Genomic DNA, 71,221 nt, shown 5'->3' with positions numbered 1-71,221 from the left:
TAACAAAACATTTTTGAAACAGGAAACAAAAATCTTAGTGTGTTTTAGTTCAGGTGGTGTCTCCCTGTTTCACTCTGTTTCAAAATAGATGATGACATTTCTCTCTCTCTCTCTCTCTCTCTCTCTCTCTCTCTCTCTCTCTCTCTCTCTCTCTCTCTCTCTCTCTCTCTCTCTCTCTCTCTCTCTCTCTCTTTCAGCAGGGACAGCAGTTTATAATACATCTCCGACTCCCCGCAAACGTGGCCACCCGACAAATGTTCTTCCAGGTCAGCTCCAGCTACATTCTTACCTATTTTGCCTTCGCCAACCCTCTCTCCTTTTGCATTCAATAGTGCCCTCTGCTGCCTGTTCTTAAAATGCTGTTGCATTAATTGTGATGAATAGAGGTTAGTTACAGTGAAATATGAGGGAAATTACAACAGCATTAATGAATGATAAATACAACACTTACTGAGGATGACATTATAATGAGTTTTTATGAAAACCTTACATGCGATGTGAGCACTAAACGTCTTGATGACAACCCTTTCTTGTAATAAATATTATACTGCCATGTTTCTAGCTGTCAAATCCTCAATGTTTCTAGCTGTCAAATCCTCAATTCCTTCAGTGAGGGATCTTGGATTCTTCTCTCCAATGCACTTTGACAGGGAGGTAAGGAATTGAGTAAACAAGGACGGAGGAAGCAACGAAGCCCTCTGTTAAATATTCTCTACCTTCTGGTACATTAGGAGATGACCCCATTCACAAAGTGGATGAAAGCAGCACCCGGATCCTGATTGGCTGCCTGGTGGCCATCATCGTCATCCTTTTGGCCATCATAGTCATCATTCTATGGCGCCAGGTCTGGCAGAAGATGCTAGAGAAGGTATGTAAAATGTATGTTTTCAGAGAGGAAATCATTAGGGTTGATCTAATAGCTACGAGGAAACGTCTCTGTCTTGTTATAAAATAAATACTGCTGTCAGGCTAAAAAGGAAGTCAGAAACTAAGACTGCGAATGACACTGATCAAAGTTGTTGATTAAAGTTTTTTTTTTAGCTCAAGTGTTTCTTACTAGCAGTAATGTAACCCCTAAACTCGATTTCCAGGCCTCTTAGCCAAACTCAAACACAAGATTACAACATCTGTCAATGTTTGACTTGGTGCCAACCACAGAGTTAGAAAAGCTAGAAAATGCACCTCCTATCTTTGCCATTGATTGCTTCTGTTGTCCCAAGAGCGTCCTCTAGCTTTTCTCTCTGGTGCCACCGAACATTACAACACACACAGTTTATAACAGTAACTACCCTTCCCTCCAGGCTTCTCGGCGTATGCTAGACGACGAGCTGTCGGCCCGTCTGGCCGTCCAGACCCAGGCCTTCTCCTTCCACCACTCGTCCCAGTCCAGCGGGGACGGCTCCAACTCCACCTACGAGAGGATCTTCCCCCTCTGTTCCTCTGACTACCAGGAGCCCTCCCGCCTCATCCGCAAGCTGCCCGAGTTTGCCCAGTCCACCGAGGAGCTGGGTGAGTTGATTAAAGGGAAAGTTTAACAGATGTTTTCAGACTTCAGCGATGGTGAGGGACATGGACTAATCTTGACGTTAGACTACTTTTGGTGTGAAAAAAATATGACAAACTTTGATTTGGAGTGTAATGTCCCTTTCAGCCAGTGTTTATCAAATCGTGGGTCTAGTGACCCCTAATTACTTTTGGGTGGTGGCTTATTAAGACAGGCCTGTGTCTAGAAATATCAGTGTTGTTAACTTGGAGGGTCACAAGAATATTTCAATGGTCTTGATCAGGTCACAGCTTATTGAAGTGTGAACCTATGCTCTGTGTACTCCACAGCAGCGACTAGCTCCTCCTCCAGACCGCCCCAGGCCTGCGGTTCAGACGGGGCTCCCCACTACGCCGAGGCAGACATTGTGAGCCTGCAGGAGGGGACTACGGGCAGCAACACCTACTCCATCACGGCCGTCAACATGAGTCTGCTCTCTGGGAAGGACACGGCCATGAGGGAGTTCCCCAGGGACAAGCTCACCTTTAAGGAGAAACTGGGAGAGGGACAGTTTGGAGAGGTATGGATTAAAACTCTCTTGGGGGAAAAAAGAGAGTTTTGTGTGTGTGCGTGTGTGTGCAAACATGCAGGCAATCAAACAGAAAGAACAAAAGTCAGACGACTCTTGCTTTCTTGCTAGACAGATGAAACATCAATAGTAAAATGCCTTTGTTTCTTCCCACAGGTGCACCTGTGTGAGGCAGAGGGCATGCATGATTTTGTGGAGAAGGATCTGTCTGAAGAGGTCAATGACCTTTCAAATAAGCTAGAGGGCAGCGATGACACACCTATTCTGGTGGCTGTGAAGACACTGAGGGAGGACGCCAACAAGAACGCAAGGTGAGAGCACCTGATCTGGAACTGTTTCCATGACAACTGTAATGTCATAAGTACAAGAGCCACAGGATGTACAGTATGGAAAATGGCTTTTGTGATCTGCATGACAACAATGCTTGTTCTTGCCTCATCTTTCACTTTGTGTTCTTGGTGTCTTGCCATTGGCCAGTTGTAACAGAGAATGTGTTCACAATAGTCTACCAAGTAAGATGAAGTAAATTGACAAATCAACAAATGGAAAGAGCACTGTATTACCCTATTTAGCCAGGTGTCACATCCGTTACCATCCCTTGTAATAGGAATGACTTCTTGAAAGTTAAACTACGTGGTGCGACAATGTAAAGTGTGACTAGCAGGTGTCATAACTTTTACCTTCCAGTGTTAGTTGCAGGAATTACTTCTTGAAGGAGAAACGACAGGGTATTTTTGTGCAACTTAATGTGAAGTGTGACTGGCAGATGTCATAGCCGTCGCCACCTCGTGTTACAGGAATGACTTCCTGAAGGAGATCAGGATCATGTCTCGGCTGAGGGACCCTAACATCGTCAGTCTGCTGGCAGTGTGTGTGGAGAGCGACCCCCTCTGCATGATCACGGAGTACATGGAGAATGGAGACCTTAACCAGTTCCTGTCCAGCCATCAACTGGACGAAGTGGAGGAGACACAATCTAGTGACAAAGCCACGGTCAGGTACGTTACATCTGCATCATTTTACTACATAATGACATCACCGATAGGGGTTATTATGAAAGGTGATAATCATAACAACAATTCATTTTCGCATTTTTTATTTATCAAGTAAATTTCTACATCCATATAGTTCATAACAGTATGCGTAAACCGATGCAATAGCGCAGTATTAAAACGTTTGTCACTCCAACACTTTACAATTAGCTAAAATGTGTTATTTTCTGACCACATACACTTGCCCTCTCTTTATCATTATATAAAAAATAATATTTCAATACACTCTTTCATCTCTCTCATATCCTCTTAGCTACAGCAACCTGATGAGCATGGCTACACAGATAGCCTCTGGTATGAAGTACCTGTCCTCTCTCAACTTTGTCCACCGTGACCTGGCCACGCGCAACTGCCTGGTGGGCAAGAACTACACCATCAAGATTGCTGACTTCGGCATGAGTCGGAACCTGTATCGCGGTGACTACTACCGTATCCAGGGACGGGCCGTTCTTCCTATTCGCTGGATGTCATGGGAGAGCATCCTGTTGGTAAGAGAGAGCTTAGAGAGCGCTGATATTAGCAGTAATGTTCTGTCGCATGTCGTTTTCAACCAAACTGTGTGTCTTTCCCAGGGGAAGTTCACCATGGCCAGCGATATGTGGGCTTTTGGCGTGACTCTGTGGGAGATTCTGACCCTGTGCGAAGAGCAGCCCTACTCGCAGTTTTCCGACGAGCAGGTCATCGAGAACACTGGCGAGTTCTTCAGGGACCAGGGCAAGCAGGTGACTACCACACTAGTTCCAAAAGGGTTATTCGGCTGTTCCCATAGGAGAGCCATTTTTGGTTCCTCTGTGGAAAGGGTTTTACATGGAACCAAAAAGGGTTTTTCAAAGGGTTCTCCTATGGGGACAGCCAAAGAACACTTTTATGTTCTAGATAGCACCTTTTCTTCTAAGAGTGTACCAGTGACAGGCAGAACATGTGTACATGCAACAAAACGGGTACAGAACCAGGTTTGTCAGTCTGCGTGACTAAATATTGTGTTAGCTTGCTCAGCTAAATGTCTTGGAGCTAGCTTAGTCGTATGGTTTACATATTGTTGAGGTTGACAGACATGCACTGTGTGTTGTTCTGTGACTGAAATATGGGCAAGTTACAGGTGACAAAACATCCCAAATTGTATTTCTTGTCATTTCCTAAAACGTCTTCTCAGGTGTACCTGCCGAGGCCTGCCTGTTGCCCTGATGCGGTCTATAGCAGCCTGATGCTGGGTTGCTGGAGGAGAAACGCCAAACAGAGACCCACCTTTCAGGAGATATACAGCCAGCTTGGGGAGAGCCAGGAATAGCAGCACATATATAGACCCCAGTTATATAGAGTGCTCCGGGTGAAAGTTCCCCTAGGTACAGATCCAGGATCAGCTTCCCCTCCGCCAATCCTTACATTAACCATTAGTGGAGAAAATGCCAAACTAACCTAAGATCAGCGTTTAGGGGCAACTTTATCCTACACTTCATCCTTTTTTGTAACATGGACCAGCATCATCCTACATTCAAGGGCCGGCAAAGTATGGTCCTTCCTCCTTTGAGGACCCCGTAAATTAGAACTAGCACATGAGAACTGACTGAAAACTGCATGCGATGTTCTCTTCATCTCTCTTTCTCTCTCTCAGCCTTTTTCTCTCTCAGTTTTAGTTGACTCCCTATCGCTATTCACCAGAGCCATGTATATTTATATTAACAATGTCTATTGCACACTCTGAAAACGCCACCTCTCTCTCTCCCTCTCTCTCTCCCTCCCTCTCTCTCTCTCCCTCTCTCTCTCCCTCTCTCTCTCTCCCTCTCTCTCTCTCCCTACATCACAATCTAGTTTTAGGGTGGGGGACAGTTCTGTAAAGATTATTCATTGTGTCTGTAGCTCAATTGGTAGAGCATGGCGCTTGTAATGCCAAGGTAGTGGGTTCGATCCCCGGGACCACCCATACGTACAAATGTATGCACACATGACTGTAAGTCGCTTTGGATAAAAGCGTCTGCTAAATGGCATATTTATGATGAAATGTAGGAATGCTGTGTCAGAGAGTGCACACCAGGAAATGTAATGTTGTTTATAATATTAAATGATTATGTTATGAAGATAATAATGTGTAGAAAGTCTCCTTTTGGACTCAGATATTTCAAGAATGAATCTGTTTGCTAGGTTTTTCTTTATTCAGTTGATGTTGTGAAATGTGTTGTATTTTGTCAAAGATAATTAGTCCTTTGAGTTAAATATGTGCCTTGAAATAGTGCAACTTCATACTTAAAACCTGCATTTATATTGTTTGTGCAAGTTTTATACTCTAATTAGACAGTAGGCCTACTTATGGTTTCAATGAATTTACTGAACCTTCTTCAATGTTCAAAACAATTTTAAAAAACAACAATAAAATGTTAAAATCAAAAAAGATGATGCAGATTGTTCCTCTTTTCCTCAGCAACTCAGTGAGCCTGAAAAAGAAAGACAAAAACAGAAGTAGGAAAAAAAACGGTAATTCACAACTTCTTCTTTTCAATATTCTTTATTGACAGGATGTATTGCTACAATATTTTATCAATAAAATACAGAGTAAAAGTACAACAGAGTGCTTAGTAATGCTTAAAGGCTTCTTCTACTTTCCTCTGCCCCCTCTCTGTGCTCTCCAGAGTCCCTGGAAGTCCTGTAGTCTTCTTCCTCCAACCTATAGCAGTGGAAAGGCTAGTGGTGGTCAGCACCTCATCACTGATAGGAATCTGTAGTTTAACAGGGGCTTCAGCCAGCAGTGTGCAATCCTGAGGGGCCACAGAGCTCACTGGCAGCTCTCCAGGGGAGATGGAGGGAACCCCAGATAATGCTATCTTTGCGTTGGGGAGGTTTAACTCCTCTAAAATAATTTGCATGGCTGCTTTGTCGAGTACCTGGCCAATGATCTGGTTAGCCAGACAGATGAGGGAGTCATGTGAAGCCCAGTATGATAGTATTGAGGCTGCTTATTGAAGTGAAGATTCCACTGAGTGATGATGACAGGGAGGACAGGGAGCTATTGATGTCATATGCGGCATACTCATCATCCATGATCTTACTGGTGAGAGAGAAGATGGCGCCACGTTGGGCTCCAGATTATACATGTACCTCTGTCTTTAGGGAGGTCCACGGCCGCCAGTTTCAGTTGCATTTTGAGAAGTTGGTTCCCAAGTGAAACTCATCAAGGTAAGAAACCTTCCAGTTGGTTCACCGGAGCGAGTCTCAGGTGAGATCCAGTCTGAAAGAAACGGCATGGCAACACATAAATAAAAATCTAGATAAGAGAAATGATTTTGGCATTATAAATGGGGTTATTCTCATTCATGGCATGATTTGTTTTACTATCAGATATTATCAACTGAAAAAAGTGTTGAAATATATCAAGGCTATAACAGCAAATGTAAAATGCAGTGGTATAGTTAACAGCAAACAAACACAGCCAAAAGTTTCCTGGACCAAATTGTTCCACACGTTGACGTGTTAGATATCCTCTTTCTAGGCCTACTCAAAATGTTATTTTCTAATAAATTATAATATTTTATTTTTTAGATAGAATTCAAATTCAAATGTTCTCACCTGTCATGAAATCATTCTCCATATTTGTCTTCATTGTGTTAGTGTAGAGTTATTTAGACTGTTCTTTACTTAAATGATTTCATTCCTGATTGTCACGGTCATTGTCATATAATTCTGACCAGAGCCACTGAGTGTACAAAACATTAGGAACACCTGCTCTTTCCGTGACATAGACTGACCAGGTGAATCCAGGTGAAAGCTATGATCCCTTATTGATGTCTCCTCCACTTCAATCAGTGTAGATGAAAGGGGGAGACAGGTTAAATAAGGATTTTTAAGCCTTGAGACAATTGAGACATGGATTGTGTATGTGTGCCATTCAGAGGGTGAATGGGCAAGACAAAAGATTGTGCCTTTGAACGTGGCTACTTGATGTGATAGGATAACGTCGGGCCCCTACAACGACCGCGTTATTAATGCGACACAATGTCGCAAATCACTGCCTGTCAGGGAATGAATTTGTTTGAAAAAAGTTAGTGTAAGCATTTGCAACAATGTTTCAAATGAAGAACCACTTGACGCAATATGGCGTTGTAACGTCACATTGTGGCAAGTGTAGGCCACATTTTGACAAAGTTGCTGTTAGTGGCAATACTGCCAAGTTACATTCACATGTCTCACTTGTAGTGCAGTTATAGCACTAGTAGCTTAGTTACTGTCTACTCTATCTCAAGCCGCTTCCTTATATAGCTTGTTGTCATTTAGTCTGACTAATCCATAAACTGACAATGATGCACTGACTGTCCACTGACTGTGTAATAACAGCAGACCTATGGAATTAAAATAAGCTTGTGTGTGCGGCAGCACATGTGTGTACATGACAGTGAATTTCAGAAAATGTAAACTGTGAAACATTTAAAAAGTTATCCTTTTTAGATAAAACTATACAAAATATATTCACGTCACCAAATAACTGATTAAAACACACTTGTTTTGCAGTGGTCTACAGTAGCTTCAACAGCACTCTCTGGGGTAGCACCATAGTATAGCAGAAGGACAGCTATTTTCCATCCTCTGAGTACATTGACTAAAATACAAAACATTGGCGGCTCATGGTTCTCACCCTCTTCCCTAGACCTACACAGTAATTATGACGGCTTCCGGAGGACGTCCTATCAGAGCTCTTGCAGAATGAACTGACATGTTGTCCACCCAATCAAAGGATCAGAGAATGAATTTAGTACTGAAAGCATAAGCTACAGCTAGCTAGCAGTGCAGTGCATAACATGTGGTGAGTAGTTGACTCAAAGACAGGGAAAGACAATAGTTGAAAAGTTTTAAACAAATTAATTTCTTCAGAAATTAAGGAGAGAGAGAGAGAGAGAGAAAAAAAGAGAAAGGGGGAGAGCGAGAGATATTTTGTTGTATTTTTTCCACTTTCACTTACTTAGCTAGCTAATGCAGCTAGCTAATTTAGCTTACTCAAACACTCGGCTCAAACAGAGAGGAATGCTATTTATGTTAGCTAGCTGGCTAAGGCTATCCAACACTGGAACCCTTCCAAGTCAAGGTAAGCTTTCGGTTTTATTAATTTATTGCCACGGGGCCCACCGGTGTAACCGCTAAACTGCTTGCTGTACACTGTACTGCATGATTGTAGCTGGTTTACTAACGTGTTAGTTCTAGTAGCTATGTTGACTATGACGTTAGCTAATATAGTGACAACGACGTAGGCTGTGTGAAGCGGTTAGAGGTTATGGTATGAAGGTTTGGCTTGGAAAGGTTTTTTCGCCTAGTCACAGACAGCTGTTGTGTTGCACTGAAGTCCACAAGTGAAGGGTAAAAGGTGAGAGGAGAGCACGTTGAAATACATTTTTTAAATGGAAGCAAACAGAACGAAAAGGGGATAAATCTACCTGAAAATTCTAGATCAGCTAGATGCAGGCAAAAGTGTGCAAGACGGTATTGAATGTGTCACTGTCTGTCACCTTGATTACTGCAATTTGTCTCTCGACCTGTGCACCTACATTATAAACTTTCATTCGTAGGCTAGGTTGTAGCAACGTCATGATGGGTATAGGGAAAATTCAAGTATCATGTAGTAGCCTAAACCTATCGATGTTACATTGAGCTGGGTGAATGGAATATGAATGACAGTCATCCAATGTGCTTTAATAGAAAGAAGACCATGCTCATAAAAAAAAATTATAATAATAATAAACAGCACTGACCACTGACACACACATATGGTACACACACACCTGGATGTGGGCTCTGTCCGCTAGGTGGTCCGTGCTGCCACACTGTAGGAGTAATAGTAATTACCCTGTTAACCCCTCACACACACACGTATAGACACACATACACAAATGCATACGTACTTTACATCCTTTTCGATGTGATATCAATAAATACTTTTACTAATACGCATTCCACAGGTACAACAGACTGGACTACCTATACCTTAATGCCGGGATCATGCCTAATCCACAGATTGACATCAAGCCTTTTTCAAGGGCCTATTTTCTAGGTAAGGTAATAGCCTTCAAGCCACACTCTACTCAAACAACACACACCATTTCATTTCTCAAGGAACCCCTGCCATTTCTAGTCAATGGTTCATATTTGCACCTTCGGTTATTTGAGGGGTTCTTGGAGTAACTTTTAATGGTCCTATGTAGCAACGGGTTCCTGGAGGAACCCTGGGGTGGAGGCGTGGCTTAGTAGGGGCTTGGCTTTAAGATAGATCTTTTTTTGGAAACCTGTTAGAGTAAATGTCTACTGTTAATCTGTTCTGTTGTATTGTCATCACATGTTAAGGTTGAACACTGACAGTTTTGTAGCTTCAATGAGGCTAACAGTGGTGTAATATGTAATCTGCATAAATATTCAAGGAACGTTTACATTTGCAGTGTACAAAAAGCCACACATCCAATAAGCCACACGTCCAATAAGCCACGCCTCCAATCTGATAGGCTGCCGTCTCTACAATATATTATTAAAAAGGTTCAAAATTGAACCCCTCCCATCACAAAAAGGTTCTGGTTTGAACCTTCAAACAAGGGTTCCTCGAATACCCTTTTCAGAGGGGTTCCTCAAGGAACCTTTTTGAACTGGAAAGGTTCCACCAGTGTGGCAACCCATAAGGTTCTTCCAGGCAGCTTTACTTCTCTCACAACTAGACTCCAAGTACAAATCAGTTTCCATTTGACCCCCTGAAAAAGTTTGAACATATAACCCTTCTTCAGATATTATGTCTAGTAAGTGTTTAGTATTTTCCTGTGCTCTGATGTGATGTCATCTTTGTGCTGCAGCAACGTCGTCAAAATGTTTGCCACAGCAGAGGGCCTCCTGACCCAGCAGGACCGTGTCAACAAAGGAAGTGTTCGCCACAAACCTCTTTGGACACTTTATGCTGGTACGTCATCTATCTTATTTTATCCTCTCTTACCGTAACATTTCTCAACACAGAGAGGTTTGACTCAAATGGAAACAGAGCCTGGAAATTAAAACATAAGCTGGTTAGGGCCAGATGTTTTTCCTAACCTACGTAACCTGACTAGGGCCCCTGTTACAACTAAGGCATAGGGACTGGCGTTTTCCTTGGTCAGGTCTCATGGTCACATGGTGAGGAAAAACGTAAAGGGGGGCTGAACTGATTTCGCCTCACTTTTCCACGTCCTTATTAAGAAATGATAGAAGCCATAATGAGAGTTGTCTTGAGGCTGTGGTATGATGTGAGTGTGTTATGTTCGTTGTGTGTTCCGCTTTACTCACCATAGTTGAAATATCCCATACAGCCACCTTACTTTCAACAAGGGATTGCGTGATTAATGGCTTTGCAAACGCCGGGTCACGTGCTGCTGTACTCCTAATCAATGCTTTTTTGGGTGCTGCCAACCGTACCAGGTAGCGGTGCCGTAGCGGAAACACGTTCTCTGAAGGGATGAATCAGCTTCACCATCTGCCAGTCCGACGGACGAATCTGGGTTTGGCGGATGCCAGGAGAACGCTACCTGCCCGAATTCATAGTGGCAACTGTAAAGTTTGGTGGAGGAGGAATAATGGTCTGGGGCTGTTTTTCATGGTTCGATCTAGGCCACTTAGTTCCAGTGACGGTCAAATCTTAATGCTACAGCATACAATGACATTCTAGAAGATTTTGTGCTTCCAACTTTGTGGCAATAGTTTGGGGAAGGCCCTTTCCTGTGTCAGCATGACAATTCCCCCATGCACAAAGCGAGGTCCATACAGAAATGGTTTGTTGATTGGTGTGGAAAAACTTGACTGGCCTGCACAGAGCCCTGACCTCAACCCCATCGAACACATTTGGGATGAATTGGAACGCCGACTGCAAGCCAGGCCTAATCGCCCAACATCAGTGACCTCACTAATGCTCTTGTGGCTGAATGGAAGCAAGTCCCTGCAGCAATGTTCCAACATCTAGTGGAGGCTGTTATAGCAGCAAAGGGGGGACCAACTCCATATTAATGCCCATGATTTTGGAATGATACGTTCGATGAGCAGGTGTCCACATATTTTTGGTCATGTAGTGTAGCTAAATAAAATTGAAAGGATGTTTACCCCAAACGATTTCCGAGGGAATGCACACATGCGGCTATTCTGTGTTGGTTAGCAAAGAAACAGGTCCTCTTATATGCTTTATTTAGTTATTTATAAAATGTTATTTATGATACAAATGTTAGGCTATATGTTTAGATTTTCTATACATTCTAAGGCTGCATGATGCGACTCTAATGGTGAGAGGCATGAGCTCTGCTCTATTTCTTGCGCAGGCTGCACAGACTTCATCAGTCTCTCATTCACAATTTGACAAGCACTTGATAATATTCTCACCCATCAGACTATTCTCAATCTTTAATCTGGTCTTTACATATAGCCTACTAATATATGTGTGATTTAGAATGGCCCACAAAAACAATATGTGCGGTTACGTTTTTTAATATGCAAGCATAGGTAGTGCGTCCACAAGGCTAGGGGAAGCTAAGCTTTCCCTAAAGTAAATTGAATTGCCAAAATTATATAGCCTAATTAGCCTACTCCTGTTTATACAGAAATAAATGAAATCATTCAAAATAGGCTACTAAAACATGATTTGGTCACAGAGGATCATTACCTTATTTTTAAAAAAATAAGTTGTGGATTGTTTTAAATCGTATTGGCAGAATTTGGTCAAGTTATTGTTTAGTTGTGACTGTCTGTGAAAAGTAGCGAAGCCAAGCCAGGCATATCACAATATCTCAAAATACAATCGAGAGAAAACATAGTTTGGAAAGACTAATCTGTGTTTCAGTTATCAAAAGTCTCAATTTATCTTATTGGCACCAGCGTAGAGCATCGGCCATATCCCCGGTGAGTGTGCACTGCGCATATTCACTATTTATCATTGTTGGGTCAGTGCTAATTAAGTTTATTTTTGGACAATAATTTCCTCCTCCAGTTTAGATGGACATCATATTTTATTTATTTGTGTCTGACCTTCTCGTAGGCCTATTATATGGACAACGTCGTTTTTATTGATCCGTTTGTCAGTGTCAGCAGAGCAGGCTACCCTGTAATTTGTCGTATTAAAAAAGATTCTGCTAATGTCTCCAGTCATATAAAATGTAGTAGAATTGCATGAAATGTGTTTATAAAAGGCCACATTTTTCCCATGCAAAGAAAGAAGAAACGTATCTGAAATCACCTAGGTCTACGCTGAACGTTTTTTTTTGCAAACAGTGATTGAGTTATATTATCAGCCTAAATTATGACTATCCAATCTACTCATCACATTATGAATAGAGATACATAAGTCTGCAAATGCAATGATGCATGGAATGCTTTATTATAATAGTGAAAATGTGCTTCCCCAAACTTGAAACTCACGTGCAGCCCATATGTATGCCAGGTAGGCTACACAGGTTGTAAAGTGGATTCATGTGTTTAATTTTAAGAATTGACCAATGAATATAGCAGCATGAGAAAGCTGGGATCCTTTTTTAAATAGTGCCCAGTCAAAACTCGGCATTAGCGACAGGCAGTTAGCAAGTTTGGTAGGCTACTAATGACCATCAGCGGCAGCCGAGCGAAGTTTTAGAGAAGCCTAGTTACCGTGACTAAACGGTCAGGTCATGACTCGTGACCGCCGGTGTGGCGGTAATACAGTCACCGTAACAGCCCTAGATGGTACTCAAGAAATATGTTGTTTCATCATCTTTTCATGTTTTCAACCGAATCCAGTGATTGTCATGCATTTTGGGTTGACAATTAGGCTATTGTTGTTATATTTTACTGTTAAAATAGGGCTCCAGAATTTTCATCAATAGAGATTAATTTGCCTTCATCTTTATGTGCACTAATATCATAGGATAATTTATTTGAGGGTAATTCACCACCTGAGTAAGTGGAAACCCAAAACACATTAGCTAGATGTTATGATGAGTTTCTAGGGTATCAAGTGATTACGAATGTAAGAATGTACTTAGACACTTTTGATGGGGAGTTCATATTAGTATTTAATATGTACCATGGTTAGTTATAACAGAATGACAGAGCTTTGCCTTTACCATCTCCCTAACTCCAGAACAAAGATCCACTCTCTCTATATATACACTCTGTTACAAGTCTCTCCACGAACATCTGTTAATCATCATGGGCACTCCCATTCTTTGATGTTATTACTCTTTACCCCAAGTCAGTATATCCTGTCCATCAATCATGCTATCCTAAACATCAGTAATCTCCTTTGACATAACGGAATGTAGACTCCGTGGCACCAAGCCAATTATCTACTAACTCTAACCTGGTCCCCACTATACTATGACATGACATCAAAACACTTTAAAAACCTCATATCACTAGATTGCTAACTCTAAATATAATACCATATATTAATTGAACTGCCTTGATTAACTAGCGCTTGTATTTTGTCTCGCCACGCTAGCTATGCCCTCGTGTGGGTGCTAGCAAGCAAGCTAGGTAGTTCTAGGTATCAACAGCCAATCCAGTAGGGGCTGGAAGCTATAGTGAACTTTGATTGTTCAATAGTGCCGTGATATCGCAGAGTATTTGCATGAAGTTAAGCTTTCCCCAACTTAGATTCCGCCCTGTTCACACTCCCTTGCCCTATGGTAATATTTTAGCCCATGCTCACATCGCCTAATGGTCCCCTGCCCACTACACTTCTCTCTCATTGAAAATAAATGGCTTCCGTTCTTTCATCGCCCCCTATCGGAACCGGTTAACACGAGGCGTAACAATACATTTTACGTCCAAAAAAACGTTGCAGTTGTAGCCTACCACTCAATTTTAAAAAATTTATTTAACTAGGCAAGTCAGTTAAGAACAAATTCTTATTTACAATGACAGCCTACACCGACCAAACCCGGACGACGCTGGGCCAATTGTGCACCGCCCTATGGGACTCCCAATCACGGCTGGTTGTGATACAGCCTGGAATCGAACCAGTGGGTCTGTAGTGCCTTAGACCGCTGCGCCACTCAGGAGGTCAATGAGGCCTATGCAATCGCTATGACCAATGTGCTTTTCGCGCACTCCGTATCTCAAAGCCTTGGTTGTAAAATAGTTTATATTGATATTGCGCTAAAAACTGAGAGTTGAGAAATACAAATTATAACTACAAAACAGCTGAGAACCTTTGTTCCACTGTGACAACTGGCTGTGTTTTCCCCGCAATTGGATTTTTAAATGTTAGACAATCAGAACACTTTTGTTCTTCTCCTGAGCATTTTTTACCCCGGGAAAGTAGTGGAGAATTTACTGTTTGACCAAATCATAGTTTTAGCCTCCTAAAAAATAGGACGTTTTGAGTGAGGTGAGCATGTACAATGTGCAGCTCGCACCAATGCGACCAATTAAAAAAATTTACTCGCACAGCCAAGTCAAAGGGTCGCAAAATGCGACTAAATGGTCGCAGTCTGGAGCCCTGCTGTCTCTTTGGTCCAGGTTATCTGTCCCTTCAAACATTGTCATACTTTACGTCTCTATGTTCCAGGTCAGGGAGCTAGACTCTATCCTTTGCCAGGCTGGTCAGACCTCCCGGGTAGTGTGGACTTCGTCCAGCAATGCCAGACGCTCGGCCTTCAGTCAAGACGATGTCCAGCACAGACTGGGGACCGAGCCCTACGCGTCCTCCAAGTGTGCCTCCGACCTCGTTAGCCTGGCCCTCAACAGACACAACAACAGCCAGGTGAGCCAAAATGTTCACTCAGTTACACATGGCAGCATTGGGCTATGAGCCACTGGAGGGTTGTGGCAGATCCAGTTTGGATCCTTGCAAGAGATGTGGACTACGTGAGGTACACACTCATTCAGTTGCACATGGCTGTGTTTGTCTAAAGGATTTATCATATTCCAAATTTTGCACGCGTATGCACAGCAGTGTTCTAGAATATTGGACCGTGGATTTCATACTTTTCACATTCTCAGTGCAACTCAAGCAATTTCTCCAACTGTCAACACATTCAAATGAATAGAGGGGCGTACCGGAGGCGGATGGTGGTCTCAAGAGAAGCATAGCTATGTCACAATGGGACGCCGGACTATCGCGTCTCAGCATCTGTGGACTATGGTTTACCCTTAATCATTGGTCAGGAGCAACTGGTGGGTTGTGGTGGGTCCATTCTGGGTCCTGGCCTGGTGAGAGACTGGATTGTCTATGCTAGATCCTAATGGAGTGCTACCCTCTCTCATTGTTCATAGTGTCAAGTTGCATGACATTTTATATTTAGTAAAACTCTACCTCAAAAGTCAGTACATGTATTGGATAATCAATAATTATACCTTTTTTTTTTACACGGTTGACAGGGGCTGTCAGTGATTTGTCCAGGGCTGGTGATGACCAATCTTACCTATGGCATCCTCCCCACCTTCTTCTGGACCCTCATCATGCCTATCACGTATCTCGTAAGTTGGTTTTACTCTTTAGTCTTCTTTGTCACTTTTATTGTATTGACATTATTTGTTGTGGTCTTGTGATTTCATCAGAAAAACAGATTCATATAGACTTGTATTGTTACTTAACATGTTTGTCTTTATGAACAGATAAGGATCTTCACCAACACGTTCACACTGACCCGTACAATGGAGCTGGAGCATTGGTATGTCTCTCAGAAACTCATCTAAACAGTTCAGATATGTATTATTTACATCTAATATTATATATATTTATTGGCTGGTTTCCCAGACACAGATTAAAAGCTTAGTCCTGGACTAAAAAGCATACACAATACATTTTTTGTCATTTAGCAGATGCTCTTATCCAGAGCGACTTACAGTTAGTGAATACATTTTTTTTTTTTATACTGGCCCCCCGTGGGAATCAAACCCACAACCCTGGCGTTGCAAACGCCATGCTCTATCAACTCAGCTAAATCCCTGCCAGCCATTCCCTCCCCTACCCTGGGCCAATTGTGCGCCGCCCATGAGTCTCCCGGTCGCGGCCGGCTGCGACAGAGCCTGGATTTGAACCAGGATCTCTAGTGGCACAGTTAGCACTGCGATGCAGTGCCTTAGACCACTGCACCACTCAGGAGAATGGAGAATCTCCTTTGACAGTGCTTTTTAGCCCAGGACCAGGCTTAATCTGTGTCCAGCAAACCGGATGTATATTGTATTTTTTATGTAATGTTACCATCAATTAACTTGTTTTTACATTCTGCATCTTTGATCTATTTTGGCAATTATTAGATATTTTACAGCATAAGAATATTTAAATATGAAATTACTGTGTTTTCTTAGTATTTTACAGTTAATTACCACTGCAAACGCCACTGGATATTCATAGGATTACTGCATTATCACTCTAACTATGCTTATCTGATGGGTTTTGTGTGTTTATCTGGAAGATGCTTTTACAGTTGAAAACGTCACTCAACAGCTTGAAATGTTGCTTTAGCAGTATGCTTAGGGTCATTGTCCTGCTGGAAGGTGAACCTCCGTCCCAGTCTCAAATCTCTGGATGGTGTTCTCGGGGTGATGAGAGGTGTTGGGTTTGCACCAGACATAGCGTTTTCCTTGATGGCCAAAAAGCTAAATTTTAGTCTCATCTGACCAGAGTACCTTCTTCCATATGTTTGGGGAGTCTCCCACATGCCTTTTGGCGAACACCAAATGTTATGTGGGCAGCTTGTCTCTCCCTTTTCTGTTTCCCTTCCTCCTTGTTTTGTCCCCTCTTTTTCTGTTGTATCTGTATGTGTGTTTGTCCCCTTTATGTGGGTGTGTCTGGAGTGGATCAGGGGGCGTGCTCAGGATCTGCCTCTCCTGTGCAGCTGCGGGTTGTTTCCAGTGATTCCTGCCTACGCAGCTGCATCCTATTCTCTCATCAACCTGCACTACTTATTCCTGGGCATGGCTCTCCACCGGCGCCAGGTCGTTGTTCTTACCAGAGCGGTAACTTGGCTCACCAGTAAAGTTATTTTGTCTTTGTCTTCAGCCTGGCTCTCCACTCTCCTTAACCTGTCGTTTGTTTTGTCTTTAGTTTCGGACATATCTCCCAACCTGCCTGCCTTCCTGCCTGTCGGTCTGCCTGCCTGCCTGCCTGCCTGCCTCAGCCTCTCCTTCCTCCGGAGCCGACTAGCCCACTCTGTTCCTTTACTTCAGTTGTTTTTGGACTAAGACAATTTTAACTTTGATTAAATATTTTTGTTTCTTCCACTCCCTTTGTCGTGTTGTTTCTCTGAGTGCTGGGTTGAACCATAGCCTAACAGAACGATCTGGCCATGGACCCAACAGAGAAACAGCACGGGCAAACAAAGACAGCTTCCAACAAGCTATCCAGGCTCAAGGAACGTTGCTAGGACAGCATGACCAGTTGATTCGGACTCTTGTGGAAGATAATCATCAACTGCTGAACCAGGTGACTCAGTTAACTACACACGTCTCTAAATTGTCTGTTATCAGTTCTCCATCTCTCTCTGACCCCCAGTTTGATGCACCCCAAGTTGTTTCCTCGGACACTAGGCAGGCTTCGTTCCGTCGGGAACCCCTGTCACGTCGCCTGAACCGTTCAATGGAGAATTGGACAAGTGCCGGGGATTTTTGCTTCAGTGTGACTTGATTTTTCGGCAGAGACCACTGTCGTTTTCTACTGATTCATCTAAGGTACATTATGTTCTGGGGCTGTTAAGAGGGAAAGCTCTGGTTTGGGCTGAGGCTGTGTGCTCAGATCAAACTTTGACTGGATTGACTTTTGCTGATTTCTCTGCTAAATTGAAGACTGTTTTTGACCATCCTGACCATGTGGGTAATTCCTCCAAGATAATTTTAATTTGAGGCAGGGTTCTAACAGTGTGGCAGAGTACTCTATTGAGTTCTGGACGTTGGCAGCGGACTCCAAGTGGAACAATGTGGCACTTCAAGGAGCATTTCTAAACGGTTTGAATGAAGCCATTAAGGATGAACTGGCTGCTCGTGATGAGCCACATGATTTACATTCTCTCGTTTCCCTGTCCATCAAGCTAGACAATCGGTTGCGGGAGAGGCGTCGGGAGAGAGGCGATCGGCCACATCTAGGAGGACGAGTTCCCCAGCCTTCAACCACTCGAGTCTCGCCTCTCCGGAGTCGGCAGCTTCTTGTTCCTGATTCCATCCCGAGCACAGAGGGAGGAACCTATGCAAGTGGGTCGAGCTCGACTACCTCCAGCAGAGCGGCAACGGCGCCTCCAGGCGGGTGAGTGCCTGTACTGTGGAGACGCCACACACATTCTGGCTACATGCCCTAAGCGGCCAAAAGACAAGGCTCGCTTCGTAACGGTGGGTCTACTTGCGAGCCCAGAGTTAGATCCTGAACCCATCATTCCCCGATTACAAGTACCTGTAACCTTACGTTTCCAGAGTCATTCCCTGCCACTCTCAGCTCTCATAGACTCAGGTGCAGAAGATAACTTTATTAGCCACCAGTTCGTTACACAAGCTCGTATCCCCATGGAGCCACTACCTACCCCCATTCGGGTCACAGCCCTTGATGGGCGCCTCCTCGCGGAGATAACTCATCAAACCACCCCCGTTTCCCTAGTGATTTCTGGCAATCATTGTGAAAGCATTCAGCTAAGAGTTATGTCTGGCTCAGCTACCTCCCTAATCCTTGGCTTCCCCTGGTTGGCTCTTCACAACCCACAAATTGATTGGACACGCCACACCATTCTCAGTTGGAGCACTAACTGCCATTCCGAGTGCCTGAGGTCAGCGGTTCCCCCACTAAGTGTAACCCAACTCCTCCCTCAGCTCCTCTTGATCTGTCATCTGTCCCCAAAGAATACCATGACTTAGCGGAGGTTTTCAGTAAGGACAAGGCTCTGTCTCTACCACCACATAGGCCTTATGATTGCCCTATTGAACTGCTTCCTGGTGCTCCCTTGCCCTCTAGTCGGTTATACAATCTGTCCCGACCGGAAAGAGAGGCAATGGAGCAGTACATTGGTGATTCTCTGGTCTCGGGCATAATCCGTCCCTCGTCGTCTCCTTTGGGTGCAGGTTTCTTTTTCGGTGGAAAAGAAGGACAAGTCGTTACGCCCTGTATCGATTTCAGGGGTTTAAACAACATAACTGTTAAAAACAAGTATCCCCTTCCACTCATCAACTCAGCTTTTGAACCTCTGCATGGCGCCACAGTGTTTTCCAAGCTCGACCTCAGGAATGCTTATCACCTTGTCCGAATCCGAAAGGGAGATGAGTGGAAAACCGCTTTCAACACTCCACTGGGACATTTTGAGTATTTGGTCATGCCCTTTGGGCTTTCAAATGCCCCTGCGGTTTTCAAGCCATGGTGAACGATGTTCTTAGGGATTTTTGAACCGTTTTGTCTTTGTATACCTGGATGATATTCTTGTTTTTTCCAAGTCACCCGAGGAGCATGAGTCACACGTCCGTCAAGTCCTTCAACGGCTCTTGGAGAACAAGCTGTACGTCAAAGCAGAGAAGTGTGAGTTCCACAAGCAGTCTACATCGTTCCTTGGATTCATAATTGAGAGCGGGCAGGTGAAGGCGGACCCCGAGAAGATCCGGGCAGTGACGGAATGGCCCACACCCACCACCCGTAAGCAACTTCAACGATTTTTTGGGCTTTGCTAACTTCTACCGTAGATTCATTAAGGGTTTTAGTAGAGTGGTGGCACCCCTTACAAGACTCACATCTCCTAAAGTCCCTTTTCGGTGGTCCCCTGAGGCGGAGCAGGCGGTAGGGGTTTTGAAGGAACTGTTTTCCACCTCCCCGTGTTGATACACCCCAATACCTCTCTGCAGTTTGTTGTGGAGGTGGACGCGTCGGACTCAGGTGTGGGAGCAGTCCTCTCCCAGCGCTCCCCACTGACCAAAAGCTTCACCCCTGTGCTTTTTTCTCCAAGAAATTGTCACCCACAGAACGGAATTACGACGTTGGAAACCGGGAACTGCTGGCGGTCAAGCTTGCACTGGAAGAATGGCGGCACTGGCTGGATGGAGCTGAACTGCCGTTTGTGGTCTGGACTGACCACAAAAACTTGGCTTACATCCAAGCCACTAAGAGACTCAACTCACGCCAAGCCAGATGGGCCCTGTTTTTTAGTAGGTTTAACTTTATTCTTACATACAGACCGGGGTCAAGAAATGTTAAACCAGATGCTTTGTCCCGCCAGTTTGCTGACCCTTCGGAGACCAGCGAGCCTGAGGCAGTCCTGCCTTCCTCATGCGTCGTGGCGGCTGTTCAGTGGGAGATCGAGTCTCTTGTGAAGACTGCACTTGCCACGGACCGGGACCGGGTGATGGACCTCCCAACCTACTCTTTGTTCCCGAGACGGTCCGGTCTCAGGTGTTGCAGTGGATTCACACCTCCCGTTTTGCTGGTCACCCTGGGATGAGACGCACGTTGACGCTGCTTAGGAGACATTTTTGGTGGCCTTCAATGGAAACTGACGTTCGGGCTTTTGTGGCAGCCTGTTCAACCTGTGCTCGGGGCAAAGCCTCCCATCAGTCCCCGTCGGGGCTGCTGCTACCCCTCCCAGTTCCCAGCCGTCCCTGGTCCCACATTGCCATGGATTTTGTCACCGGCCTACCCAAGTCTGAAGGTAATGATACTATACTTTACCATTGTGGACAGATTCTCTAAATCTGTCCACTATATAGCATTACCAAAATTACCGTCTGCCAGTGAGACAGCGGACCTCCTAGTCCAACATGTATTCCGTCCCCATGGAATACCTGTGGACATCGTATCTGATAGAGGCCCACAGTTTACTTCCCGTGTTTGGAAGGTTTTCTGTTCTGCTTTGGGTGCTTCCGTTAGTCTGTCCTCAGGGTTTCATCCCCAGACCAACGGTCAAACAGAAAGAGCCAACCAAAACCTCGAAGCAACCCTTCGTTGTGTGGCTGCTCAACATCCATCATCCTGGGCCAAACATCTGCCCTGGATAGAGTACGCCCACAACTCCCCTCACCGCCTCTGCCACCGGTCTTTCACCCTTCGAGGTTACCATGGGTTATCAACCCCTCTGTTTCCTGCTCAGGAGAAGGAATTGGCTGTTCCTTCGGTTCAGGAGAACCTCCGCCGCTGCCAGAGAGTGTGGAGCGACGCTCGGGAAGCATTGTTTCGGACCACCGACAGGAACAAGACAACAGCGGATAGGAGCAGGACTCCCGCACCTGTGTTTCATCCTGGTCAAGAGGTTTGGCTGTCATCTAAGAACGTACCTCTTCGTACCAAATCACGCAAGCTGTCTCCTCGGTACCTGGGTCCGTTTGTGGTGGAGTCCATCATTAACCCCGCTGCGGTTCGTTTGAAGTTGCCTTCAGCCATGAAGATACACCCTACTTTCCACGTCTCCCAACTGAAACCTGTGTCCTCCAGCCTTTTGTGTCCGCTCGGCTGATCCACCTCCACCTGTTCGCCTCATTGACGACCATCCGGCCTACACCGTCAGTAGGCTCCTGGACTCTCGGAGGCGGGGTAGGGGTCTCCAATACCTAGTCGATTGGGAAGGTTATGGACCAGAGGAGAGGTCTTGGGTCCCTAAGCGTTTGTGTTGGATCCTCAGCTGATCACGGACTTCCATCACGACAACCCTGACAGGCCTGGTGGGTCGCCAGGTGGCGACCATTGAGGGGGGGTACTGTTATGTGGGCAGCTTGTCTCTCCCTTTTCTGTTTCCCTTCCTCCTTGTTTTGTCCCCTCTTTTTCTGTTGTATCTGTATGTGTGTTTGTCCCCTTTATGTGGGTGTGTCTGGAGTGGATCAGGGGGCGTGCTCAGGATCTGCCTCTCCTGTGCAGCTGCGGGTTGTTTCCAGTGATTCCTGCCTACGCAGCTGCATCCTATTCTCTCATCAACCTGCACTACTTATTCCTGGGCATGGCTCTCCACCGGCGCCAGATCGTTGTTCTTACCAGAGCGGTAACTTGGCTCACCAGTAAAGTTATTTTGTCTTTGTCTTCAGCCTGGCTCTCCACTCTCCTTAACCTGTCGTTTGTTTTGTCTTTAGTTTCGGACATATCTCCCAACCTGCCTGCCTTCCTGCCTGTCGGTCTGCCTGCCTGCCTGCCTGCCTGCCTCAGCCTCTCCTTCCTCCGGAGCCGACTAGCCCACTCTGTTCCTTTACTTCAGTTGTTTTTGGACTAAGACAATTTTAACTTTGATTAAATATTTTTGTTTCTTCCACTCCCTTTGTCGTGTTGTTTCTCTGAGTGCTGGGTTGAACCATAGCCTAACACCAAATGTGTTTGCTTATTTTTTTCTTTAAGCAATGGCTTTTTTTCTGACCACTCTTCCGTTAAGCCCAGCTCTGTGGAGTGTACGGCTTAAAGTGGTCCTATGGACAGATACTCCAATCTCCGCTGTGGAGCTTTGCAGCTCCTTCAGGGTTATCTTTGGTCTCTTTGTTGCCTCTCTGATTAATGCCCTCCTTGCCTGGTCCATGAGTTTTGGTGGGCGGCCCTCTCTTGGCAGGTTTGTTGTGGTGCCATATTCTTTCAATTTTTTAATAATGGATTTAATGGTGCTCCGTGGGACGTTCAAAGTTTCAGATATTTTTTTATAACCCAACCCTGATCTGTGCTTCTCCACAACTTTGTTCCTGACCTGTTTGGAGAGCTCCATGGTCTTCATGGTGCCCCTTGCTTAGTGGTGTTGCAGACTCTGGGGCCTTTCGGAACAGGTGTATATATAGTGAGATCATGTGACAGATCATGTGACACCTAGATTGCACACAGGTGGACTTTATTTAAATAATTATGCGACTTCTGAAAGTAATTGGTTGCACCAGATGTTATTTAGGGGCTTCATAGCAAAGTGGGTGAATACATATGGACGCACCACTTCTCCGTTTATATATTTTTTAGAATTTCTTGAAACAAGTTATTTGTTTCATTTCACTTCACCAATTTGGAGTATTTTTTGTATGTCCATTACATGAAATCCAAATAAAAATCAATTTAAATTACAGGTTGTAATGCAACAAAATAGGAAAAAAAACGCCAAGGAGGATGAATACTTTTGCAAGGCACTGTACATCCTTTGAGTCATTTTTCATAATCTGATATGTCATCCTGTCTTTAACAGCACTCCCTGGATCCGAGAGCAAAGTACGACAGTTTGACGACATGCATGGAGAGCAACTACACGCAGCCTCGACAAGTGAGTGTGTCTTTCACGGTCCTAATTTAATCAAAAGCCCCCCCCCCCAAAAAAAAAAATTTTTATATCATATTTAATAGACAGTAAGCAAACACTATAGAAAGCTTTTGGAAAGCTAGGCCCCAAGATAAACATCTGTAATATTAAAGTTGTGAACAGATTCTATATTACTGTTTCGGTCTGATAGGGTTGTTCTAGCTTTAGGTTTAAAAGGGGTTCTAAGTCAATGTTATTTGATAGAAAAAAAGTATTGTTATCTAGCCTTTTTCTCATGGCTTTGGTGTTTTCTGTTTTTTTAGATGGACATGGATGACGACATGTCAGAGGCCCTGTATGTGAAACTGCTGGAAAATGAAAAAGCTGCTCGTAAGAGATTGAAAGAGGAGGATGACAATAAACAAGCCTACAAAAAGTACCTCAACCAGACAGAGTAGTCTTTTGTACGGCTATTCTCCTTGACTGACTAGTTTAGGCCTAATCACTCAACTTTTGTTCTATAACATATCACCTACAGTGCCTTCGGAAAGTACTCAGACCCCTTGACTTTTTCCACATTTTGTTACGTTACAGCCTTATTCTAAAATGGATTCAATAAAAACAATTCCTCAGCAATATACACACAATACCCCATAATGACGACGCGAAAACAGGTTTTTAGACATTTTTGCAAACGTATTACAAATTTAAAACAGAAATACCTTATTTACATAAGTATTCAGACCCTTTGCTATGAGACTCGAAATTGAGCTCAGATGCATCCTGTTTCCATTGATCATCCTTGAGATGTTTCCACAACTTGATTGGAGTCCACCTGTGGTAAATTTAATTGATTTGGAAAGGCACACACCTGTCTGTATAAGGTCCCACAGTTGACAGTGCATGTCAGAGCAAAAACCAAGCCATGAGGTCGAATGAATTGACCGTAGCGCTCCAAGACAGGGTTGTGTTGAGGCACAGATATGGGGAAGGGTACCAAAAAATGTCTGCAGCATTGAAGGTCCCCAAGAACACCGTGGCCTCCATCATTCTTCAGTGGAAGAAGTTTGGAACCACCAAGTCTCTTCCTAGAGCTGGCCACCCTGCCAAACTGAGCAATCGGGGGAGAAGGGCCTTGGGTCAGGGAGGTGACCAAGAACCCGATGGTCACTCTGAGAGAGCTCCAGAATTCGTCTGTGGAGATGGGAGAACCTTCCAGAAGGACAACCATCTCTGCAGCACTCCACCAATCAGGCCTTTATAGTAGAGTGGCCAGACGGAAGCCACTCCTCAGTAAAAGGCACATGACAGCACGCTTGGAGTTTGCCAAAAGGCACCTAAAGACACTCAGACCATGAGAAACAAGGTTCTCTGGTCTGATGAAACCAAGATTGAAGTCTGGCATGAATGCCAAGCGTCACTTCTGGAGGAAATCTGGCACCATCCCTACGGTGAAGCATGGTGGTGGCAGCATCTTGCTGTGGGGATGTTTTTCAGCGGCAGGGACTGGGAGACTAGTCAGGATTGAGGCGAAGATGAACGGAGCAAAGTACAGAGAGATCCTTGATGAAAACCTGCTCCAGAGCGCTCAGGACCTCAGACTGGGGCGAAGGTTCACCTTCCAACAGGACAACGACCCTAAGCACACAGCCAAGACAACGCAGGAGTGGCTTTGGGACAAGTCTGAATGTCCTTGAGTGGCCCAGCCAGAGCCCGGACTTCAACCCGATCTAACATCTCTGGAGAGACCTGAAAATAGCTGTGCAGCAACGCTCCCCATCCAACCTGACAGTGCTTGAGAGGCTCTGCAGAGAAGAATGGGAGAAACTCCCCAAATACAGGTGTGCCAATCTTGTAGCGTCATACCCAAGAAGACTCAAGGCTGTAATCACTGCCAAAGGTGCTTCAACAAAATACTGAGTAAAGGGTCTGAATACTTATGTAAATGTACTTATGTAAATATACTTTTTAATTGTTTAATTTTTAATAAATTAGCAAAACTTTCTAAACTGTTTTTGCTTTGTCATTATGGGGTATTGTGTGTAGATTGATGAGGGGGGGGGAAAAACAATTGAATCAATTTTAGAATAAGGCTGTAACGTAACAAAATGTGGAAAGTCAAGGGGTCTGAATACTTTCCGAAGGCACTGTATATGAACAAAACTGTTTTATTCAGTGTGTTTTACTCCGTGTGAATGGAAAGAAATGGTATGCTCTGTATAAGTTGACCATAGCCATGAGGGACTAGTAGTGGTTTGAATAATGTCGCGCTATTTGAGTGAATACTCTATAGCAGGGGTGTCAAACGTCCGGCCCGCGGGCCGGATCAGGCCCGCAAACGGGTTTAATCCGGCCCGCGAGATGATTTTGAAAAAAAAAATAATAATTTTGTAAAGTATAAAAATGCGCTGCAATTTTTCAATAAAATAAACTGCTGTTCCAATTGCGTCCACTGGATGGCGCAATAGCAATTGTGTTAAGCAAGCAAACTGTTTATACCGGGGCAGAGCAAGTAGGTCAAGCACGTGCAGCCAATGAGCTACTTTGTTTTGCCCGCGATATTTATTACGGCTTCTACTTTTAACATTATGTGCTTTGGCACCCTCATTGCCCCAATATGTCTCTGTCAAAAAAGAGAAAAGTGGACGCAGAGTGCAGAGTGTTCCAAGAAAAATGGTCATCCTATTTATTCACGGAATTGAATGGGGAAAGCTGTATGTTTGGTGTGTTCAGAGCATGTTGCAGTGCTGAAAGAATATAACCTTCGTCGCCACTATGTGAGTCTTCATGCCGACAAATATGACAACTTTCAAGGACAGCGGAGATGAGAGAAGGTGAATGAACTGTTGGCGGGTCTGAAGAAACAGCAGTCTGTGTTTACTCACAGCCGAGACATCAGTGACGCTGCAGTGAAAGCTAGCTACCTCATTGCTAATGAAATCGCAGTGGCTTCAAAACCATTTAGTGAGGGTGAATTTGTAAAAACATGCATGATGAAGGCAGCGGAGATTGTATGCCCTGAAAAGCGGCAGGCTTTTGCAAATATCAGCCTGACAAGAAACACAGTTGCAGACAGGATTTCCGATCTTTCAGTGGATTTGGACAGCCAGTTGAAGCAAAAAAGTAAAGTAATTTATTGCGTTTTCGGTTGCAATTGATGAAAGCACGGACATTACAGATGTTGCACAACTGGCCATTTTCATCCGCTGAGTTGATGACACATTGACCGTCACCGAGGAGTTCGTGGAGTTGGTGCCGATGACAGATACAACGACAGCAGCTGATATTTTTACCGCACTTCGCCGGGCGCGCTGGACAGGGTCGGAGTGGACTGGTCCCGCGCTGTCAGCCTGGCTACAGATGGTGCGCCCTCAATGATCGGGAAAAAAGCAGGCGTTGTGACAAAGTTCAGAGAGAAAGTGCAATCTGCAATTGGAGGACGTGATTGTTTGACTTTTCACTGTATTTTGCACCAGGAGGCTTTGTGTTGCAAGTCATTAAAGATGGATAACGTCATGAAGGTGGTCATCCAAACTGTTAATTTCATCCGATCCAGAAGCCTGAATCACCGTCAGTTTGACAGCCTTCTCAGAGAGAAAGACCACATCTATGGCCTGCCATACCACACTGAGGTAAGATGGTTAAGCCGAGGTGCTGTGCTGAGGCGTTTCTTTGATTTACGAGAAGAAATTGAACAGTTCATGGAAGAAAAGGGCAAACCAGTGTTAGAATTTCATTCCGCAGAATGGATGCAGGACCTTGCATTTATGGTGGATGTTACAGAGCACCTGAATAACTTGAACAAACAGCTGCAAGGGCGCAACAAAGTTGTCACGCAGTATTATGACAGCATACGTTCTTTCAAGTTGAAGCTGTCATTGTGGGAGACGCAACTTGCCGGTGGTGATGCAGCTCACTTCCCCTGTCTGAAAAATGTGTGCGCGACCCAACATGTGGCAGACATGAAGTGGTTCAAAGATAAAATAACGGGACTGTTACGGGAGTTTGAGCAACGCTTTCAGATTTATGTTTATATGTTTTTATGTTGATGTGCTATTGTTTTTAATTGATTTTATTTTATTTGTATATTTAACATATTCTTGACTCTGTGGTTCTTGCACTTGTTTGGGAACAGGATTTCATTATTTTTATCTACATTTCTGCCTGAGAAATGACACCCTGATATAGTTCTGTGATCTGTGATATACTTCTGTGAATCACTGAGGCATTGTGTGTTTGTGTGTTCTTTGTCCTCAGAACTTTCAAATAACTTGAGGTGTTTTATGATTAATAGTGATGTTGTGCTTTTGGACACTGTCCTCAGGCTCCAGCTTTATGTTTATATGTTTTTATGTTGATGTGCTATTGTTTTTAATTGTTTTTATTTTATTTGTATATTTAACCTATTCTTGACTCTGTGGTTCTTGCACTTGTTTGGGGAACAGGATTTCATTATTTTTATCTACATTTCTGCCTGAGAAATGACACCCTGATATAGTTCTGTGATCTGTGATATACTTCTGTGAATCACTGAGGCATTGTGTGTTTGTGTGTTCTTTGTCCTTAGAACTTTCAAATAACTTGAGGTGTTTTATGATTAATAGTGATGTTGTGCTTTTGGACACTGTCCTCAGGCTCCAGCTTTATGTTTATATGTTTTTATGTTGATGTGCTATTGTTTTTAATTGATTTTATTTTATTTGTATATTTAACCTATTCTTGACTCTGTGGTTCTTGCACTTGTTTGGGGAACAGGATTTCATTATTTTTTATCTACATTTCTGCCTGAGAAATGACACCTGATATAGTTCTGTGATCTGTGAAACAGTTCTGTTAATCACTGAGGCATTGTGTGTTTGTGTGTTCTTTTTCTTTAGAATTTTCAAATAAACTTGACGTGTTTTATGATTAATAGTGATGTTGTGCTTGTACTATTTTGGACACACTGTCCTCAGGCTCCAGCTTTATGTTGTATGTTGATCGTATTAAAACAAAGAAAACAATCTGAAGTTGTTGTTTTTAAGTTATATATACCATGATTTTTCCGGTCCGGCCCACTTGGGAATAGATTTTCCTCCATGTGGCCCCTGAGCTAAAATTAGTTTGACACCCCTGCTCTATAGAATCAGCTGTAGGCATTGACTTTTTATCAGCCACCATTTTCAATAGCCTCCCAGTTGAGGTTTCCCATTTACAAGCACTTTATAATTTGATCTTGGTTAGTGTACGCTAGCTAGGCTACATGAGTGCAGTTCCTTGTGTGACTATGACAGGAATATGTACAGTAGGCACTCGAGAAGATTAAATCAAATATGGTTTAAAAAATATATTGAACGGAGGCTGCAACTTAAATATTGAAAGCCACTGAATATACTGGAATACTGAAATCAAATGCTAAAATTGAAACCGATACACCTGAAATGGTTAAGGGACATTTGTTAATGTCTCAGAAAGGGACCATGCAGCCTGTACATTCCTGCTGCTAACTCAAGGAGCTAAATGTGGTAGACTGTCAAGAGCTTTTGTGAATTATCAAGCACACATAGCAATAACTGACCAGAACTAGGCAAATTATGTCAAAGCATTCCTTTGCGTTTGGTTCACAGTGCTGCCTTATGGTAAGATGAAGAGTTGTGAGCTGTTTAACTTTTTTTTAAATGAAAGTTTAAAATGAAAGATTTATTTGCATTATTTACAGTGGGGAAAAAAGTATTTAGTCAGCCACCAATTGTGCAAGTTCTCCCACTTAAAAATATGAGAGAGGCCTGTAATTTACATCATAGGTACACGTCAACTATGACAGACAAAATTAGAAAAAAAATTCCAGAAAATCACATTGTAGGATTTTTAATGAATTTATTTGCAAATTATGGTGGAAAATAAGTATTTGGTCAATAACAAAAGTTTCTCAACACTTTGTTATATACCCTTTGTTGGCAATGACACAGGTCAAACGTTTTCTGTAAGTCTTCACAAGGTTTTCACACACTGTTTTGGCCCATTCCTCCATGCAGATCTCCTCTAGAGCAGTGATGTTTTGGGGCTGTCACTGGGCAACACGGACTTTCAAATCCCTCCAAAGATTTTCTATGGGGTTGAGATCTGGAGACTGGCTAGGCCACTCCAGGACCTTGAAATGCTTCTTACGAAGCCACTCCTTCGTTGCCCGGGCGTTGTGTTTGGGATCATTGTCATGCTGAAAGACCCAGCCACGTTTCATCTTCAATGCCCTTGCTGATGGAAGGAGGTTTTCACTCAAAAATCTCACGATACATGGCCCCATTCATTCTTTCCCTTTACACGGATCAGTCGTCCTGGTCCCTTTGCAGAAAAACAGCCCCAAAGCATGATGTTTCCACCCCCATGCTTCACAGTAGGTATGGTGTTCTTTGGATGCAACTCAGCATTCTTTGTACTCCAAACACGACGAGTTGAGTTTTTACCAAAAAGTTATATTTTGGTTTCATCTGACCATATGACATTCTCCCAATCCTCTTCTGGATCATCCAAATGCACTCTAGCAAACTTCAGACGGGCCTGGACATGTACTGGCTTAAGCAGGGGGACACGTCTCGCACTGCAGGATTTGAGTCCCTGGCGGCGTAGTGTGTTACTGATGGTAGGCTTTGTTACTTTGGTCCCAGCTCTCTGCAGGTCATTCACTAGGTCCCCCCGTGTGGTTCTGGGATTTTTGCTCACCGTTCTTGTGATCATTTTGACCCCACGGGGTGAGATCTTGCGTGGAGCCCCAGATCGAGGGAGATTATCAGTGGTCTTGTATGTCTTCCATTTCCTAATAATTGCTCCCACAGTTGATTTATTCAAAACAAGCTGCTTACCTATTGCAGATTCAGTCTTCCCAGCCTGGTGCAGGTCTACAATTTTGTTTCTAGTGTCCTTTGACAGCTCTTTGGTCTTGGCCATAGTGGAGTTTGGAGTGTGACTGTTTGAGGTTGTGGACAGGTGTCTTTTATACTGATAACAAGTTCAAACAGGTGCCATTAATACAGGTAACGAGTAGAGGACAGAGGAGCCTCTTAAAGAAGAAGTTACAGGTCTGTGAGAGCCAGAAATCTTGCTTGTTTGTAGGTGACCAAATACTTATTTTCCACCATAATTTGCAAATAAATTCATTAAAAATCCCACAATGTGATTTTCTGGATTTTCTTTTCTCAATTTGTCTGTCATAGTTGACGTGTACCTATGATGAAAATTACAGGCCTCTCTCATCTTTTTAAGTGGGAGAACTTGCACAATTGTTGGCTGACTAAATACTTTTTTTCCCCACTGTATGTGTAGCTTGTTTGAATGAAAGTGTATCTATGCCACCATTCTTCAAGCTAATGTGGACTTTGGCTCAATTTCTGATGTGTTCTTATCTGCAGTGCCTTCAGAAACCTTTTCCACATTTTGTTGTTTTACAGCCTGAATTTAAAAATGATTAAATTGAGACATTGTGTCATACACAATACCCCATAATGTCAAAGCAGAATTATGTTTTTTGAAATGTTTACAAATTAATTAAAAATGAAAAGCTGGAATATCTTGAGTCAATATGTATTCAACCCCTTTGTTAAGGCAAGCCTAAATAAGTTTGGAGTAAATATTTGCTTAACAAGTCACATAATAAGTTGCATGGACTCACTCTGTGTGCAATAATAGTGTTTAACATGATTATTTTTTTTATGACTTCCTCATCTCTGTACCCCACACATTCAGTCGAACAGTGAATTTCTAACACAGATTCAACCACAAAGACCAGGGAGGTTTTCCAATGCCACGCAAAGAAGGGCACCTATTGGTAGATGGGTAAAAAAAAAAAAGCAGACATTGAATATCCCTTTGAGCATGGTAAAGTTGTTAATTATACTTTGGATGGTGTATTAATACACCCAGTCACCACAAAGATACAGGCGTCCTTCCTAACTCAGTTGCCGGAGAGGAAGGAAACCGCTCAGGGATTTCACCATGAGGCCAATGGTGACTTTAAAACAGTTACAGAGTTTAATGGCTGTGATAGGAGACAACTGAGGATGGATCAGCAGCGTTGTAGTTACTCCACAATACTAACCTAATTGACAGAATGAAAAGAAGGTAGCCTGTACAGAATAAAAAATATTACAAAACATGCATCCTGTTTGCAACAAGGCACTAAAGTAATAGTGCAAAAACTGTGTCAAAGCAATAAACTCTTTGTCCTGCATACAAAGTGTTGTGTTTGGGGGAAATCAAATACAACACATTACTGAGTCCCACTCAACATTTTCAAGCAAAATGGTGGCTGATCATGTTATGGGTATACTTGTAATCGTTAAGGACTGGGGAGTTTTTCAGAAAATAAATGGAATGGAGCTAAGCACAGGCAAAATCCTAGAGGAAAACCTGGTTCAGTCTGCTTTCCACCAGACACTGGGAGATGAATTCACCTCTCAGCAGGACAATAACCAAAAACTCAAGGACAAATCTACACTGGAGTTGCTTACCAAGAAGACCGTGAATCTTCCTGTGTGGCTGAGTTACAGTTTTGACATAAATCTACTTGGAAATCTATGGCAAGACCTGAAAATGGTTGTCTAGCAATGATCAACAACCAATTTGACAGTGCTTGAAGAATTTTGAAACTAATAATGGCAAATGTTGCACAGTCAGGTGTGGAAAGCTCTTAGAAACTTACCCAGAAAGAATCACAGCTGTAATCGCAACCAAAAGGTGATCCTACAAAGTATTGACTCAGGAGTGTGAATACTTATGTAAATGAGATATTTCTGTATTTCATTTGAAAGAAATTTGCATAAAAATCTAAAAACATGGCTTCTCTTTGTCCTTATGGGGTATTGTGTGTAGATGGGTGAGAGAAAAAAAATAGATTTGATACATATTGAGTTCAGGCTGTAACACAACAAAATGTGGAATAAGTCAAGAGTATGAATACTTTTTGAAGGTACTGTCTAACATTGCCAATTGTATTTCAGTCTAAAATCAACATTGCCAAATTAGAATGTGTTCAAATTGATATTTCATAGGTTGAATTGTTCAACAACAGGGCAGCAGCAGTTGGTCTTGTCTGTATTGCCGAGCATGTGAGCTGTGTACGCCTAGTTTACTGGTGTAACAAAGACACCACCCTGTTTTTACCTGATAGCTTTATCATGTTACTCACACACAGCCTGCTGTGGTGTGGTGTAGCCTTACAAACCATGATTAGGGTTATTTGGGTGGTGTGGTTTTCCTTAGGCCCACCCCAATTATCTCGAGCCAGTTATATGTGTTCATTTTGTTATGTCACTTCATTCATAAAAGATGATGTGGTGATGGTGTCACTCACACCAACTGTAACAGTATTTTGAACAATGAGGTTAATCTATGAATAATATTCCACTGCTAAAATGGGACTCAGGTGAAATGTGAGACATACTGTACTGTAGGTCTAAAGAGAAATACAGTAGCACATGCAGTTCCAACCCGTGTAGCTCAGTTGGTAGAGCATGGCGTTTGCAACGCCAGGGTTGTGGGTTCGTTTCCCACGAGGGACCAGAATGAAAAAAAAAAAAAACATGTATGCACTCACTAACTGTAAGTCGCTCTGAATAAGAGCGTCTGCTAAATGACTAAAATGTAAAATGTAATGACATGGATACTTCCAATAAGTTTATTGGTGTTAGATGCTTATAATGTCACTGATATCGTACATGGCACAAATTTAATTGACACCACTTTAGGGCATTATGAGGAGAGGCATTTGCTTGTCAAATTGCTTTGTCACAGTTGAGTCATGTGAGTGTCTTGCCCATGCATTGTTAAGACTCTGTAGTAGACTTATGTACAAACAAATAATATGATTCCTTCTACAGGGGCTAAACTATTACAAAGATATTGTATTCATAGAATAGAAAATTATAAAAGCAAAATTAACTTGGCATCCAATATGTGACCTTGTCTCCAACAGCTGTGTATGGCTGGATGGTTTAGTTCCCAAACTTCCCATTCTGATAGGTTACAGAGAAGTGACTAGTCAGATCAAATCAAATCAAATGGTATTGGTCACATACACATATTTAGCATTTATTATTATGTTCTAAACAATAGGGCAATAAAGGTTTTTATTGGTCATCAGTATATTTCTTGATACAGACCTACAGTGCATAGTCATTTTTTATTTTTTTTTGTCAATGAACGTGGCAAATATATTTCATGGCTAATGAGATTTAGGAATAATCCAACAGTCATCACCTTCTGACACGCGAGAAACTGTGCATGTGTTTACAAACAGCATATTTTGACACCCTGCTTGGCAAGACAACTACATGCCCCATATCATATGGCGCTCTACTGAATGTCCCGGATATTCCTCGCGCCGGAAGAGAAGAGGTATATTTCCCAGCCATCTTGTGGCAGTATTTAGGGAATTGTTCGCACCCAGTCTCTTAGAATCGGAGGTCAATCCCGCTGAAGGGGCGCCATCATGCCCGGACAACTGCAAGAAGGCTTCGGCTGCGTCGTAACGAATCGGTTTGACCAGCTATTGGACGATGAATCAGATCCGTTCGAGGTGTTAAAGGCTGCGGAGAATAAGAAGAAAGAGGCGGCCGCAGCTGGTATCACCAAGTCTGCAGCCCAAGCCGCCAAGCAGCCCAAGAAAGAGTCACAGAAGGACAGGAAGAATCCGCTCCTTGACAAGAAAGATGAAACTCAGGCTCCAGTACCTCCGAAGAAAGAAGGTAAGGTTCACTCTCACAAATTGGTAATGCGTTTTTTTTTTTCAAAACCTGCAAAAACCTAGCCTGCTTGATAATAACAGCATGATGAGGGTCAACATGGTTCCTGTCCTGTTGTGATGAATTTAGACGGCAACAGAACCCACTGCAAACATACACATATCCAATGCATGATTATTGGACAGGTTCATCACGCATTGGATATGCACTGTATGTCATCTACCTGTGCACTCTGGCTAACCTGTCGCAGAAATTAATTCCACCTGCAGGATGTGGATAGTTTGTAAATGATGCTCCAGTGGTAGTTGCGCAGTATAATGTGTTTGTCATGAAACAGCTCGAGCTTGGTGGGCATATATTAATTAGATAAGTAGTTATCAACTTATTTCTTAGCTGAGTAAAAAGGTAGCTGGCTCGTCTAAGGATTAGCAGGGCATGCTTGCTGCGCAGTTAACTAACATTATCTATTCTTCAAAACAACACTGATGCGACTAAATTGTAAAAAATCTCGAGCTTAACTTCAAGGCCCGTGCGTTATCCTGCAAGTGCATAATTAGGTACCTAGCCAACCAATGTCCCATGCTGGTTGTTGTTCCAGCATTTTGGTAGAAACTGGACAACACAAATAAAGCAGTGCAAGTTTGCCATCCTATCTATCTATCTAGTTATTGCATAGTTAGCACTGTTGTTTTCATGTAGCCTATTCAAACGGTTTATGCAGTAAAGCGTTATGACTGTCATTGACAGAGCGTGCAGGCGTTTGTCATCTTTGCAGAAGCTTTTCCATATAGATCATTTTAGCTACTTTTGCTAGCTAGCTAGCTAGCTTGCTGAATTAGTAGCTACTAGGATTTCGTCGACATGCATGCCCAGTATTTTTGTAAACAAGTGATCTGGCAAGATGTCCTCAACTACACAAGTATAAATACCATGTCTTAATGCGTTGAAAGAAGGCGTGTCTGCCTTGAGTCAAGAGTGCATGCTGTCAAGGTAATAAACATTAACAAGGCGTAGCTAACACTCCACACCAATGAGATGGCTAACCAGCTACTTCTGGCATAACACATTTGCTGACAACTGACCCATATTTCATGTTAAATGCTTAGTTGAAGTTCCTCATGCAATTCGTCTTTAGTCTAGACACCGGTGCATTATAACACTCTTGGTGTTTATTATACTTTTTGGTTACAACATGATGATTTGGCTCCAACACCTTTTATCAGGCCAAAACATGTTTTAATCAAAGGGTATTATTGATTGAAAGAGTGGTGTATGTTCATGGGATTTTTTGCTGCACAGCCCTTTACATTTGTCTCTGTAGTCATCTCTGGCCAGTGCTGAGTGAGTGTCCACCTCTAAAGCCTCCATGTGTTGTTGTGGTGGCAGTTATCAGGCGAGTGGGCCGGAGGCCGGACCAGCAGGGCCAGCCTGGCACCCAGGGCGGGCAGGGGGAAGGGCGGCCCACCGGCGACAGGAGGCCGGACAACAGGAGACCCCCACGCGAGCGTCGCTTCGACAAACCCCTCGAGGACAAACCCGATGGCGGAGAGAGAGGAGAGTTCTCTGCAGACAAGTGAGTAGTTGCTGTAGGAAATAACAATAGTCAGCAATTTTAAAAATGTGTTAATGTAAAGCAAAAAAAAAGGAGTCCAAATTGTAATCACACCTATCCTTGCATGTTTTTTTTAAACTTTCAATAAAGTAGGATTCATAGTCCTGAGCTGCTCATATCTGCCCTCCTTGATACGGAGTCTGTGTGTGTCCCTCCTCAGGCCTCTAGGAGACCGGCCCCCCAGAGGGCGTGGTGGCACCCGTGGTGGGCGTGGGGGACGGGGACGGGGCATGGGCCGGGGCGACGGCTTCGACTCCCGCGGCAAACGGGACTTCGACAGACACAGTGGCGGCGACAAACCGTGAGTCATTTCTGCTCCAAGTCCTCAAAATGTTTTTTGGGGGAAGGTATTTGAGCTTCAGATGCTCTGTGACTAGTGATGGTGGCGCATTTTGGTTTCATGTTTGTCTCAACAGTCAGAAATCTGAGGAGAAGCGCGGCGGGAGTGGCACACACAACCGGGGGAACCCCAAGGACGAAACGAGGTGGGTGTTCAAAAAATCATAACCTATTCCCTTAAATGGAGAGAGAGATCAGACTCATTACATGTATGCAAGGTCATACACAGAGGATGTCCTGGCTTTGTTGATATTGACTGGTTTCTGCTTTTGCCCCTGAGGGGATAAATCAATTGAATTTCTGTTCCCAGTGGTGATGCTGAACAGACTACTGCCCCTGAGGAAACCCCTGAGGGTGAGGAACACCCTCCTGCTGACTCTGAGAATAAGTGAGTACCCTCCTGGACTTGTCCAGTTAACCTCCCCACACACCTCAGTGCAAAACACCCCAGGACTGCTGCTCTTACTGAAACGGGACAACCAACTCCACAACCAACTTTCATTTAATCTTTATTTATACAGGTTAAATCAAATGTTTGCAGTGGAGACCTATTCTTGGAGTTAACATCACTGTACCGGTTCACTATGGTGCTCCATTCATACTGCTTCATGCTGCTTCATTCTGTCTGATCTCAACGTTCAATTCATCACATGGTCCACAACGCAAGCAGCACTACAGTCAATCTAGAAGAAATCTAAAACAACAAACCCAATTTGGAAGCTAACAGAGAATGGCTGGTAATAGCTTGCAGTAACAGATGTGTCTCTGTCTCTTCCAGGGAGAACGAAGTAGAGGAACCTAAGGAGGAGGGCCCCAAGGAGATGACCCTGGACGAATGGAAGGCCATGCAGGACAAGGAGCGTGCCAAGGTGGAGTTCAACATCCGCAAGCCCAATGAGGGCGCCGACAGCAAGTGGAACAAGGGCTACGTGCTGCACAAGTCCAAGAGCGAAGATGTCAGCGACGAAAAGCCTAAAGATGTAAGTGACACGAACTGAGCCAAATGTTTTAAAATTGTTGCTGCTCTATTGCTGTGCAGTGCGCTGTCATGTATATTTTGATGTTTTGCCATTTTATTATTTTCTTTAACCTGTATTAGAGCAACGTATGTGTTATCTAGATTGAGGATGTGACTGAATCGATTAAATATTTTGTTTTCGTTTAAAATCTATTTGAAGTCAACATTTACAGATATACTCAACACAAGAAATATTGGTGAATGTTCAGGAAGTGTAGGATTTGCTGTACTGTCGCTTTTCAAGTTTGGAAAGAAATTCCAATTAGAAAAGTTTGATTCCTATCCACTGATCAATGCTAAAGAAGTATGCACATCTTTTTAAGGTATTGATTAATTGTTGGTCTGTATTTGCTAACAAACGGGCTGATTATAAACCAGATCGTAATGCATACCTGCTAAAAACCCTCCCCATGAGGCTATGTCATTACAAAAGTGCTTGGTCTTATTGTTGGTCCTTTCTCTTGGATGTTGCAGAGACCAGCTGTGATTGATACTCCAGAGATTGAAGCAGACATGACCCCCCTGTTCAAGGTACCGTTTCATATATTCAACCATATACAATTCTGATAAAACAAGCCTTTATCTACACATTGGCATAGTAGTTAAATTATGTCAAACAGTAGTTAGCATTTTGGCTATTTGAGTTGTCATGGTTGCATGAGTGGACTCTGTCTAAATGTACAACTCTAGCTCTGACTAAATGTAAACATAGTCAAATCTCCTCCATCAGGGAAACCCTGATGAAATCGGCCCGGACCACCACTTCCGCAAGCCCGCAAACGACATCACGGCCCAGCTGGAGATCAACTTTGGAGACCTGTGCCGCCCTGGGCGTGGGCGCGGGGGAGCCCGTGGAGGAAGGGGAGGCCGCGGTGGAGGAGGAGGCCGATCCGACCGTCCGGCTCGGGCCGGGGGAGTTCGACCCGAAAAGGTAACGCTGTTGTAACTGACCACAAATAGTTGTAAATAATGATCACAAAAGGCTATGGTTACTAGGGCCCTATAAAATCTGTTTTTATTTTTTGCCTGATTCAGTTTTTATTTTTTCCCAAGTTCTGTTTTCCAGGTTTCTGTTTTTCCCAGTTTTTCAGTTTTCCGCTCTCAAAATCACACGTATGTTTTTATTTTAATGTAATGTTTTATTGGATGTTCTGTCCACAACAATGCTTAAACCACATCAAGAGACCACCTTTTGAGGTCTGGGAAAAATATAATAAATGTAGGTTTTTGGGTGTAGTTAAACTTAATGCATGTGAGCACCAGCAAGAGACTGTTGTTTGGTTAGCGATCTTTCTGTAGTGCTCCTGTGATTTCAGAGTTTGCAAAACAAATGGCCACTAGATTGACGCAAATAATCATATCATTCTGCCAAGTAGGCATAGGGTACTTTGTAGTTAACATTTAATTGAGACGGTTTTTGGGAAAGCCTTTCCATCTCTTCCAGAAGGTTATCATAAGCATCATCGCTAACGGCTACACAAAGTGTAGACATACGTGCACAACGCACACACAGACAGGAGCATTCCTGTGCTGTTTCAAAGTTGCAGGAAAATACGAATCACTAACGCATTTTGTTCATGTCTTATGATTAACTTGGGAAAATGTAATGCATTTCTGAATAAGTTGAATACATTTAGTTGATTTCCTACTAAATTCATTACATTTCTGAATATCGTTTTCCGTTTTAATGTCTGGATTCCGTCCACGTTCTCCGCAACGCGGCTTTTATAGGGCCCTAGATTACTGACCACAGAAAGCTGTTTTTCACTGACCACAAAGTCAAATTATGTGCTGAAGTTGACTGTAATTATTGTTTTGAGCTGTCTCCCAACTGCAAAACATTTTCTCCCTACTGAACATGACCCAGTATTCTCTGAGCTCTTATAAATTCATTATTTTTCTCTCTGTCTTGGTCCCCAGCCGGGTGGATTGTCTGTTCCCAACGTTGACGACCCAGAGGCCTTCCCGGCCCTGGCCTAAGACTTCAGCACCGCCACTAGCCCGCCCCGTCAGCGCCTCTGGCCACTCTGAGGCTTGCATGCTTACAACTTCTTCAAGTATATGAGAGAAAAAAAAGAAAACGATTTTAACGACGAAAAGAAGACATCCATACCATTCACACCTGAGGACTGAAATTTTAACCTGTTTTGAAAGGACTGATAAAAAGACCAAAAAAAAGAGGAAAAATGACTTCTCTTGTTACACTGAAGCAAGTTATTGGTAGAAGTTTTGTATTTAGAGACATGATAGCAGGGATGTTTTCATACATTATTTGTTTTTTTTCAGAGAATATGCATATATACTTCATGGATATTTTTTTGTATTGCTGCTTGAATATATGCATTTCCAAGATAGAGGTTGAAGAGTGTGTGTGCGTGTGTGTCTATTTCCCCCGCGAGGCTCTGGCTGGCTTTCCTCAAGACTTTACCTGAATATTTTGGGGTAATCTTAGACAAGCTTTTATTTTGAAGGGGTGACTTTTAAGTCATGCATTACTCAGATGTTAAACTTACAATACATTTTAGTACCTTTGTACTAAATCTATGAACTGTGTTTTTAAAAGTCTAGTGACTCCTTACGCTTAATATGTTTCTGCTTGTCATGCAGTGAAAGTTGATGCCTCCGGTTTCCTTTTTGGTTTCCTTTTATTTTCCTATTGATAGCTTGGCTCTTATGTTTCTGGTGGACCAGTGGTTGGTGTGCTTTATCCCTGGTCCAGATGTTACTACCTGTGTCTTTAGGGCAGCCATGGCCCAAATGTGTTTCTAGGCTGGTCCTTGTAGGTCGTACAGGCTATACTATTAGTAACCTTAGGACCACTATGCGAATATATTGTATTTTTGTGTGTGTGTGTGTGTGAGTGATTGGGTTGAGTGTGAATGTGAACAATAGTTACTTAAACACTTGAAGGACTCCCCTGCCACGAACTTGACATTCTCCAGGAACTTGACCACAAGTTCAAAGCAGCTCAGTTTGGCCTGAGGTAGTTTTTATTTCTGAGAACATATTTGTTTCTATCTAGGTAAGATAGTGGACTGTGGACATATCTTGCACTTGGAGTATTTGATAAATGTAGTATTCATAGTCCTAGCTTTTAGAGTTTGGAAAGAACATGTTCCTATCTGCACCAGAACTCTGAAGTGAAGCGTGTTAGTTTTTTCCCCTCTTGTGATCATATTTGCTGTTATTTTTGTGTTATTTTGTTATTACTACAGCAGCACTACTGCATAATTTGTCTGAATGAAGTGGGCCGTTCAGTGTGGAGCAATCGAGTGCTACAGAATGTATGACTGCTAATCGTGCTTATAGTCATCTGTGTCTTGCATTTCCAGGCAAGGTTTTATTGCCCCGTGTAGCTCAGTTGGTAGAGTATGGCGTTTGCAACGCCAGGGTTGTGGGTTCGATTCCCACGGGGGGCCAGGATGAAAAATGTATGCACTCACCAACTGTAAGTCGCTCTGGATAATAGCGTCTGCTAAATGACTAAAATGTAAATGTAAAATGTACCGAAGTAGGTATACTTCACACATTGGGTTTGGGGAAGGGGTAAATTAAATATTTTAAGTGACTGAAAGCTTTATATTCCAATGCTCTGGAAAGACTTGCTGGTAATACAGGGACACAGGTGACTGGAGCAAACCTTTTGTAGGACTGTTTGAGCCACTTGACGGTAGACTTTTCTGCAAACATCCCTGTTCTAATAAATTGCTTAGAAGTGTTAAATGTATTCTGCCCCCGGCAGTGAGTTGTGTGAGATCATTACTGTGACTTTAAAAAAGAAAAAAGAACTGACTCTTTTTTTTAAAATTGCTTTTCTATATGCAAGCTGTGTGATTTTTTTATTTTTTGGGGGGGGTGGGTGTTATTTCAATGTGATGTCGTCAGATTGATAGGACTGCTGATGTCAGCAGATTACATTGTCAACACTGAGAAGTTGTGTTTTAGGTTATATCCAGATAACACATTTTAAAGGCCCAGTGCAGTCAATGTGATTTTCCTGTGTTTATTACTTCACACTGAGGTTGGAATAATACTGTGAAGTTGTGAAAATGATGATAATGCCCTTTTAGTGTAAGAGCTGTTTCAAAAGACAACTGACATTTCTGCCTGTTTTGGTGATGGAGTTTTGGCCTGCCTGGTGACATCACCAGGCGGTAAATTAGTTTAGACCAATAAGAAAGAGTTCCAAACCTCTCTGCCAATAACAGCTAGTTTTCAGTTTTCCCCTCCCAGCTCAGACCACTCCCAGACAGTACTAACAAAATTCTTGCTTGAGAAATTGCTCTTTGCTAAGAAGCTATTTTTGTTTCTTTTTAACAATTTTAGTTAAACAATCACAGTAAGGTACTTAATTGTTACCCAGTAATGATTTGATATTGAGATAAAACGGCTGCATTGGACCTTTAAAATTTGATAAAGGATTCAGGTGTTATACTAATACTATTGGAAATCCACAACACACACAAGATGATGCCAACCATAGATTAAATAAATGTTCAATTTCTTATGCCAGACAGGCTTTCCTTATAACATGGGATATTGATATGAAAACCTGGTTTTAATGTCTATGATGAAAATATGGATGTGGGCGCGTTCGAGCTGATCACTTTTGTCAAGTCGTCGACCATTGTTGGTCACCGCTTTTCAAAGTGTGTCGCATTATGGTTATAAAAATTGTCCAACTTGCGACTACATGTCAACTGCATCAACTTTACAAAAATCATGTGATCAACCCCCCCCCCCCTCCCCTGTGCACGTTTTGGTTTTTGCCCTAGGCCTACACAGCTAACTCAAATAATCAAAGCTTGATGATGAGTTGGTTATTTGAATCAGATGTGTAGTGCTAGGGCAAAAACAAAAATGTGCACCCGGGGGGAGTTTGAGAAACTCTGCTCTAACCAATGAATTGTACACACATTTCCAGTTTGTGAGTGTGATATGGGGGGTATAGAAAAGTTTATTTATACAGACAAACATTTATAAACATTAGCAGCTATGTTGACACTGCCATGTTGATCTGAGCCTTGCTGTTGGAAAACCACTACAGTGTCGGGACTTTCGGCTGTTGCAGATGCACGTCCACCGACTTCACTCCTCGACTTTCGTCTCCAGTCGGTTGCTTTCGCCTTACCACTCAAACGCGCCCACTGTATTAATCTACATTCTGGCTATCTAGGTTTCTCAACTCCACAATTTGTACATCTAGGTGGAGTTGGGTTGCGAAGACTGTGGGCGGGTGGAGTGTACCTCCGACTACATCGAGTCACTGTCAGTCGAGTTGAGATAACAGTCGGTGGTTGTATTTAAGGAAAGTTTTATAAAAAATGGTTGATTTCAGCAAACAGAAAGGCATGCAGCTACAGAGGACAAACATAGGTACACTTAACGGTTTAAGAATTTACATTTACAAGTATCAACTAACAGCTACTCAATGTTCAGTCCTCCCACAGTCATCTCTGCTCAACTCCATTGATGTGAAGTACATTTTGGAGTTGAGAACAATTTGGGTACATTCTGGCATGATACATTGTAGCAATGGGCACATTCGAGCGGATTACTTTTGACAAGTCATTGACCATTGTTGGTCACCGCCCTTCAAAGTGTGTTGCATTATGGTTGTAAAAATTGTCCGACTTGCAACCATGTCAACTGCATGAACTTTACAAAAATCATGTGATCAGAGGTCATGCAGTTGTTGATGAAGTCGCCTTCTAGTCGCTGCAGTTGCTTCTCACCAACTGCACTATGCAGCTGTAACCGGTGTGAAATGGCTAGCTAGTTAGCGGTGCGCGCTAGTAGTGTTTCAATCGGTGACGTCACTCGCTCTGAGACCTTGAAGGAGTTGTTTCCCTTTCTATGCAAGGGCTGCTGCTTTTGTGGATCGATGGGTAATGGTGCTTAGAGGGTGACTGTTGCCGATGTGTGCAGATGGTCCCTGGTTCAAGTCCAGGTAGGGGCGAGGAGAGGGATGGAAGTAACACTGTTATGCAGTTATCACCTGCATTGTGGGAGGCCCTATTTGTCAACCAATTTTTTTTAATTTTTTTTTTGGACCGACATGAATGTGTCCAAATACGTGACTGAAACAGGAACTAATTTTGTTCAATTCTAAAGCTACAGGGGATACAAATGAAAAGTGATATTTGAGACCTCTCTCTAACCAATGATTTGTACACACATTGTTTCCAGTTTGTGAATGTGTGATATGGGGTTATAGAAAAGTTTATTTTGACATTTATACAGACATACTTTTATAAACAATAGCAGCTATGTTAACAGTGGCATGTTGATCTGTGCCTTGCTGTTGGAAAACAACTACAGTTTCCGACTTCAGCTGTCGCAGATGCTTCTCGGTCGACTTTCGTCTACTGTCGGTTGCTCTCGCCTTACCACTCAAACGAGCCCAATGTTTATCACCCAGGCACTGGAAGACAACCCCTCTGAAATCATCATGACGTAGCATTTAGTGAATTATGGCGAAAGTTAGGAAACGTCAACATGTGCAAGTTGAAGGGAAAACCTCGGATAAAAGCTCAGTATCCAAGAATGACAGTAAAGGGATGACGAGCGGGAGATCAGACGTGTTTCTGAAGCTTTTCGCTGCCGGATTTTACGGGCTGAGCTCGTTTCTAATCGTTGTTGTGAACAAAAGCGTCCTCACCAGTTACAGGTATGCCTACAGTAGTCTATGCATGGGCAGTTCGTTGGACTTTGGACACTAATGACAGTGCTAAACACAGAGTGGGGTTGTTTGGTTACTCGGTCTCGGGGTACCAACATCAATGTAGCTGAATGTGGTGTGGCATAAAGCTGTTTTACACACACTTTAATCGTATTAAACATTATCTAAATGTTTTTGCTGACCACAGATTTATGTAGAAAAACACTGACTGCTTTGAATGTCAAACTTGTCATTGTGATTACAGCTTTTTTATTCAGGGTAAAATAAGAATGTTTTATTGCCAAATTACTGCCTTTATTCCTACATGGTATTATAAGTCTATGGGAATTTTCACTGATACTGGCCATAATAGTTATGATAGGAGCCTACTTTGTCATACTGTATGCATTTGCTGAAGTCACATCATTTAATAACTTTTGTTTGCAGATTCCCCTCATCAACATGTGTTGGGATCGGTCAAGTAAGAATGCTCTTCATGAGTTACATCAATTGAAGAGTTGCTTATAAAAGAGCCATTTTATATATATATATATATATATATATATATATATATATATATATATATATATATATATATATATATATATATATAATATAACATTTATTACAATATATATATATTTTTTTTCAGATGCTGGCTACAATACTAGTACTAGGAGCTGCAAAGGCAATAGGTGTTATCAAATTTCCAGGTTTGGACAGGAGCATCCCAAACAAGGTTACACAATGATTCCTTTCTATATCCGCAGCATACTATTATAATCTATTGTACATCATCTATGTACATTTTGTTGCTAAGTTTCCAAATGCAACATAATTCAATGACACATCATTCAAGCTGAAGGGAGCTCAATTTCACAGTTTAAATGGCCCTTCTGTTGCTTTAAATTACATACAACCTAATGTACAAAACAGTAATTGGTGGAAATGAAAGTGGGCGGTACATAGCCTCAAGCTGTATTTTGTTTTCCTCACAGAGACCCTCTCAGAAACAGATAAACAATGGTTTCTCTCAGAGTGGAATGTACAGTGGGGAAAAAAAGTATTTAGTCAGCCACCAAATGTGCAAGTTCTCCCACTTAAAAAGATGAGAGAGGCATGTCATTTTCATCATAGGTACACGTCAACTATGACAGACAAATTGAGAAAAAAAAATCCAGAAAATCACATTGTAGGATTTTTTATGAATTTATTTGCAAATTATGGTGGAAAATAAGTATTTGGTCACCTACAAACAAGCAAGATTTCTGGCTCTCACAGACCTGTAACTTCTTCTTTAAGAGGCTCCTCTGTCCTCCACTCGTTACCTGTATTAATGGCACCTGTTTGAACTTGTTATCAGTATAAAAGACACCTGTCCACAACCTCAAACAGTCACACTCCAAACTCCACTATGGCCAAGACCAAAGAGCTGTCAAAGGACACCAGAAACAAAATTGTAGACCTGCACCAGGCTGGGAAGACTGAATCTGCAATAGGTAAGCAGCTTGGTTTGAAGAAATCAACTGTGGGAGCAATTATTAGGAAATGGAAGACATACAAGACCACTGATAATCTCCCTCGATCTGGGGCTCCACGCAAGATCTCACCCCGTGGGGTCAAAATGATCACAAGAACGGTGAGCAAAAATCCCAGAACCACACGGGGGGACCTAGTGAATGACCTGCAGAGAGCTGGGACCAAAGTAACAAAGCCTACCATCAGTAACACACTACGCCGCCAGGGACTCAAATCCTGCAGTGCAAGACGTGTCCCCCTGCTTAAGCCAGTACATGTCCAGGCCCGTCTGAAGTTTGCTAGAGTGCATTTGGATGATCCAGAAGAGGATTGGGAGAATGTCATATGGTCAGATGAAACCAAAATATAACTTTTTGGTAAAAACTCAACTTCAGTCGTGTTTGGAGGACAAAGAATGCTGAGTTGCATCCAAAGAACACCATACCTACTGTGAAGGATGGGGGTGGAAACATCATGCTTTGGGGCTGTTTTTTCTGCAAAGGGACCAGGACGACTGATCCGTGTAAAGGAAAGAATGAATGGGGCCATGTATCGTGAGATTTTTAGTGAAAACCTCCTTCCATCAGCAAGGGCATTGAAGATGAAACGTGGCTGGGTCTTTCAGCATGACAATGATCCCAAACACACCGCCCGGGCAACGAAGGAGTGGCTTCGTAGAGAAGCATTTCAAGGTCCTGGAGTGGCCTAGCCAGTCTCCAGATCTCAACCCCATAGAAAATCTTTGGGAGGGAGTTGAAAGTCCGTGTTGCCCAGCGACAGCCCCAAAACATCACTGCTCTAGAGGAGATCTGCATGGAGGAATGGGCCAAAATACCAGCAACAGTGTGTGAAAACCTTGTGAAGACTTACAGAAAACGTTTGACCTGTGTCATTGCCAACAAAGGGTATATAACAAAGTATTGAGAAACTTTTGTTATTGACCAAATACTTATTTTCCACCATAATTTGCAAATAAATTCATTAAAAATCCTACAATGTGATTTTCTGGATATTTTTTTCTCATTTTGTCTGTACCTATTTTTTCTCATAGTTGACGTGTACCTATGATGAAAATTACAGGCCTCTCTCATCTTTTTAAGTGGGAGAACTTGCACAATTGGTGGCTGACTAAATACTTTTTTGTCTTGCATCAGACAATGGAAACAGTGTTCCTGTTCCTGTTTCAACCTGATGAACTACTGTGTCTATAGTAGACTTTTATTCTGTCTTTGCAGATGTTTCCCCTACCTCTTCTGTATGTTGGGAATCAGGTATCAGGACTTCTAGGAACCAAAAGACTCAAGTATGACCTCTTTCTTCTTCATTGACCCTGATAGAATATTCACCACTTTATTTCTATGATATGAAGCATAAGAGTGATTCCTCACGAAATCAGGATAAAAAAGGCCATGATTTGGGGGATTTTTACGACATTGAATCCATAGAATAGTCCTTGTTGACATATATTTGACATTTGTATCTAAAAGCATATTTGAGAAGTAATTAATCAAAGTTGGCATACAGTATTTATTACATTTTGGCCTTACCCAGGCCTCCTGTAAGACTCCATAATGTTTCATCTGTAGGTGCTACATTTACATTACATTTTTAGTCATTTAGCAGACGCTCTTATCCAGAGTGACTAACAGTTAGTGAATGCATACATTTTTTTATTTTTTTCATACTGGCCCCCCGTGGGAAACGAACCCACATCCCTGCCGGCCAAACCCTCCCCTACCTTCGACGACACTGGACCAATTGTGCACCGCCCATGGATCTCCCGGTTGCGGCCGGCTGCGACAGAGCCTGGACTCGAACCGGGATCTCTAGTGGCACAGCTAGCACTGCGATGCAGTGCCTTAGACCACTACGCCACTCGGTTTCATATTAAGCTTTTTCCACTTGCTCTATTTAATGAGTAGTATTTTGATTTCAATAGCATTTTTTTACATTAATTTACGAATATAAAAATATAAACATGAATATTGAAAAAACAGTTTTGGATTTGGCATATTTTTCAATATATTGTTGAACATAATAAACTCTATGGGCATATCACAGTTCCAGAGTGGGATCTCTGCTAGTTTTAAAGTTGTGGCCCATTTTATACAGAGAAATTGTCATAGTAGGCAATGTAACCAATCACAGCCCTCCTTTTACTTGTATCATTGCACATCCTGCAAATCACCAGCAGAGGATGACCGTTTTGAATCCATTTTCACATTCACTCTGTTGGTAATGCTTACAAATTGGATCATATGAAGAAAAAAAAAATGTATGCACTCGGGTCTTCGCCAGGTTCCGCTCACATAGGCTACACAAAGCGGAATAGCGAGAGATAACCGTTTTAGAGCGCTGGAGGTGGGATGAATAGAGCAGCCATTTGTGCATAGTGGCTCCCAGCATAATCTCGACAGACCGACCGAATGAGAGAGGCGTAGCCCCGACAGCCTAGTTTAAGCCTGTTTCAGTGGTCGGTCGCCCCATATTGAGGCTCGTTGCCATAAACTAGCCTACCAAAATTGTACAATGCACCAAAGAGATTTAATAGCCTAATGATAAAGTACGGCCTGGGCACTCACTAACTGTAAGTCGCTCTGGATAAGAGCGTCTGCTAAATGACTAAAATGTTTTTTAAAAATGTAAATAACTCTAAAAGTAGCTCTGGAACTTTGATATGCCATATTACAGAGCAGGTGCCAATGTTTGCTTTGTAGCACCTACATATTAGTGTCTTAAAGGAGGCCTGGGTAAGACCAAAATGTAATAAATATGCCAACTTTGATCAATTATTTCTCAATTATGCCGTTAGATACAAATGTCAAATATATCATATGTCAACAATACTTCCTCCAAAGGACCATTCTATGGATTTAAATGAGTGAAAATCCCAATAATCATGGTCTTTTTCTGTCCTGGTTTCATGAGGAATCACTCATAAAGAACACAGTGGTATGATTGTATATATCCTTTATTCCCTTCCAGTCTACCCATGTTTACGGTTTTAAGAAGATTCTCTATTTTGCTAACCATGTTGGCTGAGGGAATCCTACTTAAGTAAGTTCTCTTCAAATATTAGAAACCCAATATTTGAAATTTCAAAATAAGATTACATTAGATTTTTCATTGGGTGAATAACGTGTTTCATTCCCCACAGAAAGACATTCTCTGGGCCTATCAAGGCAACAGTGTTTGCCATGATCTTTGGAGCCTTTGTAGCTGCAAGGTAATAATTTGACTTGCTTGCTTGCTCATAGGGTGTCTAGGCCAGGTTGCTTTAAGCAGATGTCTCGCCCGGCAGGTTCAGTTTGTTACCATTGCAAAGTCTAGTACAGTGAGGGAAAAAAGTATTTGATCCCCTGCTGATTTTGTATGTTTGCCCACTGACAAAGATATGATCAGTCTATAATTTTAATGGTAGGTTTATTTGAACAGTGAGAGACAGAATAACAACAACAAAATCCAAAAAAACGCATGTCAAAAATGTTATAAATTGATTTGCATTTTAATGAGGGAAATAAGTATTTGACCCCTCTGCAAAATATGACTTAGTACTTGGTGGCAAAACCCTTGTTGGCAATCACAGAGGTCAGATGTTTCTTGTAGTTGGCCACCAGGTTTGCACACATCTCAGGAGGGATTTTGTCCCACTCCTCTTTGCAGATCTTCTCCAAGTCATTAAGGTTTCGAGGCTGATGTTTGTCAACTCGAACATTCAGCTCCCTCCACAGATTTTCTATGGGATTAAGGTCTGGAGACTGGCTAGGCCACTCCAGGACCTTAATATGCTTCTTCTTGAGCCACTTCTTTGTTGCCTTGGCCATGTGTTTTGGGTCATTGTCATGCTGGAATACCCATCCACGACCCATTTTCAATGCCCTGGCTGAGGGAAGAAGGTTCTCACCCAAGATTTGACGGTACATGGCCCCGTCCATCGTCCCTTTGATGCGGTGAAGTTGTCCTGTCCCCTTAGCAGAAAAACACCCCCAAAGCATAATGTTTCCACCTCCATGTTTGACGGTGGGGATGGTGTTCTTGGGGTCATAGGCAGCATTCCTCCTCCAAACACGGCGAGTTGAGTTGATGCCAAAGAGCTCAATTTTGGTCTCATCTGACCACAACACTTTCACCCAGTTCTCCTCTGAATCATTCAGATGTTCATTGGAAAACTTCAGAAGGCCCTGTATATGTGCTTCCTTGAGCAGGGGGACCTTGCGGGCGCTGCAGGATTTCAGTCCTTCACGGCGTAGTGTGCTACCAATTTTCTTCTTGGTGACTATGGTCCCAGCTGCCTTGAGATCATTGACAAGATCCTCCCGTGTAGTTCTGGGCTGATTCCTCACCGTTCTCATGATCATTGCAACTCCACGAGGTGAGATCTTGCATGGAGCCCCAGGCCGAGGGAGATTGACCGTTCTTTTGTGTTTCTTCGATTTGCGAATAATCGCACCAACTGTTGTCACCTTCTCACCAAGCTGCTTGGCGATGGTCTTGTAGCCCATTCCAGCCTTGTGTAGGTCTACAATCTTGTCCCTGACATCCTTGGAGAGCTCTTTGGTCTTGGCCATGGTGGAGAGTTTGGAATCTGATTGATTGATTGCTTCTGTGGACAGGTGTCTTTTATACAGGTAACAAAATGAGATTAGGAGCACTCCCTTTAAGAGTGTGCTCCTAATCTCAGCTCGTTACCTGTATAAAAGACACCTGGGAGCCAGAAATCTTTCTGATTGAGAGGGGGTCAAATACTTAGTTCCCTCATTAAAATGCAAATCGATTTATAACATTTTTCACATGCGTTTTTCTGGATTTTTTTGTTGTTATTCTGTCTCTCACTGTTCAAATAAACCTACCATTAAAATTATAGACTGATCATTTCTTTGTCAGTGGGCAAACGTACAAAATCAGCAGGGGATCAAATACTTTTTCCCATCACTGTATATAGTTAAACTGTTGAAAAGGGAATTGTCCCCATTAGTGTGGAAATACATGACAAAAAAAAAAAACATCTCTCACTTGGTAAAAATCTCTGTCTGTTACAGCACTGATTTGGCCTTTGATCTTCAAGGTTATTTTTTCATAATGCTCAACAATGTTCTGACTGCAGCCAATGGGGCCTATGTGAAGCAGAAACTTGACTCCAAGGTAAGTGGATATGTGCCAACAGTTCTTTCCTGTGTATTTGTATTACAGCATAATAAAAGACAGGGAGAGGCCACCTCACTATATATTTACAATACAGTACAGGTACTCATGTTACATGATGTTTTATGTTATGTGTGCACCCGATTGAGACAATGCATGACTTCTGTACTGTATATCTATAAACAATGTGGTCCAGTGGGTCCACACACATATTGATATAAAAACAGACTTGGACATCACATTCCGTGTCGATTTGATACCCTCAGCCCCTTTGGGTCTCACCATTGAAGTATTGCCATTGTGTGTTGTGTTAATGTTTTTTCCCTACCTGTATCTATGTGTTCATAGGAGCTCGGCAAATATGGGCTGTTGTACTACAACGCTTTATTTATGATCATCCCTACAGTGGCATATGCACATTTCGCCGGGGATCTACAAATGGTAAGAGGTCGTTGTGGGTGTTTGTGTGCGTTGCACACCATGTTTGTGCATAACTGTTATGTGCTGTGAAAAACATCTACTGGCTATTGTTGTTACCATTTAACTGAACCCACGTTTGTGGTGTTGCTTCTCCTGTTTCTATCCAAGGCATTGGAGTTTGAAGGGTGGTCGGACATGCTGTTTTTGTTCCAGTTTGTGCTTTCCTGTGTTCTGGGGTGAGAGTATTGATATTTTCATCATATCATGTTTCATATACTGTAGACAAATGTGCTGAGAATGTTAGTATCTTTGACAATGTATACCTGGTATAAGATTTCACTCCGATAATGAATAATGGTCTGGGACAAGTGATTCGTTGTACAATCGTTTTAATATTGTGCAATCTATTCCTGGCATAAGCATTTACAGTACCAGTCAAAAGTTTGGACACCTACTCATTCCGGGGTTTTTCTTTATTTTTACTATTTTCTACATTGTAGAATAATAGTGAAGACTTCAAAACTATGATATAACACATATGGAATCATGTAGTAACCAAAAAAGTGTTAAACAAATAAAAATATATTTTATATTTGAGATTCTTCAAAGTAGCCACCCTTTGCCTTGATGACAGCTTTGCACACTCTTGGCATTCTCTCAACCAGCTTTATGCGGTAGTCAACTGGAATGCATTTTCAATTAACAGGTGTGCCTTGTTATAAGTTGAATAGGTGAATAGTTATGCACGCACAAGTTTTCTGTTTTTTTGTCTTATTTCTTGTTTGTTTCACAAGAAAAAATATTTTGCATCTTCAAAGTGGTAGGCATGTTGTGTGAATCAAATTATACAAACCCCCAAAAAATCCATTTTAATTCCAGGTTGTAAGGCAACAAAATAGGAAAAATGCCAAGGGGGGTGAATACTTTTGCAAGCCACTGTATTTAGAATTCAAGGCACACTGAACCAGCATGGCTACCACAGCATTCTGCAGCGATACGCCATCCCATCTGGTTTGCGCTTAGTGGGACTATCATTTGTTTTTCAACAGGACAATGACCCAAAACACCTCCAGGCTGTGTAAGGGCTATTTGACCAAGAAGGAGAGTGATGGAGTGCATCAGATGACCTGGCCTCCATAATCCCCCGACCTCAACCCAATTGAGATAGTTTGGGATGAATTGGACCGCAGAGTGAAGGAAAAGCAGCCAACAAGTGCTCAGCATATGTGGGAACTCCTTCAAGACTGTTGGAAAAGCATTCCTCATGAAGTTGGTTGAGAGAATGCCAAGATTGTGCAAAGCTGTCATCAAGGCAAAGTGGCTTCTTTGAAGAATCTCAAATATAAAATATGTTTTGATTTGTTTAACACTTTTTTGGTTACTACATGATTCCATATGTTTTATTTCAGAGTTTTGATCTCTTCACTATTATTCTACAATGAAGAAAATAGTAGAAATAAAGAAAAACTCTTGAATGAGTAGGTGTGTCCAAACCTTTGACTGGTACTGTAGGTGGACAATTTGGTTGTCATCAGTGGCGGCTCCTGAAAAAATTCTCAGGGGGGGCAATTTTTCTGATGATTTAGGTGACCTACACACATTTTAAAAAAGATATGTCCAGCAACAACATGAAGACAGGGGCAGCATATAAGTCAATACCAGAAGCATTTATTGACTGATCTCAAAAGTGTTGGCTTACCAGGGTTGGTGGAGCCCTCAGTTTCATCTTTGCCTCGCAAAGCTAACTCAAACACTCCGCAAAACTTCACACACTGGATTAGCCGGCTGAGGATGTGGCGGTTCTTGCTAATGTCGTAGTAAATATATTTGTTATAGTGAATATGGAATATGATATGTTGAGTAAAATGTTGTGCTAAGATCTATTTAGGTCAGGAGCTGGTTATAAGTTCTGTTCCTATCCAATAACAATGGACAAAAGGGTCCTATCTTGTCAGCCTTGTCAGTTTCAGTTCTCCAGTAAACTTGTGATTATCAACACTAACCTCATCGTTGTGGCGGCGGACAGCTAGCCTGTATCCCTCATCCAGTTGAGTGGGAATGTTCACTCTCCCCAAAGCAGACAATCTCAAACAGCTATCCATGTGGGTCTTTGACAGCTCATGTTTCTTAATCTTTCCTGAAAGATGGTGCATGTCCGTTACACACCAGTCGCTGTCCAAGCGGTGCTGTCTGCCGTGCCGCCTTCAGGGTGAAAGAGTAAGCAGGGGGTAGCAGAAGACTGCATTAGCTACATCGCAGCCTGCTAGCCAGGTTTTTCGTTCGTACCAATTTTTGGAAAATCCTCGGGTGTAGGACTTCCCCCTTTAGTAGAAACCTGTTGAATTATTACATTTGGTCTGGGAGGTCCTAATTGTTTCGTTGCCAATTTATCTTCATTTGTTCGCCGACAAAAAGGAACTTCTTTCAAAGACACAATCGAGTTGCACTGAAGCCTAGCCATTTTGATAGAAGTAGTGAATTGATTGACGCTGCTACCCGCTCTTTTCTTAGTTACGTTCATGGTTATATGTTACGTATGACGAAAGCGCGTAAGTGCAAGCCCTCAGAAACCCATAGAGATTGTATTGAAAGCTCTGATATTTGAAAAAAATAGATTTTACATGGGAGTCTATGACAGACTTCTGGGCGATTTTCAACCTGACTGAAATCGCCCCAAAAGGGGGGGGGGGGGCATTTGAAGCACGACTTTAGCCTGATTGGACATTTAGTGGCACTGTGGCAGATCAGACGTCTAGATTACAACACTGATAACTACTGTTGCCGTGATATAATTGATTAGAAAAAAAATCCCTTCCTTTTCCCGTTTGGCAGTGCGTCGCCCATATCGCCCTATTGAACACACCGCCCCTGGTTGTCATATAAGAGTTTCTAGAAGCCTCACAACAACATTGTCAACCACAATTAGTGTCAACATTTCTTCTGAATCAAATGTAGTCAAATTATTGTTTAATAAGATATCATATATGGATGATTAATTCCTAACATCTTTTGTTCTCTGTTTTGGCAGCTTTGTTTTAATGTACTCCATTGTGCTTTGCACTCAGCACAACTCGGCATTGACCACCACCATAGTGGGCTGTATTAAAGTAAGCCATCAATAAGTCGTTTTTATCATTGCAATCCAACACTTACAGCATGTACATTGTTATACACTGTCGTGACTAAAGTATTGACCGCTGTTTTACTTCCTTCCACAGAATATTTTAGTCACGTACCTTGGAATGGTCTTTGGCGGAGACTATATTTTCACCTGGGCCAACTTCATTGGATTAAACATCAGGTAAATTAATATTCTTCATTCACCTTAATTCTGAAAGTACGGACGTTCTCTTTTCTACTTCTGACTATTTCTACTGACAGGTCTACGCCCTATTTACTGAAGTGTGCTGGGGTTTTTCCTTATGTCATTGACTGAAGAGATGCCGTGAGAGTTTAATTTGAGCATCCTTCTCTTATTGTCTCCCTAGCATTGCTGGCAGTCTGGTGTACTCCTACATCACGTTCACAGATGAACAATCAAGTAAGCAAAGTGAAAAGATTTGCCAGGAAAATGAGATTACAAATCCTACGTGCCATTGTGTGAGAGTTGGTGAAAACAAATGAGATTTTTATTGTTTTTCATTTCTAACAGATTTGTTTTATTTTCCTCTCCAAATGGTACTGTTATGTAAAGTATGTTCAATAAAAACAGCTGCTCAACTTTCCCATTGGCTGATACTTGGCATCGCAAAAAACAGGCAGTAAAAAGGACTGTGCTTGAAATCCTAGATTTGGTCCATAGTTAATGCTATTTTATATTATTCTTATTCTATTTATATAGCCATAGTAATATTAATATATTTTATGTTTCTACTCATTTCACTTTATGGACAATACATTTCTGAAATGTTTACTTGTCATTTCAACAGAAAAGCCTTAAATGTGGGTGCCACTGGAAGGTTGGAGCTGGAGATGGACTCTTTGTAAGACATGTACTGTATGTGTATGTAAAACATTTTGAGGACTTGGGTGTTTCGATCCATGAACATTTATTTACCTTTGGCCACTATTTCAGGATTTTCTAATAATCATATCTAATAATTATACTATCATGAGACTGAATCAAGTGTTCTAGACGATTTGTGCCTAATCAAGTAAATACAGTAACTATGGCCGGAATTCAATAAAAGACACGTTGTAGCACTGTAAACATATTTTCCGCTTGAGCCAACATCTGCAGCTTTTACCATGAATGTGATCTCCACAAACATCTGGGAAATTGACTTTTAATTGTCGGTTCTGCAATGCACTTGTCGACAATGCGCCTCTGATTCTCGGCCTGTTTATTCACATTACCATTGAATTATTTGATTATGCAATGAGCCATTTGATACTTTTGTTTATTCAAAAAAGTTTTACATGTACAAAAAAAAGTGTTATATTTTGTGAACCTAATTTCTAAGCAAAGCGCTTTACATTTTTTACTAGTATGTTCAACATTGTCAACCTCGGAAATGTAAGTTGCTATGTTGGTTACATGCATATTTCAAATGTTGAAATATGGCTAGGTTTCATTTCCTGTCACACTGATGAAAAATGTATGAAATCTCCCCCACTTTTACCTTGTCCAAATCATAATTAAAATCAATTTTCCTACCCTAAAATCATTAGATTTTATCATTGATAAAGTGCCTAATTTGCAGTTGGGGCACAGTAAAAACATGAAATAAAACAATGCAGGTCACCAGTCTGAATACATTTATTAAATATAGCCACCGTTATTCCATTCACAGCCAGTCTTGGTATACACTTCACTTTAATTCATGTTGTCATTGAGGAAAACTTACAGCACATTTGTTAAAGAAAAAAAACGAAAATACTTGAATCAACAATTTGAGGCTAACACTTTAAACAAAAAACTGCTTTTTTTAAACCCTTTGTGAATGTAGACCAAAGCAGGGGTAGCCTACAAAGTAAAATGTTGAGAACATCAAAAAGACTAACAAAATCAAGTTCTCAAAACAATGTCTTGTTATTAAGAAGCATCCACTGGAACTAAATGGAGGTTCTTCACATTGAAGCTTACAGTCAAGGTCTTTAATTACAATTCGTAATAATAAGAGCTTGCTTAGAGGCCATCATGAAACTTTGCAGGTAATGGCAAGTGAGAAAATAAACGTTACTGGTACCCAGTCTCCAATTTCAAAAGGTGTCACTGCACCGCATCTCTCTCTTTTACATGGAGTCATTATCAAACATATTTTTGCTGCAAATACATTTCCAAATGCACTAGGTGAAAAAATGGGACTGGGAAATGCTGAGAAATAGGAATGACTACTTAGAACAGCTCTGCTCGGAGCAACAAGGAGAGAAGTCTTACAAGAAAGCTTACGAGAAAGACCATAAAATACAGACAGATTAAAAGACATGATTATCAAAAAGTGTAACAACTGTACAACATAAGAAAATCTATTCAAACTTCACACGTAAAATCACTGAAGTACTTACTGTCTAAAAACAACAGACAAACAAAACAATAGGAAAGCCTGACAATTTTTTATATATACAGCGTTCTACAGGACATCACTGATGTCAGACGCTTTACACAAACAAACCTCGGGGGACAGACACTCCCATTGGTTCATTTCTTGCAATTAAACAACATTTCCATGGTTACGGCATATGGGGGATCATGTTTCAAATAAGCAATGATGTCATTCAGCAGTGTTGCTTTAACCACTATCAACAAAGAAAGAAAAAGGATGAAAGTGCAACTTAGTGTGACGGCAACAGCGCCAATCTGCCTGCTTATCTATCTATTGCCCTGTCGAAGACCTAGAACCCTCTACATACAACACCACCCCTTCGATTTCCTGGTTTCAAATGGCTAGGACAGCAAATACCCATCAATCATAACACATTTATTTGTAAAAAATATAAATATCTTTCACGTAAAAAAATATCACAACTGATTTTTATTCTAATACAAATCGGAAAAAAGCATTTAGCGTACAAATTCTCGAGATCGGTCTCTCCAAAAAAGGGAATGAGGAGAATAAGTAGAAGAATCAGTATGAAGTATTATGTGGTAGTAGTAATAGTAGGTAGGGGGAAGGGAGAGGTTCAGGAACTGTGGTACTTTGGATGTGTGGAGCGAGGCAGGGCTGTATGCTGTGCCCCTTTACAATCAGGCCGCTGCCCTCCCTCCGTTTGCTGGTGTGGCCCAGCCGGGTTTGGTTGGTTGGTATGGGTCGTATTCATTAGGCACAAAACGGACGAAAACAGACGGAAGGAAACAGGGATTGGACTTGTCCAATAACAAACGCTAGTTTTCGTTTTCCGTTGCTAAATGTTTTGCTTCAGTGTGCACTAATTAATACGACCATGGTTTTTTAAGGTTTGGTTCTTTGCCCTTTGCCCTCTGAGAAGGGGTCGTCATCTATCATCAGTCCTCCTGCTGGAGGGTCGTCGATGTTCTGGAGGGTTCCGGCTCGCTCTGTTCCGGTGGCTCCGCCTCCATCCGGCACCTCTTGGCCGGCCTGTCATAGAGGAGCGCGTCTTCTTCATCGTAGTGACCGTCACCACAGTGTGGCTCCAGGGAGCCGTTCCTGTTGTGGCTGGGCACGGCGGCCGCTACCTCGCAGCCGTTGGAGTCATTGTCCGAGGCGGTGGGAACAGGGAAAGCGTCCAGACAGGGGTGGTTGACAGTGGGCCCGTTGGACTGGGTGGGTTCTGCTTTGACTTCATTCGCCACCGTGGACGATTGGGAACCTTCTCCCGAGCCCGAGTTTTGACTCACTACACCTGTTGGAGGAAAGATAAGAGAGTGAGCTGCTGATGTCATGAATTATGTAGGGTCTTCACAAGAATTCACATGATATGTTCTGAGTATATTTATCCCTTCCTCTCTTACTCAATCCCTCAATTTGTGTGTTCCCTTACCGTTGTGGCTGCTGCTGCCGTCCTCCCTCTCGGAGTGGCTGGTGCTACTGTTTGAGGTGGTGGGAGGGGGCGAGGCCGCCCGGCTGGAAGTGGCACTCTCCGTCTCGTCTAGCAGCCGGTCCATGTAGTCCCTGAGACACACGGGGTAAACAACCAACCACACAGTCAGCACCAACTAGAGCCTACCAGCCTGGTCCTTATACTAATCACGCCACATTTATACCCAGCCATACTGGGCTGGCCTGGTTACGCAGCCACCCTAGTTGCTGGAACAGTGCTGGATAGGACCATGTGAAAAACATCCAAGCCAGCATAGTACATATCAGCTCGGCATTATATAGTGTTAAAATGATATTTGATTCACACCCCTAGAACACAGTGACAACAGTAGGTATGGTTCAAAAAAACAAAGGTGATCACACATTTTGAATGTGTATTAGTGACATGGAATATCCATTCATGACAAGTTAAATTTCATTGAATATGGGTCTTTCTCTAAACTAGGGTACCAGTGAGGATTTCACACCAACTTTTTTAGCCTGAATTTAAAATGGATTAAATAAATATTTTTTGGTCACTGGCCTACACACAATACCCCATGTCAAAGAGGAATTCAATTTTTTGAAAAATAACAAACTGAAATGTCTTGAGTCAATAAGTATTCAACCCTTTTGTTATGGCAAGCCTAAATAAGTTCAGGAGTAAAAATGTGCTTAAAAGGTCATGTAATAAGTTGCATGGAGTCACTGTGTGCAATAACAGTGTTTAACATTATTTTTTTATGACTACCTCATCTCTGTATCCCACACATACAATTATCTGTAAGGTCCCTCAGTACAGCAGTGAATTTCAAACACAGATTCAACCACAAAGACCAGGGAGGTTTTACAATGCCTCGCTAAGAAGGGCAACTATTGGTAGATGGGTAAAGATGAAAAAAACAAACAGACATTGAATATCCCTGTGAGCATGGTGAAGTTATTAATTACACTTTGGATGGTGTTTCAATACACCCAGTCACTACAAACTCAGTTGCCGGAGAGGAAGGAAACCCGCTCAGGGATTTCACCATGAGGCCAATGGTGACTTTAAAACAGTTAGAGTTTAATGGCTGTGATAGGAGACAACTGAGGATGTATCAACAACATTGTAGTTACTCCACAATACTAACCTAAATGACAAGAGTGAAAAGAAGGAAGCCTGTACATCCTTGAAACTGCATTTTTTCATTGTTCCCCTCTAATCAGGGACTGATTTAGACCTGGGACACCAGGTGTCTGCAATTAATTATCAGGAAACTAGCAGGCTCCAGACCACATAGGGTAAGAGTTGAATACCCCTGCTGTACAGAATACAAATATTCCAAACCATGCATCCTGTTCGCAACAAGGCACTAAAGTAATACTGCAAAAAATTTGGCAAAGCATTTCACTTTTTGTCCTGAATACAAAGTGTTATGTTTGGGGCAAATCCAACAACACACATTACTGAGTACCACTCTCCATATTTTCAAGCATAGTGGTGGCTGCATCATGTTATGGTTATGCTTGTAATCATTAAGGACTGGGGAGTTTTTCAGGATAAAAAAAGAAACGGAATGGAGCTAAGCACAGGCAAAATCCTAGAGGAAAACCTGGTTCAGTCTGCTTTCCACCAGACACTGGGAGATGAATTCACCTTTCAGCAGGACAATAACCTAAAACACAAGGCCAAATCTACACTGGAGTTGCTTACCAAGAAGACAGTGAATGTTCCTGAGTGGGCAAGTTACAGTTTTGACTTAAGTCTACTTGAAAATCTATGGCAAGACCTGAAAATTGTAGTCTAGCAATGATCAACAACCAATTTGAAAAGAATAATGGACAAATGTTGCACAATCCAGGTGTGGAAAGCTCTTAGAGACTTACCCAGAAAGACTCACAGCTGTAATTGCTGCCAGAGGTGCTTCTACTAAGTATTGACTCAGGGGTGTAAATACTTATGTAAATGAGATATCTGTATTTCATTTTCAATACATTTGCAAATATTTCTAAAAACACGTTTTTACTTTGTCATTATGGGGTACTTTGTGTAGATGGGGTGAGAAAATCAATTTAATCAATTTTGAGTTCAGGCTGTAACAACAACAGGCACTGTAAGGGGGAACATATCTATTTTAAATACTATTCAACAAATTGATTTAAAACTTATGTTTAACTCTTTCTCATAGTTGGTGTCTTGACGGATTTGTCCAAAATCATGTGACAAAACAGTTTTCTGTCCTTGCATTTATGGCAGTGTAAGTTGTCGTTATATCATATATTAAGCATTAATCGGTTAAATTAGACATTGAACTTGAACCCTGTAAGAATCCTGGATCTAGCTGTCGGACAGTTTTTTGTATAGAGATCTCAGAAATCCAGTGTAACTACGTAACATTTCATGTCTCCTCATGTTACGGGGTGAAAATAGTTTATCGGCACACAAATCCCCCAAAATGTATGAGATTGCAAAATGGAATGCTTTTAACCGAAAGAGTCACCTAAAACCTAAATCGATACGGTTATTAACGTGGTTCTTCAATAATTATGCATAATAATTGTTGGATGCGCATTTGGTGTCGAGCTGGTAATTTTTTTTTACATCATCTGATTCAGGAAGGAATTTTCTGAATGACAGTCAAGTGACGAACAGCTGTTGTGATAGCACACGCGATGCAACAACACAGCCCAAGTGCTGGAAAAAAGGTGTTCGCAAGGAATATCAAGAATATTTGTCTCATTCGTTACGCCGGTGATGACAGCTGTGCCTGGATACACGTTGGATCTAATATCCCTAGCGAATTGATGTTCATCATCTGTTGTTGTCTGCTTGATTTACAGCCGGGTCTCGTTGGATTGAACAGAGAAAGCATCAAGGTAATGAGGTCATGTTTTCCCTTATTTTTTTTTGTGCCTCGGATTAGACAGCGAGTCTACTGTGCGCAATTGTGTAAAATAGACTATTGCACAACACCCAACGCTATTCCTATGAATTATTCTGGATATAATAACAAATTACATAGCCTAGCAGTGGACTTCTTCACAATATGATCTGGTACTTAAATAACATGACAAATACATTTTGGATTCCATGTTACACCTGCAATTTTAAACAATACAAGTGGCTTGAGTAGCCTACTTGAACTCAGAAATTCAAGTACTGGAATAGGCCTACCTTGACAATCTGATATTTCCTCAATTTGGTGCCTCTATTAGGCAATATATGTACAATTGTATAAAATTGAGGTCCTTGAAAATTACAATGAAGTGCTTGAAAAAGTCCTTGAATTTTGACTTGCCAATGTCTGTATGAACCCTTCTTAAATGATGTATAGTCCTAGGCCTATGTTGTATAGGTGGAGTTATGGTACAATTTTCATATATTCCTCTAAGTACACTGCATAATTTTTTTTACATGTTTTGTTTCAAACCATTTTAAAATGTTGATCCTAATGTCACACATTGGCCCCATTATTTATAGAAAAAACCCATACTATTTTCCGTTATACATGTTTAAAATACATCTCAAATCAGGTAAGTACAAATCTATAATATATTGAACTGTATAACAACACATTTGTCGACGTATTCAAATATTCAAAAGATTTGTGAAAGCATGGTCTGGTGAAAAGACTTACGTGACACCGGGGTGAAGGTTGTATTTCCTTTTCCCCAGCCTGGTTTGCTGTGCAAAGAAATCATAACGCTCAGACTTCTTCCACATGTAATAAAAGGCCACACATTCTCCTACTGACCTAGTTCTCACCTGAAAAATGTAATATCAGCAGACAACGAGATAGCCATTATTACCATTGCCTTCCAGAGTTGGACTCAATTCAATTTCAACCCCCCAATCAAGACGGATGAGTCGAAATGCAATTTGTGAATTGAAAAAAAAAACGAATTATGCAAAAGTTGGAGTAGCTTTTCAATTCATGAACTGATTTTCGATTCCTCACGAAAGTTGAAGGAGGTTCAAATGGAATTGACCCCAACCCTGATTGCTTTAAAACACATCACATGCAACTCTCAAATCAACATGAAGATGAGCATTATTCTTAATGTCAATATACTTTTCAATCAAATACTGTATCAAATATAATAGGATCTCTCTTAAGATAATAAACATAGCTTACCTTGTTGGCTTGTATTGAATTAAAGTCTTTCCCATAAGCTTTTAGTCCTTGCTCAAAATATCGACATTCTTCTTCTGTCCACACAGACAGCTCTTCTGTGACAGAAGGGTAAGGGTTGAGTATCATGACAACTGCTGCATTCAAATAAAATATCATAAAAACTATGAAAATGTGACAGGTCCCAGGCGTGGGACGCTATGAACAAGACACAAACAAAAGCCAGGACCCAAGTAACCCCTTTATCATCAAAATACCTCAATAAGACATACATGCCTGGTGAGATAATGACGAGAAAATATGCCAGCTATTTTAGTGAAATCAAGAGAAAGTTAAAACCATTTCACTGCAGGTCTTACCTCTAGCTGCCTTCACATTAAACTTCAGTCTTCTTAAAGCTTCCTCTGTGTCAAATTCACACTTGACCAACTCATAAAGCGCCTGTGGAAAGACAACATTGAGGTTGTAAAGAAGACGGTTACAGACGAAAGTGCATACTAGTCTTTTATGATCGTATTCAGTAGGTGGCATAAAGTTTAGGAACAGTGAAATGTGAACGCTTAAACTTTTCCAATAAACACAGTTTTCTGTTGTGAAACGTTTTTCTACGGTGTGCCCTACTGAACACAACCCTGGATGCCAGTCGGCTCGACTGTGGTGGTCTTCATACCTGCTCATTGTCTTTGACATGGGATCCCTCAGGGATGGCATCCACTCCCTTCTCCTCTCCTGTTCGTTTTGACGCCTCCGTCAAAAACTCCACAACCTTGCACTCGGGAAGGAACTCAGGGTCCCATAAAAGCTGGTCATCATTTTCATATGCTGGAACGAGTGAACAAAAGAGAGATAGAGAGGGGGAGAAAGAGAGAGAAGGAAAAAACTCATTTTATTTCCTATTTACCTCTGTGATTGGAAGATATTTCACTTGAACTTAATTAGTGCATTGCAATTGCAAACAGAACACCTTACCTTTCTCATTGTCATTATATTTACAAAGGCCAGAGGGCGTTTCAGCCTGATACATGGAACCAACCATGATTTCCTGTCCAGGTCAAACACAAACATTGTTTAGTTTCCCAAATCAAAAGTGTGCTTCAAATGAATAACATGTCTCTTTAAAAGGTTAGAACTACCATATCTAACGAATGATTAAACAATAATAAAAACCAATATATTGACCTTTTTCCAATCATCAGAAGGGACATAATCTTCGTCTTCTGACTCTTCCTCTGCATCATTACCTGAAACAAGATTTGGCATTTTGACTCTTTTCACTAGCTAGGTTTCCATCCAAATTGGCGACAGAATTTCATGTGAATATTCTATAATGCGAATAAACATGTGCCTTTTCCCACCAGAGATGTATCTCCATCAAATGTATTTGTTGCAGATAGAATTATGTTCATGATGATGTAGTGCACATCATTAAAAATACAAGTTAAATGGGTTTCCATCTTCTTTTCAACTCTGCTGATGGTTTTGTCACAAAAAATGTTGCATTATATAGTGAATGTGCCAACTCTGGTCTTGGCACGTGCCCTCTAGCCAACAGCTTGCAATTACAGTGTGGATACAGCCTAGCTTATTATAGCCAAAAGAGCAAGATTTGTATTTGTCAAACGTCAGCCAAGCATCGATCGTCATGTCACCAGAACAAGACCCTTGATATTTATTGGACAGGAGCATCAAGCTCATCGCCGTGCACTTTCACCACCCTGTGAAGTTCATCATAACTTATTTCATCTGTAGCCTAATAAACTGCATGCTTTCCCGAGTCGTAGTGAGAGACCACACAACATATCATTGCGTGACTCCAAGTTTACTTTCGATACGATGGTTATTATATCAATATTTGTGCATGAAGGCGTTTCCACCTAAATTTGTGTTTAAATTTAACTGACACAAAAAGATCACACCTTGACTAGCGTATTTTGTTTTGTCAACATTTGGAAAGTTTCGCGACAAATGTGCAGTTTCCATCAGGCCAGTGGTGACTTTTTATCCAAATGTACTTTACTCGCATAAAAAGGTTGGATGGAAGCCTGGTTACTGACACATATTAGTTCTCATTTTGAACCACTGGGTTAAAATGCATATAACAAGATCTCACACACTATCCAATATTTAAAATAACACGACTCGGTGAGGGAAGCAAAGGTGCATACTTTCAAAGTACTTGCGCTTCTGTGATCCACGTATCAGCTCTGCCGTGCAGTGGGATTTGACGGAGCGCGTGCGACCCTCGCTGGACGACTGGTTCTCGTTCCCCAGTCCTGACGAGATCTTCACCCTCTCGGTCTGAACACACACACACACACACACACACAACCCAAGGTGTTACACACAGATTAGTCCCCAATGGTGCATTAGTCAAAAAAGCCCCTGTGAAACAACAAAATTGCCATTCATTCATGAAAACAGTGGAATCAGCATCAAAGCTGCCTAGATGTATCTATTATATAATAATATGCCATTTAGCAGTCATGCATGCATTCATTTCAAATACTACTATCAGCAGATTTGTAACTATTTGACTGATTTCCCTGTAAATCAGTCAAATCTTTTAAATTGTTGCATGTTGCGTTTATATATTTTTTGTATTCTGTAAGTACACTGAACAAAAATATAAACGCAACATGCAACAATTTAAAAGATTTTACTGACTTACAGTTCATATCAGGAAATCAGTCAATTGAAATAAATGCATTAGTCCCTAATCTATGGATTTCACAACTGGGAATACAGATATGCATCTGTTGGTCACAGATACCTTAAAAAAAGGTAGGGGTGTGGATCAGAAAACCAGTTAGTATCTGGTGTGCTGCATATTTGCCTCATGCAGCATGACAAATCTCCTTTGCATAGAGTTGATCAGGCTGTTGATTGTGGCCTGTGGACTGTTGTCTCACTCCTCTTCAATGGCTGTGCGAAGTTGCTGGATATTGGCAGGAACAGGAACACGGTGTCCTATACGTCAATCCAGAGCATCCCAAACATGCTTTATGAGGCCATGGAAGAACCGGGCCATTTTCAGCTTCCAGGAATTGTGTACAGATCCTTGCGACATGGGGCTGTGCATTATCACGCAGAAACATGAGGTGGTGGCGGCGGATGAATGGCACAACAATGGGCCTCAGAATCTCGTCCCGGTATCTCTGTGCATTCAAATTTCCATCGATAAAATGCAATTGTGTTTGTTGTCCGTAGCTTATGCCTGCCCATACTATAACCCCGCCGCCACCACGAGGCACTCTGTTCACAATGTTGACTGCTTGCCCACACGACACCATAAATGTGGTCTGCGGTTGTGAGGCCGGTTGGACGTACTGCCAAATTCTCTAAAACGACGTTGCAGGCGGCTTATGGTAGAGAAATGAACATAGAATTATCTGGCAACAGCTCTGGTGGACATTCCTGCAGTCAGCATGCCAATTGCGCGCGCCCTCAAAACTTGAGACATCTGTGGCCTTGTGTTGTGTGACAAAACTCCACATTTCAATGTGGCCTTTTATTTTCTGGAGCACAAGGTGCACCTGTGTAATTATCATGCTGTTTAATCAGCTTCTTGATATGCCACACCTGTCAGGTCGATGGATTATCTTGGCAAAGGAGAAATGTTCATTAACAAAGACGTAACCAAAGTTGTGCATCAAATTAGAGAGAAATACACTTTTTGTGCATTTGGATTTCTGGGATCTTTTATTTCAGCTCATGAAACATGGGACCAACACTTTACATGTTGCGTTTATATTTTTGTTCAGTGTATTATACATTTCTGACTAAATATGTCAACTTTGTTGGCTACAGAATATGTAGTGGTGATTTATAACAATCAAATTAGTGCAATAAGGTGCAAACAAGCATTCCTTCTTTATGAGTGTGTTGATTGATATCCCTGTTATTTCAGGAGAGTCATGGCGCCCACCTTATTCCTCTTCAGCTCGCCAGTGCTTCTGCTGCTTTCATCATTGTCCAGCTCCTCTTCCTCCTCCTCTTCCTCATCCTCCAACTCTTCATCCTCTAGGTCTTCCTCGTCTTCTTCTTCCTCTCCATCTGCAGGCGAACCACCGCCGTATCCGTACATACTCAACAACTCATGAATGGGCATCTCTCCCTCCTATGGCACAAATGGAACAACAACAATAACTTTTGTTGCACACTGGATTACACTTAAAACAGACTAGCTAGCTTCACATTATCAATATCTGAATGTTGCCTTTACAATAATAGGGGTCAAATACTCAATATCTATAACTAAAAGGTTACTGTTCCCAGGGTCGTATTCATTAGAGCATTCACTGTAGCAAAACGTTCTGCAACGTTTAAAACAAGTGTTTCTTATTGGACAAGATCGAGTAGTCCCTCCCTGTTTCAGTCTTTCTTCTTCCGATCAGTGCCTAATGAATAGGATCCTGGATAACTTTCAATCCACAAGAAGAAATGATGTTGAGACGCACCCGTGCAAGGTCGTCAATCTCATTGCTGAAGTTGGTCTCTCCCTCGAGCATCTCCTCCTCTTCCAGTGTGCGTTCGTCGTCAAAGTCGTGGACGAGCATATCTGCTGAAGGATCAAACTCATGGTCGTCTGCTGAACCTCCTAAGGAAAAACACAACGGGAAACATTGAGGAGATACTCAATAAAGTGGTATTTCATTTATAACAAACAATATTATGACATAAGCTAGGTTTCCATCCAATTGGTGACAGATTTTCAGGCGAATATTCGAAAAGCAGCATAAAGAAAATATGCAAATTTTCCCACCAGCGGTGCGTTTCCACCAAATTGATTTGTTGCGGAAAAAAATCTAAAGTTCAATGTGTTTCCATCGCATTTTCAACTCGACCAATAGTTTAGTCACCAAAACTGTTGCATTAAATAGCAAAATGTGCCTACTCTGGTCTTGGCATGTGTGCTCTAGCCAACAGCTCACAGATACAGTGCGGGTAGGCTGTGCGGGTAGGGTAGTCTACACAATGAGATTATTATAGAATATTTTTAATTGTCAAACGGCAGTCAAGCATCGATCATCATGTCACCAGAATAAGACCATCGATATTTATTGGAAAGGAGCATCAAGCTCATCGGCGTGCACTTTCACCACCCTGTGAAGTTCATCATAACTTACAGTGCATTCGGAAAGTATTCAGACCCCTTCCCCTTTTCCACATTTTGTTACGTTACAGCCTTATTCTAAAATTGAATAAATAAAAATGTTCCTCATCAATCTACACACAATACCCCATAATGACAAAGCGAAAACAGTTTTTTATTTTAGAAAATGTATAGAACAAAAAAATATATGTAGACACCTTCTAAGTATTCAGACCCTTTGCTATGAGACTCGAAATTGAGCTCAGGTGCATCCTGTTTCCATTGATCATCCTTGAGATGGTTCTACAACTTGGAGTCCACCTGTGGTAAATTAAATTGATTGGACATGATTTGGAAAGGCATACACCTGTCTATATAAAGGTCCCAGAGTTCACAGTGCATGTCAGAGCAAAAACCAAGCCATGAGGTAGAAGGAATTGTCCTTGGAGCACCAGGACAGGACTGTGTCGAGGCACAGATCTGGGGAAGGGTACCCAAAAATGTCTGCAGCATTGAAGGTCCCCAAGAACTCAGTGGCCTCCATCATTCTTAAATGGAAGAAGTTTGGAACCACCAAGACTCTTCCTACAGCTGGCCGCCCGGCCAAATTGAGCAATCGGGGGAGAAGGGCCTTGGTCAGGGAGGTGACCAAGAACCCGATGGTCACTCTGACAGAGCTCCAGAGTTCCTCCATGGAGATGGGAGAAACTTCCAGAAGGACAACCATCTCTGCAGCACTCCATCAATCAGGCCTTTATGGTAGAGTGGCCAGACGGAAGCCACTCCTCAGTAAAAGGCACATGACAGCCCGCTTGGAGTTGCCAAAAGGCACCTAAAGGACTTTCAGACCATGAGAAACAAGATTCTCTGGTCTGATGAAACCAAGATTGAACTCTTTGGCCTGAATGCCAAGCGTCCCATCTGGAGGAAACCTGGCACCATCCCTATGGTGAAGTCTGGTGGTGGCAGCATCACGCTGTGGGGATGTTGTTCAGTGGCAGGGACTGGGAGACTAGTCAGGATCGAGGGAAAGATGAACGAAGTACAGAGAGATCCTTGATGAAAACCTGCTCCAGAGCGCTCAGGACCTCAGACTGGGGCGAAGGTTCACTTTCCAACAGGACAACGACCTTAAGCACACAGCAAAGACAACGCAGGAGTGGCTTCGGGACAAGTCTCTGAATGTCCTTGAGTGGCCCAGCCAGAGCCCGGACTTGAACCCGATCGAACATCTCTAGAGAGACCTGAAAATAGCTGTGCAGCAACGCTCCTCATCCAACCGGACAGAGCTTGAGAGGATCTGCAGAGAAGAACGGGAGAAACTCCCCAAATACAGGTGTGCCAAGCTTTTAGCGTCATACCCAAGAAGACTCAAGGCTGTAATCTCTGCCAAAGGTGCTTCAACAAAGTACTGAGTAAAGGGTCTGAATACTTATGTAAATGCGATTTCCGTTTTTTATTTTTAGTAAATTTGCACACATTTCTAAAAACTTGTTTTTGCTTTGTCATTATGGGGTATTGTGTGTAGATAGATGAGGAAAAAAACAACTTAATCAATTTTAGAATAAGGCTGTAACGTAACAAAATGTGGAAAAGGTCAAGGGGTCTGAATACTTTCCAAATGCATTGTAGCCTAATAAATTGTGTTTGCTTTCCCGAGTCGTAGTGGGAGGACCACACACCAAGTTTCCACCACCATTTCTCGCATAATACATTTTACTGACACAAAAAGATCCCACCATGTCGAACGAACAAATTATTTGTCGGCATTTATAAAATGGTACCGAAACTTCCTGGTTTTATCAGGCCTTCCTTCCAGCATTGGGGAACATCTCGCACCGCCCCCGTGCGCCACATCTATTTCTATGGGCACAAGCACTGTTCATGACACAAACCGCTGGGCTCTCCAGAGGGTGGGATGGTCTGCCCAACGCATCACCAGGGGCACACTGCCTGCCCTCCAGGACACCTACAGCACCCGATGTCACAGGAAGGCCAAAAATATAATCAAGGACATCAACCACCCGAGCCACGGCCTGTTCACCCCGCTATCATCCAGAGGCGAGGTCAGTACAGGTGCAGCAAAGCTGGGACCGAGAGACTGAAAAACAGCTTCTATCTCAAGGCCATCAGACTGTTACATAGCCATCACTAGCCAGCTACCACCCGGTTACTCAACCCTGCACACTAGCCGGCTACCACCCGGTTACTCAACCCTGCACCTTAGAGGCTGCTGCCCTATGTACATAGACATGGAATCACTGGTCACTTTAATAATGGAACACTAGTAATAATGTTTACATACTGCTTTACTCATTTCACATGTAATACTGTATTCTAGTCAATGCCACTCCGACATTGCTTGTCCTAATATTTGTATATTTCTTACTTCAATTATTTTACTTTTAGATTTGTGTGTATTGTTGTGATACTACTGCACTCTTGGGGCTAGAAAAAACACAAGCATTTCGCTACACCCTCAATAACATCTGCTAAAAATGTGTATGTGACCAAGAAAACTTGATTTGAAACTGTTCACACCCCTCTTGTTGGCGAGTCCCACCGTTTGGGAACCACTGATCCATCGCAGCTGTCATGATTTATTTTTTATATGGTATTACTTTACTCGCATAAAAACAGTGGATCAAAACGTGGTTAGTGTGGTGTGTTCAGCCCAATTTTACTTCGCATTTGTTAATGATTTAATGAGGGATTAAAATTACACATATCAATGAGCATAAACCTTTCTCTCAGTTGTAACAACAATATTTACCTGGGCTCGTACTCCCAACGGAGGGCTAAAACACAAAACAAAATACTCAAGATTAGTCACAACCAGATAGATACACAAGTACGGTTGATGACAATACATGTAGCTGTAACTTTGCTATAACTTGACGGTTCAGAGATACTGTCAGTGAATTATTATGTTTTCTGGATGAGGCCAATATAGACAAACTAGGCCTGAACAAAAACATAAATAGGAACTACCTACAATGCAGCAAACTGATCATCAGTCTGGGTAGTGGATGGAAGTGGAAGTCAAACTAAAAGCGCGCCTGAAACTTATGCCTGACTCCTTGTTGGCTAACGCGAAGGTAAAAATAGACATTACTGTAGCTAACGTTAGCTGGTTCTAGCAAGGAGAGAACTCTGATCAGGCCATAATTGAAACAAGTCAATCATCAATTTCAGGAGAGCGCTAAAGTAGTTATTGATAAACAAATGGGTTGTTCTCACAATCTAGACACTTAGCTGTGAATGATTAGCTATCTAGCTATTTGCTAGCCCCTGCCTCAGCTAACTTTAGCTAGCTAAATTAGTTATTCACATAGTTAGCCAACTAGGTTCGCTTTCAATATGCAGAATACCACCAGGTCCCAAAAAATGGAACAGTACTGTAAAATATTAAATTGTATCTTTTCGAGTGGGTAACGTTAACGATAGTAGTCCGCCAACCTTTCCCAACCGTAGCTAGCTACTAGCGAGCTTAGCATAGCTACGAAGCTAGCCACCATCGCTAAACTGAAGTTTGAAAAATACAATTTATGGAAACGCGACAAGTGTAATATTTATCTCTTCTCCGTATTTTAGGACATATTTTTTTATTCTCATTTGGGACCTGTGCACCCGACAGAATCAACTCTTTAAACCTAAAAACATTTTTATTCTCCCGAATATTTATTGGAGTTTCCTTCCTACCTCCGCCATGTTTGAAATCCTGTGGGGTCAGCAATTTCCCGGATTGACTTGCCCCGCCCATACAATTCTTGTCCCATACAACTCGATCATGGCTAGAAAGGGTACAGCTTTTGTCAAATGTACGTCAAAAGTTAATTTTTGGGGCATTTTAGTTCACCCTAAACCTCTTCCTAACCTAACATAGTTATTATAACCTGCTTCGTTAATTATCCTAACCTGCTGCGTAGGTTCTCCTAACCTGCTACGAAAATCTGACGAAAGCTGTAACCCATCTAGTCAAAACCCTACAACTCTGAGAGCTACATCAGAGAGGAAGAGGACAAGAGAAGCCCAACTTGGAGGAAGATCTGTCTCCCTCCAGCTGGTGGCGTTGTTTCGTCCACCAATCAAGTCGTTTTTGTATGGAGGTCAATGAGAGTGTCGAATTTGGTCAACAAAAAAATGAAAGGTTGGGCCTCCCGAGTGGCGCAGTGGTCTAAGACACTGCATCGCAGTACTAGCTGTGCAACTATAGATTCTGGTTAGATCCATGGAGCGGGGCACAATTGGCCCAGCGTCGTCCAGGTTAGGGGAGGGTTTGGCCGGTAGGGGTATTCTTGTCCCATCGCGCAATAGCGACTCCTGTGGCGGGCGGGCCGGGCGTAGTGCACGCTGACACGGTTGCCAGGTGAACAGTGTTTCCTCCGA

General features: G+C 42.2%; 4 protein-coding genes and 1 pseudogene across 8 annotated transcripts in view; 4 read left to right on the top strand and 1 right to left on the bottom strand.

Moving 5' to 3' along the window:
- The window catches only part of LOC121534958 (discoidin domain-containing receptor 2-like), a 12,607-nt gene extending 6,986 nt beyond the window's left edge, over window positions 1–5,621 (top strand). Inside the window, exons 9-17 of one of the 2 annotated variants that reach the window (XM_041841600.2) lie at window positions 201–266; window positions 732–868; window positions 1,302–1,509; window positions 1,834–2,063; window positions 2,229–2,383; window positions 2,870–3,070; window positions 3,378–3,612; window positions 3,697–3,846; window positions 4,278–5,621. In XM_041841600.2, the coding sequence (XP_041697534.2) occupies window positions 201–266; window positions 732–868; window positions 1,302–1,509; window positions 1,834–2,063; window positions 2,229–2,383; window positions 2,870–3,070; window positions 3,378–3,612; window positions 3,697–3,846; window positions 4,278–4,412 (1,517 nt within the window). In that variant the 3' untranslated portion in view covers window positions 4,413–5,621. Of the gene's footprint in view, window positions 1–197; window positions 267–731; window positions 869–1,301; window positions 1,510–1,833; window positions 2,064–2,228; window positions 2,384–2,869; window positions 3,071–3,377; window positions 3,613–3,696; window positions 3,847–4,277 lie in introns of both variants that reach the window. The other variant, XM_041841599.2, reaches the window with a different exon arrangement.
- LOC121534774 lies at window positions 5,512–23,799 on the top strand (annotated as a pseudogene).
- A 9,735-nt stretch (window positions 23,800–33,534) lies between these two features.
- LOC121534957 (plasminogen activator inhibitor 1 RNA-binding protein) lies at window positions 33,535–40,631 on the top strand. The gene is made up of 9 exons (XM_041841598.2): window positions 33,535–33,938; window positions 35,322–35,508; window positions 35,708–35,848; window positions 35,964–36,032; window positions 36,197–36,274; window positions 36,665–36,866; window positions 37,379–37,435; window positions 37,635–37,835; window positions 38,825–40,631. The coding sequence occupies exons 1-9, from the start codon at window positions 33,683–33,685 to the stop codon at window positions 38,882–38,884; spliced, it is 1,251 nt and encodes a 416-aa protein (XP_041697532.1). The 5' UTR covers window positions 33,535–33,682; the 3' UTR covers window positions 38,885–40,631.
- Window positions 40,632–43,338: 2,707 nt separating this feature from the next.
- LOC121534956 (UDP-N-acetylglucosamine/UDP-glucose/GDP-mannose transporter) lies at window positions 43,339–55,389 on the top strand. Its single transcript, XM_041841597.1, has 13 exons — window positions 43,339–43,574; window positions 44,013–44,046; window positions 44,218–44,304; window positions 46,319–46,386; window positions 48,069–48,140; window positions 48,241–48,309; window positions 50,123–50,225; window positions 50,574–50,666; window positions 50,814–50,881; window positions 53,674–53,752; window positions 53,864–53,946; window positions 54,134–54,186; window positions 54,575–55,389. Exons 1-13 carry the CDS (start codon window positions 43,378–43,380, stop codon window positions 54,583–54,585), a joined length of 1,017 nt encoding a protein of 338 aa, XP_041697531.1. The 5' UTR covers window positions 43,339–43,377; the 3' UTR covers window positions 54,586–55,389.
- LOC121534955 (mesoderm induction early response protein 1) lies at window positions 55,387–70,907 on the bottom strand. 4 transcript variants are annotated; one of them, XM_041841593.2, is made up of 13 exons: window positions 70,535–70,907; window positions 69,606–69,630; window positions 66,198–66,337; window positions 65,666–65,857; window positions 63,906–64,038; window positions 62,920–62,981; window positions 62,710–62,782; window positions 62,411–62,562; window positions 62,100–62,181; window positions 61,744–61,835; window positions 61,246–61,373; window positions 57,588–57,718; window positions 55,387–57,449 (listed from the first exon to the last, which is right to left on the bottom strand). In XM_041841593.2, exons 1-13 carry the CDS (start codon window positions 70,541–70,543, stop codon window positions 57,091–57,093), a joined length of 1,578 nt encoding a protein of 525 aa, XP_041697527.1. In that variant the 5' UTR covers window positions 70,544–70,907; the 3' UTR covers window positions 55,387–57,090. The 4 variants fall into 4 exon arrangements, with proteins under 4 accessions (XP_041697527.1, XP_041697529.1, XP_041697526.1 ...); XM_041841595.2 differs by having other exon boundaries at window positions 61,246–61,292; window positions 61,744–61,838; window positions 70,535–70,895; XM_041841592.2 differs by having other exon boundaries at window positions 61,744–61,838; window positions 70,535–70,894.
- Window positions 70,908–71,221: the final 314 nt, after the last annotated feature.

Source organism: Coregonus clupeaformis, chromosome 21 (genome assembly GCF_020615455.1).
Source record: "Coregonus clupeaformis isolate EN_2021a chromosome 21, ASM2061545v1, whole genome shotgun sequence".
Lineage (NCBI taxonomy): Eukaryota > Metazoa > Chordata > Actinopteri > Salmoniformes > Salmonidae > Coregonus > Coregonus clupeaformis.
The sequence above is the reverse complement of the archived record's forward strand: the minus strand, read 5'-3'. Positions and strand labels throughout refer to the sequence as shown.

Coding starts and splice junctions, on each gene's coding strand:
- LOC121534955 (XM_041841592.2), bottom strand. Junction 64,039..65,665: donor GCGAGCTGAAGAGGAATAAG/GTGGGCGCCATG, acceptor GTGTGTGTTCAG/ACCGAGAGGGTGAAGATCTC. Junction 62,182..62,410: donor ATGTCAAAGACAATGAGCAG/GTATGAAGACCA, acceptor GTCTTTCCACAG/GCGCTTTATGAGTTGGTCAA.
- LOC121534957 (XM_041841598.2), top strand. CDS start 33,683: ATGCCCGGACAACTGCAAGAAGGCTTCGGCTGCGTCGTAACGAATCGG. Junction 33,939..35,321: donor AGTACCTCCGAAGAAAGAAG/GTAAGGTTCACT, acceptor TTGTGGTGGCAG/TTATCAGGCGAGTGGGCCGG. Junction 35,849..35,963: donor CACAGTGGCGGCGACAAACC/GTGAGTCATTTC, acceptor TTGTCTCAACAG/TCAGAAATCTGAGGAGAAGC.
- LOC121534956 (XM_041841597.1), top strand. CDS start 43,378: ATGGCGAAAGTTAGGAAACGTCAACATGTGCAAGTTGAAGGGAAAACC. Junction 50,882..53,673: donor GTGCTTTCCTGTGTTCTGGG/GTGAGAGTATTG, acceptor CTGTTTTGGCAG/CTTTGTTTTAATGTACTCCA. Junction 53,753..53,863: donor CCATAGTGGGCTGTATTAAA/GTAAGCCATCAA, acceptor TTCCTTCCACAG/AATATTTTAGTCACGTACCT.